The 55,554-nt window shown below is 43.2% G+C and overlaps 2 protein-coding genes across 5 annotated transcripts; one reads left to right on the forward strand and one right to left on the reverse strand.

Annotated features, from left to right (window-relative positions):
- Nucleotides 1-3,929: 3,929 nt before the first annotated feature.
- Pcmt1 (protein-L-isoaspartate (D-aspartate) O-methyltransferase) lies at nucleotides 3,930-37,974 on the reverse strand. 4 transcript variants are annotated; one of them, XM_055608063.1, is made up of 8 exons: nucleotides 37,295-37,974; nucleotides 23,869-23,973; nucleotides 22,477-22,508; nucleotides 15,192-15,296; nucleotides 11,753-11,873; nucleotides 11,049-11,134; nucleotides 9,301-9,470; nucleotides 3,930-4,706 (listed from the first exon to the last, which is right to left on the reverse strand). In XM_055608063.1, exons 1-8 carry the CDS (start codon nucleotides 37,521-37,523, stop codon nucleotides 4,694-4,696), a joined length of 861 nt encoding a protein of 286 aa, XP_055464038.1. In that variant the 5' UTR covers nucleotides 37,524-37,974; the 3' UTR covers nucleotides 3,930-4,693. The 4 variants fall into 4 exon arrangements, with proteins under 4 accessions (XP_055464038.1, XP_055464040.1, XP_055464039.1 ...); XM_055608065.1 differs by having other exon boundaries at nucleotides 9,249-9,470; XM_055608064.1 differs by having other exon boundaries at nucleotides 9,257-9,470; nucleotides 37,295-37,973.
- Nucleotides 37,975-41,119: 3,145 nt separating this feature from the next.
- Nup43 (nucleoporin 43) lies at nucleotides 41,120-51,969 on the forward strand. The gene is made up of 8 exons (XM_055608062.1): nucleotides 41,120-41,276; nucleotides 41,599-41,721; nucleotides 42,742-42,819; nucleotides 44,116-44,296; nucleotides 45,718-45,853; nucleotides 47,110-47,261; nucleotides 48,458-48,580; nucleotides 51,644-51,969. The coding sequence occupies exons 1-8, from the start codon at nucleotides 41,157-41,159 to the stop codon at nucleotides 51,871-51,873; spliced, it is 1,143 nt and encodes a 380-aa protein (XP_055464037.1). The 5' UTR covers nucleotides 41,120-41,156; the 3' UTR covers nucleotides 51,874-51,969.
- The last annotated feature ends 3,585 nt before the right edge of the window (nucleotides 51,970-55,554 follow it).

Genomic DNA, 55,554 nt, shown 5'->3' on the forward strand with positions numbered 1-55,554 from the left:
CTTCAGACCTGCCCCAGGGACACTCTTAACAAAGCGCTGACCCCAAGCTCCTGTGATTTGGGGTGGCCGTAACTAACTCCCATGAACGCTAATGTCTAGGTTTCATTTCCATTTACGTCATATCACTTCCTAGCACAACTCCACAACTCCTGTAATGCTTTCAGACCCCAAGTTAAGTTTTTTGTTTTTGTTTTAAACCTCAAGGAGAATTTCTAACAAAGCACTGCACTAGCTCTCCAGCCAAAGGAACTTCAGGGCTTTGTTCACAAATGGCCTCCTGAGACTGGCTTACGCGGGCGCCTCCACCTTCTGGCCTCATGGCTTTACTCTCCTCTTAGCCTATTTGAGTCCAATGCTGTGCAGATAAAGGATACAGTTACAGTGGCTTCAGTGGCTAAGTGTGGCTAAGGAAACCACTGCTGCCAGAAAGAAAGTTAGATCCAAAGCTGTTGTCTAAGAAATGGACTGAAGTCAGAATAAGCCTCTTGGACATCTAGATCCAAGCATGGCTGCAGCCCTGCTCAAATTTCAAATCATCTTAAATGTTACACAGCTCAGCTTAAAGGTATTTTTACATAAGTTATTTCTAAATCTTGGACATTTATCAACAAATTGAAAGCAAGTGGTGTTGTGTACACCCTTCCGCCCAGCACTCGAGAGGCAGATCCCGGCTAGCCAGGACTACACAGTGAGACCCTCTGTATGAACGAATAAAACAAAATGTGAGTCAAATTTTAATATAAAAACAAATTAACAAAACAGCTCAAGAAAAACTGTTGGGTATAAAATCTGCTTAAAGTGTTCATTCACTGTCATCAGTTTGTGTGACTAAGAAAGCTCAAACTCTAAATACAGGGTGGTGTTCTTAGATGGTTCTACTGACAAAAGTAGGCTGCCATCTCTAGATGTCCTGTCACACAGGCCTGTGCAGAGAATAAACCAGAACCATGACCCAATCTGAGGCCACGATATCACCAGCTTTTATTCTGTCATGTTACATGGTGCGAATAGAGTCAGACACGCATTAAACCCACCTTCTGTTCTGGCCACTTTCCTCAACTCTACTGCCCTCTTCCTAACTGGTCACTGGAGCCAAGACCACAATGCAGTGTGCTGTGGTCAAAGCTGTGGGCTCATGCTGCACTTACCAACTGAGCTCTCTCAGTCCCTACATAGTTTCCAGTAGAAATGTCTCATTATTGTAAAATAATGAGAAATGCTTAAATCAACAGTGACAGGGAAATAGAAAAATGGAAAAAAAAAAAAAAAGCCAATCAATATATTTTGGAAGACAAAGCCAAATGTGAGGGGTGCCTCAGGCCTGCTCACAGTTAAGATGTCCTTCACACTGCCATCACTGACCTGACAACTTTCATGTGTGCCATGCTCATCCTGTTGGTACTGTCTGAATGAAGGGCCTGGAATGTTGAATGGCAGAAAGAAAAGAGCGGAGAGGAGGCGGAGAGCAGAGGCTCCCGGCGTCCAGTAATATCACCGACAGTAATATCAATCAGCCTGTGTTCTTCCCCACAAGCAAAACAGCATGATCTGCAGTTAAGATGAAACTCCAGGGGCTGGTGGGGAGGGGGAGCTACTGACTACCGTCACAGTGAGAGTAAAGAATTCGAGATGAACAGATCATTAAGACTTCCTTTCCACTTTATTATACGACAATGCACAGTCACAAGCGTCCCGTGGGCCAGTTCACTCTCAAGTGGAAGCTTTTATTGACAGCCTTTAAGTAAGCTAAGGACAAAGCACTGCCAATCTTTCTGAAAAGTGGCAGGAGAAATCCAGAGATGCAACCAAAATGCAGTAAGAGCCTGTTCTCATCACAGGGCGCACTAAGCTACCAGGTGATTAGGAACACAGTAAGCGGTAAGGAATGACGTACACGCTGCAAGAATTTTAGTGCTTACCTAATCTAAGTTATCAGCCTGTTGGACTGCACAACAATTTATAAGACCTATGCTATTTGTTTAGTGCTAGGTGACCATGCTGGCATGAGCTCCTTTAGTGCCACACTAAACTACTAGAAACTAGAAAAACCTACCTCTGAGAGAGAGAGGGAGGGAGGGAGGGAGGGAGGGAGAGAGAGGGAGAGAGAAGGAAGAAGAAGGGGGAGGAGGAGGAGAAGAAATTACCTCCTGGGTGGTAATCACAACAAGAACAGCTTGAGGAGTTTACGAAGTTATTTCTAAAAGATTACTCTAGAGTCCACTGTAATTTTTAAGATGTTTTAGTAAAGAGATGCACTGTAGAAACTTTCTTTTGAAGGCAGGATCTCAAGGAGTCCAGGCTGGCCTCACACTTCTGACCCTTCGCCCTCCACCTCCCAAGTGCTGGGTTTCAGTCATGAGCCCCACCATGCCACATGGGTGTGTGAAGGTCAGAGAAGAACCTGCAGGAGTCACTTCTACTCTGGGTCTCGGGGTTGAAACTCAGGTCTTTAGGCTAGGCAGCAAGCCCCTTTACCCACTGCGCCATCTTGCTGTTCCCTATACACCCCCAAAGCAAACAAATATAAAACAACGGCAGCTACTAGGGGAATGGAGTTTCATGTTGACAGTGGTTGTAAGTTACTTTCCTCAAGTGCTGTTCTGTGCTGTTCCTGGATGGAAAGAACAGCAACCCTTAACAGACTGAATCCTGACATAAGCTTATTGCCACCCAATAATTTATTCACAAGATCACACTACCTAGAACCTCTCCAAGGATCTTCATTGCCCTTTATGTTATGTATATTCAGGCAAACTATTAAGGAAAACACAATGCTTTGGAAATTATGCACACTAAACGTGAGATATTTCTTACCTCTTCTATGCACAGACATGAATTCGACTCTTTTAAAGGGCTCAGACCCCATAAAGCCATTGTGTCTATCTCTACCTGCTTAGTGATGCTGTTAAAATTGGCTGTTTATTCAACATTCTAGTTTCACCTCCTAAAAGTGTGAAGTCCAAGAACACACTCGGGCACAGTGTTCCCTGTACAAACTGGGTGACAGTTTATGGTGCCTATTTATAAACTGTCTCCTCAACTAGGCTGCAAACTCCTGGAGTGGATTCCAAAACCTAGCAGAGAGCTGCATATGGAGATGTGTGATGACCACCAAGGATCCCGGCTGGTGGGTAAGTTTAGAGTTTACTTGCTTTAAAGCCTGAACTAACTGTTGACTTTCACATACTTCAAATGACCTGCATCCTGGACACCAGTGTCCCTGACAGGATTCCAAAACAACCGGCAGCAAACCGAAGCTGGTTCAGATTTTCAAGTCTGCAGGACCACAGCATACTTGTTTCCAGGGACTGACTTCAGCCAAGAAGAGACACTTGTGAGATGTTTGTGTGACTTTTTAAAGTAGTGATTTGAAACTCGAAAAGTGGGGAAGGGTTTCTCACACAGTCAGAATCTTGCTGTAGGAACCATGAGCCCTTCCACATAGAGGGAAGGTTTCGCGGGAGTGCTTGCCCACTTACTGGGAGCTTGTAATCTGCCCAAGTTCCAGAATCTTCACAAAAATGAAATTCTTAGAAAATATAAAACTGTATTTAAGTAAGATCCTCACAGTGCTATTTCCTTCACAGACACATTTCAGTTATTAAATTATCAGATCTATTTATAAATGAGACATGGACTTCAGTATGTGTATTTCTCAACCACAATCTTCCCCACACTAAAGCCTCCCACTCCCTCACTGGGCACTTCCTAGGGAACAGCAAGCCCGGGCTAGCAGGGCGGAGAGAAACAATGAACGCCCAGCCGCTGTCCTGAGGAACTGCAGCCACAGACTGTGGATGGATGCAGTGCATGCTCCCTCCTAGGGTTCCACAGGACACAGCGGTGGAAGAGGAAGTTTCCCCCGGGACTGTGGGCAGCATCTGGACCTAGTCGACCTGTGCTCTTATAGATTCAAAGGCCACCAATGCTTCTTTTGCTTTGAATTTTATTTGGCAAAGCAGCACTGCATAAACTGTGCAGGGACGCAGCAGCTTACAGTGTAAGATGCAGATACATTATCAGCAGCAAACTAGAAACAAAAAAACGATGGGTGAGCTACAAGCCTCCTATCATTTTCAGAGAGGAAAGTTACACCAGAGATGTCCAATCTGAACAGCTGTGTTGGGGGGACCACCTGCCATCGTCTTAAGTTTCAGTATTTACAAACACCTAGTTTTAGGGTAACAGCAGCTGACTGTATCTACAACATGCTATCCTATGACGCCACAACAAAAGCTTTAAGAAGAAAGCTCATCTCTATTGTCTTAGTAGCAGCTAACAAATATTAGCTACCAAGAAACCTAACTTATGAACGTGGTGTTATCTGATGCACAAAAGAAATCTGATAAATAATATTGGAACTGAATTAAGTGTCCAAGAAAAGCAAAGCCACTCTTCAAAACTAAATCACAAATGAAGCTTTCCAGTTGGAGAACCCTTTCTTTTAATATTTTTAAAGTAAGATGTGGGCGTGTTAAAACCACACACAAAGTTACGCTTTGCAGCCAGCCTCTACCAGTTTGGCTCTGCACCTCTTTGAATTAGGAAACCCTACAAAACCACACATTTTCATGCTGAAAATAAGAGTATAACGAAGTCCAAAACAAGCTGATGCTGTTGGTTTTCAAATGCTTTAAGGACCGAGATGAGCAATCCACTGCAATGTTATAGACTGGTCAAGCTCATGTTGCTTTTACAGTTCATACCTGGGAGAAAAGAGAAAAATCTAATTAGGAGTTACATGCTGTGAACTGGCGCTGATCCATTTAGACAAAACATTCAAGTCAGCAAAATATGAAGATTCCAAGCAATTCAGTAAGAGAAATGAAAGCACATACAGCCCCAAGCCAAAGCAAACTGGACACCAGTCACTGCAAGCATCTTCCATGCTACTCCACACACAGTCGGAAACCACACGCCCACGCTGTTTTGTAATTCTAAAAGTAAAACCTCTTTCTTTGAGGCAAAGAAAAACTCAGAGAATTTATGACTTCTGTCGAGGATCATCTTGCTAATGTTATTTATTATAAGATGATAATTTAAACATTTAGAGTTCACATTTATTTTTTAATACTTATATTCACAACTCTGGGTAAAGTAGTCTTTTGCTTAGAGTCTGTTAGCACTGGCAGAATGGGCCGACTGCAACCCAAACTGGAGAAAAGGAATCATCTGTAGGCATTTTATACCTGTCGGCTGATTTCCTAAGGCAGCTTTACCAGCTCCAAAGAAACCATTCACTCAGCCACGTGCAGCACTGGACCAGCAACTGCCAGTGAGAGGAAGGAAGGAATAAAAACGAGTCTAAGGTAAACTGTGGCGTATAAATTCTACCTCAATGAAGCCATTAAACATGGGAAAATAAACAAAACCATCAATAGTCTCTTCTGAAGAGAACTTAGGTAACAAAACCATCACTAAACACGCACTACTGTAGGGATAAAGTAGTATGATTTTGCAGTTAAATCTCAAATGACTTGGGAAACTATGACATACTTGTGCGCAGAGAAAGTGTGAGGAGCACACACAGAGACAGGAGCTGGCCTTGGGCAGAAGCTCAGGAGTGCTGTACTCCTCTACTAACCTGTCTCAGCAAAACCTAAGATGAATGCTTTGTGAAAGCTATGGATGTGGAAGAGACATGAGGTGAGGGCTTTCATGTCCCAAGGAGGTCCTGGGTTCAAGACTTAGCAAATAATGTGCCTTTTAAGTTGCGTTTTACAAACATTATCAAGAAAACTATTTTCTAGTAAGCCCTTTCTCACGTTACATACTGGTGTGTGTGTATATGCGCATGTGTCCGTGAGTGTGTCCGTGAATGGTGTGTGAGTGTGTGGTGTACATAGAGGCCAGAGAGTAGTGTCTGGTAAATCCCTCAGTTACTTTCCACTTTATTGTTTTGACATGGACTCTCTTTCTGAATCTAGAGCTGCAAGGCTTCCTGGCTAGTAAACCCACAGAATACACCTGTCTCCCCCTTCCCCACTCCCTCCGTGCTGGAGTTACAGACACACCACCACAGCCAGCTTTTACGTGGTGCCCAGGATCTAAACTCGGGCCCTTTTTCTAGCACAGCAAGTACTTTATAAGCCAGAGCACCTCTCTAGACACTGGATTATCCATCAGCTCTATTCCCTCCTGATATAGTCTTCTAACGACAGTATTATAATTAGCACAGAACAGTGTTTACCGTAGTTCATGAGTAGTTCATGAAGATGTTAGAGTATCAGCTACAGAGGAGTCACTTGCTCTATTCACACGGTTCACCTGGACCTTTTAAAGCATGAATTAGGATACTAAACCATAAAATTTGTATTTATTTCTTTCAAGACACTAAATACTTAATAAATAAATCCTAATGCCCAGCAACAACATAACCCATTTCCAAACATCCTTCTCCATTACATTTTCTCTTTAGGGGAGTACTGGGGATCAATCTCAAGGCCTATGCATACTAAGCAAGTAATCTACTAATGATCTCCAGATGGGACACATGTGGAGTTTGTTCATATTTTCCCAAAAAAAAAAAAAAAAAAAAAAAAAATCAATATATAAATTAGGCTCCTAAATTGGAATTTTAAATTTTAGGGTACAAAGAAAAGCTGACATTTCCTGTGTACACATAGGAAACTTCACATATTCTAATTCTCTCAGATCCCCTTCAACTTCTTTGTTTGTTTGTTTGCTTTGGCAGGGTTTCTCTGTATAGCTTTGGCTGTCCTGGACAGCCTTGAACTCACAGAGATCCATCTACCTCTGCCTCCCAGAGTGTTGGGATTACAGGTGTGTGCCACCGTGCCTGGCTTCAACTTTCTAGTTACAAATTTTCCCCAATGTTCAACATTCTGTTTATCTGATGTATACATACAAATCATTTACAATAAAAAGTGGCATGCCTAAAACTTAGAAAGGCTGTTTAAAATGGCTGTATATGTTAAATATAGTCAGTTATACAACCCTGTAAGTTTGTTGTATTAAGTTCTAATAGCTCTATGTTAGTCATACTGAATAATACATACTATCATTTAAGAACAAAATGAAAAGGTGTACTACGAGGTAATAACACCTCAGATCCACAAATGTTTCCTAACAGTTTAATCCCCTTTCTAAGGTTTATTTGCATTATTTGAATCAGAAAGATGCAGGCTTTTTTTTTTTTTTTGGGGGGGGGGTTTGTCCAAAACATCTACAACGGAAAGAAGTATCTTCTTATGAAGCGGGGCTTACTCGCTAGGGCCGTCATTGCCCTGGGTAACTTTACAGAAACTGTCTGTGGGACCCTACTGCGGAAGCATCACATGCTTGGTCCACAACTATGGGGAGCTCAAGCTGGTATTGACGTACAACGTCTCCCTTCTGGCTCTTCTAGCACGGGAAGGCGTTCAGCTTTATCTAGCTGTGCTCTGAGAGCTACAGCAACGACTGCTTAGTGCACTCCCTGGTGCAGGGTGACACGAGTGTCAGGGGAGCAGCAAGCACTTTCTGACTGAATGTAAGGGCTGCTCCACATGGTGGAGTCCACACCTGGCACCTTTATCAGACTGAAGCCTCTGGTTACACAGGTCATAGGCCCTAGGGGAGAATCTACTATTATTCTGCTAACATAACATAGTATTAAATAGATGCCTAATGACTTCTCATTATACCCATATACTAATGCATCTTTCAAACCTCCTCAAAAAAGTTCCTTTTTGCAGTAGATGGCAACGAACAGAGGCCCACAACTAATCAACATGCAGAGAATGAGTGGCTGTGGGGTGAGAACTCAGCCTAAACAGGAGATCCCAACCTGCCCCCAGGCTTGGGTACTGCTGCAGAAATGGTTTGGAAAGACTCTAAGAGTCAGAGGCAGTGGATGACTATAAGGAAACTTTTCCAGATACAACAGGGCAGCCTCGGCTGCACACTGAACTCTCAGAGACCATGACAGCATGCACAAGGCAAGGAACACCTCAAGCTAGACAAAGCCCCAGCATGCACAAGGAAAGCGAGCTATTGTTAAGCAGCTGTAGGGAGGTGGAGAGTTGGTTTCTGTTTGTTAAGGGTGTGCTTCCTAGATGGTCTAACACATTCATGGATGGCCATAAACCCAAGAGTGAAATACCACTTTAAGCAACTGAGATTATTACTTTTGCAACTAAATATTCAAGAGCCAGCAAGATAGCTCAGAGGGTGAGAGCACCTCCTGTCTACACTAAGAATCTGAGCTCAACCCTACACCCCCCTGCCGCCCCAAGTTCCACACAGTAGGAGAGAACTGACTTCTCCAAGTTGTTCTCTGAGCTCCACACTCATGCTGTGGCAAACACATGCATACATGCACACGCAAAGTCATTCAAAGGTGCCTGTTTTCTTTACAGAACACAAAATTAAAAGTTCTGTTGTACTTAAAATTGCCAATTATTAAAAAGAACAAAACAGAGCAAAAGTCTCTTCAAATGAGAATCCTAGCAACTAGGAAAGCCTCTAAGGCAAAGCCACGGTCAGGCCATCCTTATTTGGACACCTCTTCAAGCACCTGGCCACAGTGCTCCAATATGCTGTCCTCCCTCCTCCCCGTCAGGGCAGAGAGGGAAGGAAAGGGAAAAAGAAGAGATGTCAGAGGACATAGTCAGCTGACACAGTGGCCCTGAGCACGCGATAGGGCTGTGAGGACAGCGCTGTGCTGCACACCTTCCAGGCAGGCTCTGAGACCTGGTGCACCTCACTGGACGGCTTCTGGAATCCCTCTTCTCCCCAAACTTAACCACAAGAGCTCAAAATTGGCTGGCCTAATCTACGGCATGCTGACACATCTACTTCTTACAATGGCTCTGAAACTGTATCACCCATGCACACTTAGGAACTGACCCAAAGAATCAACTCAAAAGGCAGACTGTCCTCTTTGGGATTCTGATATTTGTTAAAAACTGGGACAAGTATCTTTCCCTTTTCCAAATATTTTTTTTCTCCTTTTCACAGTGGTATCAGAGGGAGTGAACAAGGTAAGAAACTATGGTCTATTTTCCAGATCAAAGTATTTATTTCCATACCTATATATAGCAGCTATAAACATGACTTATAAATATGCAGGGAAATAGTGTCTGATAAAGAAACCCTCTTAAATCAGATCAGCTGTGCCAACCAGATCTCAGACCATGCAACACTTGTCACACGTTTAATGTGATGAGTTTCTGATGCTTTAATGGAGTAGCATGAAGGAAGCCACCAAAAACAGTTCTTGTAGGCTAATGTCTTAAAGTGCACACCCTTTCACCTTGAATGTGTGGAAGAAAGAGCAGAAGAGAAAGTCACTTCCACCTGGACCACTGCTTCTCTTTGTCTGTTAAAGGCACGTATATCACCCCCATGAGAGGCTTCATCTTGACACTGCCATCTTGTAGCTTGTCATACTGCTCCAGCATTTGGTTTCCTCCTGCTGGACCGACTGGCAATATCAATCTTCCACCAGGCTTTAACTGGTCTATTAGCTGGGAGAAAAAAAACACCACATACGCACCAAGTTACAGATGTGAACAGCCAGAGCCGTCTCACAGTGCTGTTGAGGAATGTTCACATCCTTCACTTAGTCCTTCTTAGTGTCCTTGGGGGTTGACTCCAGGACCTCCGTGAGCACAGCACAACCTATGGTGGCTGAGGCTTTCACAAGTGGCACAGCATTCACATGTAACTCACTGCACCCCTACCCACACCCTAGGTTACTGGGTTTCCTAACAGAGGGCCCAGACCTCCCTCCACTATATGGACTCACTGTAGTGCACAGTGACTTAAACGCTGCTCCTTCACTTTCTGGGCCTCCTCCCCTCCAAAACATATTTCCCCTTCCCTCCTGGTTGAACAAACAGTACAATTCTAGTAACCAACTCCCTACCTAACCATTTCTCTCTCAGCCTCCCCCTCTAAGCCACAAGTTATTTGATGATAGAAACTATGTTACATTCATCTCTGTCTGTATAGCACCTGACAAGAGTGCCTGGTACAACTAAAGAGCTCAACAAGTTAACAAGTTTGAGAACCCACTGTAACAGAGAACTCTAATGATGGGATACCATGTTCCAGGTCTTTGCAGAAGGGGAGACGAAGAAGGGAAAAGTACGGAAAAGCTACTGCTATCCTATTACCGTGCAATATGGAGCATCTCTCAGACAACGGTACGGGAATCCTAAGGACATGATTGCATTTAGGACTCCTTTAGTGTGATGATGAGGACAACCCTATGAAGGCAGAACCAGACTACCCTTCTGGTCTGAACATGGTTAAATCATATGCTATCCTTTGTTATTCAAACCAGCAGGAAAGAAATCTGACTTTGGATAGTCTTTCCCCTGAGAAGGTTGCTTTCAGTTAAAATTTGATCATCAAATTATATTTCTTCCATTTTAATTTTTGTTTTGTTTTTTGAGACAGGGTTACACAAAGACAGGTTTCTCTGTGTAACCCTGGCTGCCCTGGATCTTGCTCTGTAGGCCAGAGACCGCCTGCCTTTGCCTCCTAAGTGCTGGGATTAACGGCGTGCACCACCACTGACCCACTTTTTAGAATTTCTTTAAGTAATCTTGAATGTTGAGTTGCCTTTGAATAACTTTCCTGAGTTCTAACAGTTACAATGAAAACTACGAGACTTCTCCCTTCACCCCCAGTCTTGCTCCCAAAGCCACTTCTTTCGTCTCTATCTTCTCAACACCACATTTCTGCTTCAGCTCTACTATAGGACTGAGCTCCTTCTATGCCGCCTGCCATTCCCAAGCCCGACAAGCATAATTCCTATTAATCCACACTGAGCTAAGACTTTGTAGAAACAACCTGAGTGCCGAGCTAGAGGCTTCAAGGACTCTTAGACCCATTCAAGTTCCACCGACATCTCCCTGCCTACTCTGCCAAATCCTCTCCACGCTTTCCTTTCCATCTAATACTACCAGCACTTAGTGTCAACTAGAATGCATGAAGTCTACAGATATTCTCAACTCCCTGCCACACTGCTACATAAAAACATTTTAAGTTCCAGTGGAGCAAAACACACAAATAAAAGCAACAAAAACTCAACTCACTGCCTGGGGCACAACGGGTGCTGCAGCTCCTACATGAATAGCATCATAAGGGGCTTCTTCAGGGTACCCCATTCTTCCGTCACCCACTGAAAAAGAAGTTACACCCTGAAAATCTGTGCGAGTCAGACTTGCTGTGAAGAATTATAACACAGGAGGTTAAAAATGGAGTGAGGGAAGAGACCTTCCTGACGTCACAGACCCTCAGACATAGAGGGAGAATGTTGGGAACGACATTGCAGCTAAGAGTCTCTATTCAGCACAAGGGCTGGTGCAGCCCAGTGGCCCTGCACCCACGCAGGTAGCATGTGGAAGGCCGTGGGTTCGATCAAAAGCCAAATAAAAAAGAGAGAGAAGGTGGCAACAAAATAAAAACGCACAGCACCAAGGGAAGAAGAAATTTATGTAAAGCAACAAAGACGAATCACTACAATACCTGTATCAGAGACAAACACAAGCAACTGGAATGGCCAAACAGGCACTCGACAAAAAGGAAATCCAAATGGGCAAAATGAAAACAACTTCAACCCCGATGATAAGGAGGAAAACAAGCTGAGATCATAAGCAAGGCAATGCTACGTGCCCATTAAAATGGACACAAATAAGCTGCTTTTTCTACTCAGGATCTCAGGGAAGGTGGAGGATGCAATTCTTAGCTCTAAGCACTGCTCTTCTACAAATGAAAACATGAGTTTCCTGCTACTCACCAACCAGCCGCACTCGCCCCGAGGACAGAAGCATCGGGTCATCTTTTTTGACATTGTTTATTGAGTCATCTACTAGTTCTTTAATGTGATCAATTCCAATAACTTTTCCGCTATGTCCAACCTGGAAAGCAAAGAATAATTCAGGAGTCCACAGGGCTAAATTTGCTTTCCTGAAGTATCATTAAAATGTTTCCTTACTTAAAATCATATTCTGCAATGAGAAATAAAGTTTCAGTCTTTCATCTGTTAAACTCAGTTTATCGTAATTACCATATACAACATTTTTCAAATTCTTGAGTAATTTTATTTAAGCAATTATAAAGTTAAAATAAATTACAAAAACTTATAATGCTAAGAAAATCGCATCTCTCTTAGATTTCAAATTTTTAAATCCAGAGCTTAGTCAGGTACGGTGGGTGGCACAGGCCTCTCTCTAGTCCTTGCACTTAGGAGGCAGAGGCGGTGCTTAGGCTATACACGAGTTCCAACCACAGCCCTACGGTGAGACCCTGTCTCAAAAAAAACTAAAGAGGGGCTGGAGACATCTCTCAGCAGTGAAGGGCACTGACTATTCTTCCAAAGGACCCGGGTTCAGTTCCCAGATGTGGGTTCAACAACCACATGGCAGCTTATAACTGTCTGTAACTCCAAGATCTGACACCCTCACACTGACATACATGTAGGTAAAACACCAGTGCACATAAAATAAAAATAAATTATCAGCCGGGTGCAGTAGTGCACACTTGTAATCCCAATACTCAGGGAGGCAGAGGCAGGCGGATCTCTGTGAGTTCAAGGAGAGCCTGGTCTACAAAGCACGTCCAGGACAGCCAAGGCTATACAGAGAAATCCTATCTCCAAAAACCAAAATAATAATAATAAATGTTTAAATCCTGAACTTTGAGGGGAGATGTAACTACCAATATTTAGTTTGTATGAACTCTAGCTAAAAGAGTAATTTAAAAACTATTGAGCTGTTGAGCCAGGCATGGGGGTACATAATTAATTCTATCTGCAGGCAGATCTGTACAAGTTCGAGGCCAGCTTAGTCTACATTAACAAGTTCCAAGCCAGCCATGGCTACATAGCTAGACCCTGTCTCCAAATAAATAAAGTAAAAAGATAAAATATTACATAAAAAAATTTAAAAAGCTAGACACTATGGCAACTCGCCTATCTTCCCATAATTTGGGAGGCTGAGGCAGGAGGCTGGCCAGTTTGACTACAGAATGAATTTGATGCAAGCCTGGGTTTTATTTGAGATCTTGTTTCAAAAGAAAAAACAAAAACAAATAAATGGTGAAGTGGGATTTTCTACATTTCTAAGACCATGAGGCAAACTGTGAGGTGTCACGAACTTCTTTTTATGACTTTTTTCCCCTGTATTTCTATACCCAACTCTATTGGTATCAATGAAAAATATGAAAATACATAAATACAGAAGGCAGGCATGGCAGTACACGCCTTTAACCTCAGTACTCAGGAGGCAGAGCCAGGTGAATCTCTAAAGTAGAAACCAGCCTGGTCTACAGAGCAAGTTTCAGGGCAGCCAGGGCATATAATGAGACCCTGTCTCAAAAAAGAAATACATAAATACATAAAAAGGACTTAAATGTCAATACTAATTACAAATGTTAATAGAATAAAGGATCTCAACAAACTTCTGGATATTATCTGAATTTCATCACTCATCACTGTTGCCTGACGCTAGACACATAAACCAACATTCTCTAAGTCATGTTCCTCAACTACAAAACAGGGTCTACAGCACATAGAGGATACAAGAAACAAAAGAACACACAATAAGCACTTGGAATACTGACAAGCACTAGTAAATGCTTGGCAAACAGTATCATTCTTAAAATATAACTCAGAGACTTTTTGAAAAAAAAAAAACATTTAAAAAACTTTTATTTATTTTATTATATATACGTAATTTCATTCATCCATTCATTTGTTTGTTCATTGGTTTTTCAAGACAGGGTTTCTCCATGTAGCCCTGGCTGTCCTGGAACTCACTATGTAGACCAGGTTGGCCTTGATCTCAGAGATCCACCTGCTTCTGAGTGCTGGGATTAAAGGGGTGCGCCTCCACTGCCTAGCTACAACTACATTTATTTACTTATTTTTTGTGTAGGGGGCGTGTGCCATGGCACACACAGTGAGGCCAGAGGTCTGAGAACACAGGTTGTCAAGACTGGAAACAAGGGCCTTCACCTGCTGAGCATCATGTCACCGCCCCCTCAAAGAAAAAACTTAAAAAATAAATATTCCTTTGAAATCAATAACATCTCAACACTAGAGCACTACTTGTTACTTAAATGCTATTTCCAGCTTTTAATAAAAGAATTCCTGACACCCAGTTCTGAGGACTTAAAACTCTGTAAAACATACAAAACACCTTAAAACGAAGTTGGTGACACCTCACAGTGCACCTCACAGCCTGAGATATTTAGCTAACTGCAAGAAAAAAACTTAGACAAGACTCATCTCTAGAGAGATAATGCAGGAGCCACTGCACAGCCACACACATTCTAATCTGGACAGATGCACACATCTCAGCCTAAGTAGGCCAGGACTCGAAGGTGGCCACTGGACACAGCATTTCTCAAAATCAACCTGATGGACTCTCTGAGCACGGGGGAACCTTCACCCCACCTGTGTCAGTGGATCCCAGCTTACACTCTGGGCAGCTTCAGCAAATAAGCCTCTGGTGCTAACTCTGGAGCACAGTGAACATGGCATTTGCCAGCTCCTCTAAGGGAAAGGCTCTACCTGCACTCTTGAGAAACAGGTAACCTGATACCTGATACCTAAACCAGATACCTGAAAACCAGGCCCATTTAATTCTTTTCCGTCAGATGAGAATTTAGCAGAATGTAGTTTGAATCACTGAGCTGCCATATTGGAATCACAGGGTAAAGGTTGTCTAATCATGATGCTGACATGCAGAAAGATACAAGAGCAAATCCACACCCAGAGAGAAACCAATCAGTAATAACGCCTACACTGGCCAGGCATGGTGGCACACGCCTTGAATCCCAGCACTCAGGCGACAGAGAAAGGTGGACCTCTGTGAATTCAAGGCCAGCCGCGTCTACTTACTGAGTTCCAGGATAGTCAGAGCTATATAGAGAGACCCTCCCTATTTCAAAAAAACAAAATAAATAAAATAAAATGAAATACAGCCTGGCCATCTAAAGCCAGCCTGGGAGGTCCTAGGCTTTTCCATCATGTAAGTTAAATAAATTCTTATTGAGTACTACAATTTGGGTTGTCTCTTGCAACAATAATCTAAAATGATAAATATTAAAATTACCATCTTAATAGAACATAAGCAAACAAACAAAAAAAAAAATCCAAACCACTATAGAAAGAACCCATAGCTACATCACATAATACATCTCTATTAAGATCACAGGTAGAATGAAGTTCTTACCATCCGGGCAAAACACGAGGTAAGGATTCCACTTCCAGACCCTACATCAAGGGCTTTAGCACCTTCATGCAACTGGTCAAACAGGAGTTCTAGCGCATATGCATGCTGCGGAAGAAAATTAAGCAAACATTCACACACCTGGTACAAGTATAACTGGCAACTTTCTACCAAAGTCTCTCCTGTTACCATCTCTGAAGACAATGGGACCATACTGACGCCCCAGTAATTGCAAAAGACAGTTTTGCTGAATTAACCTCCTACATTTAAAGTGCTCTTGTAATTTTAAGTAACTACTATATAAATTAAATTCAAAGAAAAAAATTTAAAAAGCGATTTTCAGTGAAAAGCCTTCAACCACTTCCCACTGTCCAGTTTTATTCTCTGAAGGCAACTAATGTTTCCAGTTTCATGCAATTTTTCTGTAATATTCACTGTTTATGTAAAAGCAAATACTGTTTCACTTAGTATATTTTGGAGGAAAATTCAGTACTTAAAGAGCTGTGTGTTCTTTTATATAGCTTAGATTATATTTGGGTATGAATGCATTAGACCGCATATCAATATTGAAAAGACTTAAGTTAGCTGCAATCTTCTATAACAAAAAAAAAGTTATCAAATACAATTGTAAGATAATAACACTCTTAATAAAAGTCATAAAAAGTGTTGGGTGTGGTGCTGTTCAGGAGGCAGAAGCCAACTTGGTCTACATAGTGAGTTCTAGGCCAGACAGGACCATACAGTGAGACCCCATTTCAAAAAACAAAAAACACACAAAAGAGGAATTAGCATATGTTAAATTATTTTCTTGTTCTTTTTGGTTTTTCAAGGAAGGATTCCTCTGTGTAGCCTTGACTCTCCTTGAACTCACTCTGTAGACCAGGCTGGCCTCTAAGTTAGAGGTCCGCCTGCCTCTGGCTCCACTGCCCAGCTTATGCTAAATTCTTAAAAGAAAACAAAACAGAACAAAAACCACGATAAAATAATATTTTTAGGTTTATAGTACTGTGGTGGTCTGACTGAGAATGGTCCCTAAGAGGCTCCTATATTTGCATGCTTGGTCTCCAGCTGGTGGAGATGTTTGGGAAGATTAGGAGATGTGGCCTTGATGGAGAAGGGATGTCACTGGGTGGGTTCTGAAGTTTCAAACGCTCAGGCCATTCCCAATTAACCCAGTTAACTCTCTCTTTCCTCCCTCTCTTTTCTTTCCTTTTTTAAGGTTTTTCCCGACAGGGTTTGTCTGTGTAGCCTTAGCCATCCTGGAACTTGCTCTATAGCTCTATAGACCAGGCTGGCCTGGAACTCACAGAGAGTCAACTACCTCTGCCTCCCAAGTACTAAGAACAGACATGTTCCACCACCACCAGGCCCGTCTCTCTCTGTGATGGATCAGATGTAGCACCATGCCTGCATGTCTACTGCCAAGTTCCCCATCACGAATCACAGACTCAAACCCTCTGGAACCACGAAGCCCAAATTAAATGCTTTCTTTTATAAGTAGCCTGGTCATGGTGTTTTTTCGCAGCAATAAAAAAAATTACCAAGATGCTACAAAGATGGCTCTGAGGTTAAGAGCACTTGCTGCTCTTGCAGAGACAGGTTCCAAGTACCACACCTGGTACAACCACCCCCGAGTCCAGTTCTGACCTCAATGGGCCCCAGGCGTGCACATGGTACACAAACATATATATTAAAAATAAGATTCCACCAATTATGCTTTAGACCAAACCAAGAAATAAACGTTTCCTTATTCCATTCTTTTTTTAAACTTACATTTGAGTGCTTTTCCAATATGTAGGAAGAGGGATTAACAGCATCTCAAACGCTGGCCTTCAAACCTGGTGTTGTCCTTAGTAGAGATAACTCAGTCTGGTAGCAATACATACCCACTAGCAGACTTAGTTGTTAGGAAACACACCCAGGGGCCTGTGAAGGTGGTTCAGCAGTTAAGAGCACTTGCTGCTTTTGCACTGGACCTGAGTTTGATTTCCAGAACCCACAAGGCAGCTCACAGCCAACTCTAATGCTAGTTCCTTCTGCTCACCTTTTTGGGGACCATGCACCCAAGCAGTACATGCAAGCAAAACATCCCTACACATAAAATAAAACATTACAAAATATGTATTGGAGTCTGTGGGGATACATAATATAAACGTATGGGAAGGAGAGCAAACCATTTTTAGATAAATGGTCTCTGGGCAACCCCTTCAGTGATAATGATTCAGGCAAAATGGCCAATTGGATGTTAAAAGCTGTGGATTAACATTTGATGTGTAACAAGGTATTTAAATAATCTCAAGCTACTCATCAAAATCCCTATTCATGAAAAAAGAAGATCAACTTTACAGTACCATTCAGAAAAGTCTGTGGTGGGAAGACATGACCAACCCCTAGTCAAGCATCTAAGCTAACACCTGCCATAAAGGGGCATACTAACATTAAAGCCTCTGCTGGGATAGATCATTTCTGGGATCTTCTGTGCAAAAACTGCACAACCCATAATGAATGATGAGAAAACAATCCAAACTGGAGTATATTATATTAACATAAGTGTCCTGCATTCATAAAAAAAAAATCAAGTACATAAACGATAGTACTAATAAATGTTCCTCAATCTTCCTTTTAAAGCAGACCTGGAGGGGACAGGAGCTCCACAAGGAGAGCAAAAGAACCAAAAATCTGGCCACAGGGGTCTTTTCTGAGACTGATACTCCAAACAAGGACCATGTGTGGATATAACCTAGAACCCTTTCACAGATGTAGCCCATGGAAAGCTCAGTATCCAAGTGGGTTCCCTGGGAGTAAGGGGAACAGGGACTGTCTCTGACGTGAACTCAGTGGCTGGCTCTCTGATCACCTTCCCCTGAGGTGGGGGAAGCAGCCTTACCAGGCCATAGATGAAGACAATGCAGAGAGTCCTGATGAGACCTGATAGGCTGGGGTCAGATGGAAGGAGAGGAGGACCTCTACTAACAGTGGACTTGGGGAGGGGCAAGGGAGGAGAAGAGGGAGAGAGGGTGGGATTGGGAGGGAATGAGAGAGGGGGCTACAGCTGGGATACAAAGTGAATAAACTAATTAATTTTAAAAAATTAATAAAAGGGACTGGAGTAACGGCTAGGAGTTAGCCGCTTTACAGAAGACCAACCTTGGTTCCCAGCACCCACATGGGGCTGCTCACAACTGCCTATAACACCAGTGCCAAGTGTGAAGCACACACATGTGAAAGCACATACACACAATTTTCTAATTAAAAAAAAAATAAATCTTTTTTTAAAAAAGGCATAATTAAATAAGATGTACACGACTTTCTTTGCTTATAAGATACATTCTCAGATGGGCACAGCTGTGCATGCTTTCAATTCCAGCATTCTGGAAGCAGTGGCAGGTGAGTTAGCCTATGAGTTCCAGGCATCCAGTTAGACCCTGTTTCAAAACAACAACAGGATTCATGACAGCAACTGAAAAACTCTAAACTAAGATCAATAAATTGGCTGAGTACTGCAACAATGTCAGTTTCTAGAGCTTGGAGAGTGTATGATGGGTGGCGATGTGACCGAATGCCTCCCCCTCCCTCTTTTTCAGGGAAAAGTTATTATGCCAGCAACAGACTCCCAAAGAACTCAGTAATAAAGGGAAGATTATACATATCCATATATTTGAGAAGAAAAGAATAAAAGAAACCTGGTAAAATAACATTTGGAGAACATGACTAAAAGAATTCTAGAATTCTGCTATTCCTCCGTTTCCCAAAGTCTGAGGTCCTGCTAAATGCTAAAGGATCACCATCAAAGGAGCTAGAAAGATGGCTCAAGTATGCAGGTAGACATACGCTCAGGCAAACACTCATACACATAAAATAAATAAATTTTAAAAAAGAATCATAACCACACTTTTACCAAACCATGGAAAAACAGACAGTAGGCATCATGACTGCCACCTCACTCCTATTTACTTCAGTGTGTATATGCCAAAACCCAGGACACCACACCCAGACCACCCTGTGACATGTAAGGAAGCCATCAACTATGAATTCGCAGTACCTCACACACCACCTTCTTCTCTTGTTCCCCAAACCTTCTTCACAGGTTTTCTCCAACCTAGTCCTTTCCAAGTTCATCTATTTGCAGGAGGAATGTTCACTCAACTCTCCTCAACCATGGCCTGACTGTGTTTAAAAGGTCCTGTCCAGTTGTTCCCATGTTCTAGGCATCCTGGAGGCTAGACTCTGATGAAGGCCTTCTAAGAGCTCACGGTGCTCCTGCTGTGTGCCTCGCATTGCCTCATACCAGGAAGCAGGGTAGACAGGCTGATCCACCCCTTGTTCTCCTTGTACTAATGATCAACATTGAGAATACAGGAATATTTTCTGTCTCTTTAACAGTCTCCCCTTTAATGGCTTTGGCTTCACCAATGATCTTTGCCTAGTTCAATCATTACATTGATAAATATTTTATTATTCCTTTCCCATATTAGCTTCCCCAATATTTCCCATTAGTCTTTCTTTTCCATTAAGTTTCCCTAAGCTGGGCCTGGTGCAAGCCAGTACCTGGAGTAGAATCAGGAAACTGTTGAGTTCAAGGTCCACAAACTCTTGTCTCCAAAAGGGAACAGTTTTGCCTTGAACTCAGATCTCCACCTGCCTCTGCCTCCCAAGTACAAGGATTAAAGGCCTGTGCCACTACTGCCTGGCTTGCAGACAATGTTTTTGTTTGTTTGTTTTTGTTTGGGGGAGGGTTTGGTCACAATTTCATTATATAACCTAGAAGTGCAAGTCTGCACGCCTGCCTCAGCCTCCTAAGTGCTGAGGTCACAGGCCTGAGTCACCCGGCCTGGCTTCTGTACCTATACACAGGTCTCATTCGGAATAGTGCTTCACTCCATCTGCAAGTTTGGAATAATTTTTTGAATATATAATACATAAAGCAGTCTTCTTTTTCTATTGTTAAAAAGGAAACAATAAAGAAATTAATCACAGATCAAGAGACTACAAAGACAGCCTCAGTCTCATTCATTCATACCTATGCCTCTAGTCACCTGGTTCTTATCACTCTGATCCCATGGGAAAATGTGCGTATATACTTATGTACAGTACTAACGTCTACATTCTTTTTCTTAACAGTTACAGTGTTTGCTTATTTGTGTATATGGTATATGTATACACGGACACACACACACACATTCACACAGAATATAACTAGCAACTTCTTGTCTCCATTGTAAAGTAACCTGGCAGATGAAAAAATGGCCCTTCACTCACACTAATTTGAAATATACTGAATTTCCATGAAGATGACTTTTCCTTTATTAACTAATAATGCTGCATTTCTTTCTCAATAAACTGTCAATCTTTTCCCTTATCAATTTCTCTGTAGTACTTATGGCCTTTTACTAATTAATTTCAAGGACACACATAAAAACATGTTTTTGTGGGCTGGAGAGATGACTCGAGGTTAGGAGCACTGGCTGCTCTTCCAGAAGTCCTGAGTTCCATTCCCAGCCAGCACATGGTGGCTCCCAGCCGTCTGTAATGAGACCTGGCGCCCTCTGCTGGCGTGCAGGTGTACGTGCAGGCAGGGTACTATATAAATAACAAATACACCTTTTAAAATCATGTGTTTGTTATGCATATTTCTTACTGAAAATTTTCCTATTTTATCGTATGTAGTGTAAATATTTCTGTTTTTCTCCTTTTAACTTAGTTTCTAACATTTTTCTCTACAACCTTCTTCCCCCTTTTTTGAGTCAGAGTAATGCTACATAGCTCAGGATGATCTTGTCACTACATAGCTAAGGCTGGCATCAAACTCACAATCCTCCTGCTTCCACCTCCCAAGGGCTGGGAGGTATGTACTACTACATCCAATTCTAAAAGCTCTGTATTTGTGAGTTGCAAGACGTATCTAGGCAGGCAAGCTGGCTCAGTAAGTGAAAGTGCTTGCTGCCAAGCCTGACATCCTGAATTCAGTCCCCAATTCAATTCAATTCAATTCAATTCAATTCAATTCAATTCAATTCACGCTGGAAGGAGAAAAGACGATGAAAGTTGTTCTCTGACTTCCACATGTCCCCCCACACCCAGGATAAATAAGTAATGTAATACATAATAAAGAAAAATAATGTAATATGTAGTAAAAAAACGTTTCTTTAAAAAAATATGATCAGGACTTTCGCTTGTTTGGCTCCTATATTTTTATACTGTTTTAAGCATCTATTTTTCTTTTAGTATTTTCAGTATATTATAAACACATGTATTAATTAATAGAATTTACTTAGAATTAAGCTTCCACATGAGCTTTTCCTACTTAAATACCTGAAAAGAATAAGAAAGCTAATGTTTTCTTCACCAAAATCTAATGTAGTACTAATTCAAGAAACTGATACTTAAAACCCAAGAAAATTTCCAATAGATCAAAAACACCACATCACTTCAAATAGGTCTTTTCAAAGTCACATTATCTTTCCACCTGTTTTCCATCACTATTCCCTAAAGACTTTTCCAAAAAAAACTGTGAAAGCTTGAAGTCCCAACAGCATGGTATTATAGCTATTTCCTCTGAGCTGGAACACCTCCCCACTGGAGGGGAAAGGAAGGCTCCAAAATCTCTAGGAGCTCAGAAAAAGTAACAGACTGCTCACCTCTCCTCAAGGTTCTATGAGCTGTGAGTAATTTCAGGGGAAGATTCTGATAGAGCCGCAGGGCTCCTAGATGTATTATCTTTTGTGCATTCCAGCGCATGCTTAGATGGCCCTTGCCGTGACAGTGTCACCAGAGTCACCAGGCGCATCTCAGTAACTCCAACAAACCTCACTCACTACTAAATCACCAAGTTTGCTGGTTGGAACTGTTCCTGGTCTGCTGCAGGAGCCTGACTGCAGTGGACAGATGTTCATTCGCATCGTCCCAGGAAGACTCACACAGAAAGAAGCCACTGTATTACATAAAATACTCTCTCCCTTACTTGACTTTTTGCCATATTCAATTTATGTTACAGGTACTAATAACAAACACTGAAACCTTTAATAACAGCAGCTTCTAACAAGAAGAGTCCTTCTAAATACCAAGCATAAGATAAAATGTTTGGCTAAGTATGAAAGTGCACACCTTTAATCCCAGCAATTCGGATTAAAGGCAGGTACCGCTCTGAGAGTTCAAGACCAGCCTGATCTACAGGGGGAGACACTATATCTCAAAAAAGAAAAGAAAAAAAATCAAAATTTGTCCCTCTTGGTAAAATGATCTACTAAAATGTGACCTGTTCACGAGCAGATGAGCGAAGTTGACTCACCATATGAGGAGCACTGATTGTTGCTTGGAAACCTGCAAAAAAAGAAGAGAATATTGACAAACTCAGTCACAACAACACAATACATAATGCATGTATCTCCTTTTTTAACAGCCACACAATGTTTTTCATAATTCTTTTTCAGTTTTTATGATCTTAAAGCAAAATTTGTTAGAAAACACAGTCACCCCAAAGGCTCAAGTGCCCATCTAGTAAACCAACTTCTGAAGGTGCCTCCTGCACTGTGGCTGACAAAGGAAACAGACAAGCTCGCACACAGCCAAGGCTAGCCTTACACTGTGTAGCTGGGGTGGGACCTGGACTCCTGCTCTGCCTGCCTTTACCTCCCATGTGCTCAGTTTATAGGCTTCATGCCAGCCTGGAGTGATTAGTTCCTCTCTTCCTTTTTGAGGAATTCTCCATATGAACTCAGGCAGGTCCTGCCTTAGCTCCCAAGTAGCTAGGATTACAGGCCTGCACGAGGAAGGATTTCAATACACTGAGAATTGATAGGTTCTTTGTCACTTATTTTCTTCAGATTCATAAAAGGAAAAAACCTTCATAAGTGTAATAAAAATCTTAGCAGAATTAGTTTCGTGCTTAGGACAACAAACACTTTAAACAAGTTAGATGACCAGCTACAAAGAAAGCACTTGAGCGTGCCCCTATATTGCTGTCCAATGGTAAATCACTGTCTTGGGCTGGGTTTTAGCCCGTATTTTTCTTCCGGTGTTACGTTCTCAAGATTTCTTTACCTGCTTCTGCCTCTAAAGCAGTTTTCACTGAGCGGTGGTAGCAGGTGCCTTCGGGGTTCAGAAGCTCCCCAGGATCTTCTTGCTGACGGTCACAGTGCTTCAAAAGAAGACATGGCAGCTGGCCGACAGAATCCTAAGACACTTCTAAGCCTCAAAGGCGCCCACTGCCAAGGCCCAGCAGCTCAGCGAAACCTGCTTCAGGACAAGGAGTTAAATGCAGGACTTTCTACAGACAAATGAAAGCCAAAGCATCCATGGGGCCAGCGAAGCCGAAACGTCAATCATGACTTAGTTAGCTATTCCCTTTAAATACTGGTTTTAAAAATCAATGATAATATGCAAACTCAAAATTACAGATCCTCAATCAAACTTAGCACCCAGTCTAAAACGCTTAGATTTTCATTAAAGTTTTGGTTTTCCTTAAAATATTCCCCAAACTTCCTGATTCACATAATGTATTTTTAAAGACAGAAAAAAAAAAAATGAATTTTGTCACAAGGAGTTGGTCAGGATTGCCAAACTGGGTGACAAAACTTCCATTTACGGGGTTAACATCCATATCTGTATGCTGCTCTTTTCCTAGTCACAAAATTACAGAGGAACTGAGAAACAGGAGACTTTCTAGAAATATAAAGCTTACCTATTGATTGAGGAGAATCCATGTAAGGGTTAGATTTTGCATAGTGGGAGCGGTCTGTAGCCAGCATCACTTCAAATACTTTATCTGTCTTGATGATGCCATTTTCTGAAATGAAAGAGATGACAGTTATTTTAAGCAGATGTAACACTGTATTTCAGAACTACCCTGGCTGCACCGCTGAGGTCAAAATGAAGCAGACAAGACCACAGGTCTGCCATGATCCAGGCAATGTCACTTGGCTCTAATGACAGTGGACAGGCTGGAGAAAATGAAGAGTTTCAGTTACATTTACTATATAATATATACTGAACTGACTGAATGACTGAATGCGGTGGAGCTGGGGTAAGGGATGACAGTCACTTGACGATGAGAAAACCTGGAAAGGCATCGGGATGATTTGGAAGCTGTGGGTCACACACACAGGAATATTCAACAGTCAAGACACATGAAGCTGAGGCCCAGGAGAGAGTCCTGACTTAGAAACTCATGTCTCTGTTCACACAGATGATAACTGGAGTAAAGTTAAAGCAGACAGGGAAGAACACACCGAGAAGGCAAATAAAAGCCAGTGCAGACAGCTGTGGCATACAGCAGCGCCTTCAGAATGAGGAGTTGGGTAGGTGGCTCAAGCCAGCAAGTCCTAGCCTAGGGAAGCAGAGACAGGACCATTCACACAGTTTCAAGGCCAGCCTGGTCTACATAATGAGTCCCAAGCTAGTCAGTGCTACATAGTAAAAGCCTGTCTCAAAAAAGCCAAAAAAGAAAAACAAATTAACCACAGAGGCAAAGGCAGGCTAAAGTTCCAGCTGACATAGTGATATAGAACCCAAAAGAAATGAATATTTCAAGAAGGAAATAAGGTCAGTAACATGTGCATTTTCTTTCCCCAGCAATCTGTTCTTTAACATGGTGTTATAGGCATCTTAGGCTTCATGTCGGCCCACAAGTTATGGACGAAGGGGATATCTCTGATATAGACTATGCTGCCGGCTTTTTTATCATTTCTCCACGATGGAACTTCTCTACCAGGCCACAAGGAAGGAAGAGAAACTCAGTCCTCCCGTGAATTGATGAAGCTAGGCTTTCTGGGTAGTGGGGCTCCCCTGTTCTAAGGAATAGGGGAGAGGAGATGTGCAAGGGAGGGTAGGAGGAGAGGGAAGGACTGAGCTGCAAACTGAATTAATAAAAAATGAGAAAAAAGCGCTGTATTATAGAACTTCACTGGGGTATGGTAGAACGTGCCCTTAACCCCAGTGCTTAGCGGGCAGACAGGCAGATCCCTGAGTTCAAGGCCAGACTGGTCTACACAGCTAGTTCACAGTGAGGCTCTGTCTAGAAATACAATAACAACAACTTCAATAACCCTCATTAAACCGCGCATATAGTTACTCAAGTTCTCATCTCTCTCTTCAACGTGTTCACTGCCTGTGGACGGCAGACCCATTACCACATGAGGACAAACAAAACAGCCTAGTTATAGATCTAAAAGCACTAGGACTGAATGAATTGTCTTGACTCCAACACTTCTGGAGAAAAATAAAATTTTCTTGCTGTTTTTGTTTTGCTCTTTCGAGACAGGGTCTCACTATGTGAGTCCAGGGAGGACTCAAACCTACTAGTCTCCTGGCTTCACTAAAACTAAAGCATGGACACTCACAAAAATAAGCCAGCAAGTTCAGAATAAATAAAATATTTAAACAAAACATGCTTTGCTTTTTTGGCCACATTATAAATAGCTATTTTTAAACGGGACTTCAGTAAAAGCAACTTGAGTAGCTTACATATCCAAACTACTGTCGTTTACTTGTCAATTGCGGAAATTTCAGTTTCAGAAAGTTAAGGATGGTCATACAGCTGTTCAAAAAAGACAACAAAATAAAAACCCTAAACCTGGTGTCAAGGGGCAGAAACTAAACAAACTTGCCCTACAGCATCACTGGACCAGGGAGAGAACAGCAAAGAAAAAGAAAAAGGAAGCAGAAGACACTGATGCAGTCACACTGACACCCGAGACGGAAGCGCTGCAGGACACACACAGATAAGCACTAGGGAACCTGGACTGTCAAGCACAAAGAGGTATTCCTTCAAGGGAAGGGATACTCCATCTGTTATACACCCAGAAGGCTGCAGCAGACATGCTTTCTACCGGGTGACCTTTGTGCTATCTGTGTGGTCAGAGACTTTCTTGGACCTAACGTCCCCAAGACTCTTATTGTAAGCTTGTTGTTCTCAGTCATCTATACAGCCTATCTTCATGGACTTTACAGAGTTTCAATGTAGTCATGTCTGACTTGTATTTGGTTTATTTTGCTCCTCAAGGATAGTTTTGTATGCTTTGTTATGCACTTGAGTCAGTCATCACCAGAATAATTCTCACCAAGTTGTGCTACGCTTAAATACGCCTAAAATAAATCCCTTGGAGTCAAGACTCTGGAGGTTGGAACCACCACCGGCTACTGTGTTGCTCCAAACTGCTTTCCTGCCTCCATCAGCTAATCTCCCCGCAGCCCTAAGGCCACAAAGACGGCTGCACCCTCTCATCCTCCCCTCGAAAGGTGCTATAATCTTCAACACATGTCTAGGGTTTGCAGCAATGGCTTCAAGAAATGTCTTACGAGGCAGGCAGATTGCTGTGAGCTCAAGGCCAGCCTGGTTTACAAAGCAAGTCCAGAACAGCCAAGGCTACAAAGAAACCCCATTTGTACACACACACCCCCAAAAAAGAAAAAGAAATGTCTTACAAGCCGTTTGGCTAAAGTTGCCAAGACCATTCAACAAAAAAAAGACTCTCAATGAATGATGTGGAGACAACGAGAGAGCCACAAGCAAAAGGATGAGCTTCAACTTTCCCTTGTGCCATAGATAAAAATTAATTAAATAAGGCAGAGTTTTAAAAACTAAATATAGAGCCAAATGTGGTGCACACCTTTAATCTCAGCACCTGGGAAGCAGAAGCAAGTGGGTATCTGAGTCTGAGACCAGTCTGGTCTACACAGCAAGTTGAAGCAGGGCTACATAGAGACCCTGTTTCAAAACCAACAAAACAAAATAAAAACTCATGACTAAATATAAAAGCCATATGGTAACCTTCATAGAAGAAAGGATGATGAGGGGCTAGAGAGATTGTTCAGTGGGTAATAGCACTGGCTGCTCTTGCACAGAACCTATTCCATCCCCAGCACCCACATGGTTGGGTTCCAAGGGGATCTGATGCCCTCATCTATCCTCTACAAGCGACAGGCATGCACACAGCACATACACATGCAGGTAAATACTCAAATACATAAAGTTAATCTAAAAGATAAAATGTTTAAAAAGAAAATACTGGATAAGTATTCAAAACCTTTTTTGACCTATTCTACAATTAGATTCTTATATAGCCTAACAAAACTAAAAGAACAATAAGTTGTGTTTCAAAAGACCTTCCCTAATCTGAAAAGCTTCATAAATAATGGCAAAGACCACTGATTTGATAGAAGACATTTGTAAATCACTATCTATGAAGTCTTAGCCAGGTGTGGTAATGTGAGTATCTGAGCACTTGGGAGGTGGAGGCAGAAGGGTCACAAGCTCAAGGCCATGCTCCGCTGCACAGTGAGCCTGGGGTCAGAGGGTAGCATGAGACCTGGAGGAGCTCTTAGGACTCAGTACTAGAAGCAGCCAGCTAGGGTGGGCTGGGCTCAGTAGTAGAGGGTTTGCCTAGCATGGCATGGGGCCTGGGCTCAGCCTACACTACCAAAATAAAACCCAGGAAGTTTTTAAAAGATGACCCAAACACTGCCCACCAAAAGATGAGTGGAGGTGAGACGCGGCGTATGTGTGCAAACATCACTTGGCCACAAAAACAGGATGAAATATTTATTGATAAAACATGGATGAAACTGAAAAAGTATGCTGAGTGAAAGAGGCCAGTTATAAATTACTACATAGTATATGACTTTTAAATAAAATATCCAAAATCGGCAAATCTATAGATAAAAAAAGTAAATTAGTAGTTGCTTAAAGTTGAGGCTAGCAAGAGAATAAGAAGGTGAAACAAGATGCCCTTTTAGATAATAAAAATGCTAACGTGACCACACATTAGCACATTCAAAAACTCTTGACTGATATGCCTCTTGAATTACACTACACGGAATATACTGTAGTAAAGCTGTGTAAGGGGGGAAACACTTTAATGGGCAGGGAGCAAGCGGATGCACTGCTCAAGAGGGAGGGCGTGGCTACTGGGAGAAGAGGTGATGAAGAGAATGAAGCAGAAAGCATCTCATGGAAGCAGCAGCACCTTTCTCTTCTCCCTCCCAGTTTTCACCTCAACCATTGACACCATCACCTAGTACAAACCTGCAAATCACACAGAGCTCCTGGATGGTCTGAAGCCCTGTCCACAAATGTCTCAAGACAAAGAAAAAACTAAGCTGGCCTCTTACAAGAAAACACAGGCCAAAGCACCTCGGCGGAATGACACAGCTGATTTGAGGCACCCCAGAAAGTAAGCAACCCAGGAATAATCAACTTTAAGACATATTCTGGAAAAATGATCCATTTTAAAGCCAAAAGAAAAGCTAGGTCCTTCAGGCAGGTTAAAAGAGGGAGGTAACATTAGGATTTTTTAGAGGAACATTCAAAGCAAAGCAGGAATAAAGCAGTTTTCGAGGAACTTCAGCTGAAGACCATCCCAGGCGCTGCGGAGTGACCGCAGCTGCACTCAGCACGCTTTCCTCAGGCATGAAGGCAGAACCCACGCAAAGGCCTTACAAGGATCGCCATGAAGTCAAGCTCCGACAGAAAACCATTCTAGCAGAGACTGAGCTAGCTGTCTATGAGACCACACGTTAAAGCGGAGGGAGCTGAAAAAGGGATACAGGGCACTTTTTTGGGGGGTAAAGAAATGTGCTATAACCAGTACACTTTTGCAAAGGGCAAAACAGGAAGCATTTAGGGCTTTGCTGACCAGAGGGACTCAGCCACTGCAGCGCGGCAAGAACACAATGAACGTGTGTACCTCTGTCCCCAGAAATGTCTACAAAACCTGGAACCAGCCCAGACTTTGTCAAAGCTGTGAACAGTTTACCCCATCTTCATTACAATTCAATTAGAGCTGTGAATGGGATGCTTGTCACATTTTTAGAACTGCATTTGCTTTTACTGCTCAGTAAATTCTAATTCAATTTAAGTGTAAACTGAGGATTCTCCTCCAAGTCAATCCCTTACCTATCAAGGCTATGGAAAAATTTTTGAATGTGCAAATATGGCAAACACAACTGGGCGTGGTGGCGGGTCCCAGCCCTCAGGGAGGCAGAGGCAAGCAGACCTCTATGTGTTGGAAGGCAGCCTGGTCTACAAGAGAGTCCAGGACAGCCAAGGCTACACTGAGAAAACCGTGTTTCGACAAACCAAAAAAAGGAATGGTACACACACAACTCTTCCAGCTTCTTAAACTGTGAAGGATGAAAGAGGGAGAGACAAGCAGTAAAAATGTTTCTGACAATGAAAAGGAGGCTGGAGAGACGGTGAGGAGTTCAGAGCGCCTGCTGCTCTTCCAAAGACCCTAATTCAATTATCAGTGCCACATCAGATGTGGTATGCTACATTAAATATTCGGCAATCTATGAAATATATAACTACCACTGTGCAGAAATATTTCTTTCGAATAGCAATGATTTGTCTTTAGATGTGCAAAAAAAAGTAATGTGTTGTTTGCTTTGCATGTATAGACTAATTAGAGGTTAAACATGCAATTATCATTAGCCTTTGCAAATAGTGAACAGCTGGTGAACCACCCATACTCTGCTTGCAACCTTAGGGTACAAGGACCCTAATTAACTAACTATAAAAATGGCTATCATGGGTCCAAATATGCAGCAAATCCAAATAAGATATTGTCTGCTAGGGCTTTAAAGGCAAATGTAACAGAATGGATACATTTTTCTTCCAATGCAAAGTGTAGAAAAGATGGAGGATGAATCAAATTAAAGGGGGAAAAAATCACAAAAATATTACACAAGAGGCCGGAGGGAGGGGTAGGTGTGTGCCTTTAATCCCAGAACTTTGGAGACAGAGGCAAGAGGATCTCTGAGTTTGAAGTCAGCCTGGTCTACATAGTAAGTTTTAGGACAGCCAAGGCTACACAGAGAAACCCTGTCTCAAAAAAATCAAACATTATCATAAAAGCATCATGACTTAAACATTAATAAAATAAAGAGAGGCATAATTTCAAGCAGATAAGACTATGAAAAGTGGGGGCTGGAGAGATGGCTCAGTGGTTAAGAGCACTGTCTGCTCCTCCAAAGGACCTGGATTCAATTCCCAGCACCCACATGGCAGCTCACAACTGTCTATAATACCAATTCCAAGGGATCTCACACCTTCACACTAATGCATATAAAATTAAATAAATTATTTAAAAAAAAAGACTATGAAAAGAGGAAAGACGGGAGCTGGAGAGATGGCTCAAAGGTAAAGAGCACTGGCTGCTCTTCCAAAAGTCCTGAGTTCAATTCCCAGCAACCACATGGTGGCTCATAACCATCTATAATGTGATCTGGTGCCTTTTTTTAAAAAAAGAAAGATACTTTATGTCTATTCTCACCAGGACAGGTCTACAATGTTAAAAGAACAGAGCAGGGATCAAAACCAAAACTCACAGCACACTACACCTCTGCAGAGTGTTGATACAGTCAAAAATAGTGATAATCACTTGTTTCTAATTTTTAAAGTTGACAGAAGAGACCTTTTCACTTTTCAGAATAAAATGTTATCAACTTTAGTAAACAAATTGTTATTAAACTGGGAAATGAGACAGGGAATTTGCTAGTATCCTTTCTTTAAAAATGGAAGGGGGTGGGCTGTAGAACGGCTGCAGAGTACCTGCTGCTCTCCCAGAGGACTGGAGTTCAGATGCTAGCACCTCATCAAGCAGCTCAGAGCTACCTGTAACTCCTGCTGCAGATGTTCTGACACCCTTTTACCCTCCTCAGGCACCTGCACACACACACACACACACACACACACACACACACACACACGCTAAATCTTTAAAGAGTGGAAGGAGCAAGAAGTAGTGTCAGATTATAGACCATACACAAAGAAATATGAAAGTATGTAACTTAAAAGTGCAAGGCTTCAAGCACAGCGGTAGAGCATTTGCCTAGCACATTAGGAAGCCTAGGTTCTACCCGTCACCATTATAACAGTTACAAAGGTAGCCTCGACCAGTGGTTATGATGTAGCTAGGTGGAGACAAGGAGAGCTTAACCTTTCTCTCCTAAACTGACAAGCCAACGCTGATATCCGAAAGTGATGCAATAGGAAATAGCAGTTCAAGAATAAGGCTTAGAGACCAGAAAAAAAATCGTTGAAAAGCCAGTGACATTACTCAGTGGGTAAAGGCCCCTCCCTGCCATCAAATGTGACAACCTGAACAGTCTTGCCACAGGTCCAAAACAATAGGGACAACAGAATATGGACTGAAGTCTTCAAAACTGTAAACCAGAATATATGACCCTATGTAAATTATCTCAGGTACTTACTAAAACAAGAGAAAGCAGCTGTGCACGGCACACATCTGTCATCCCAGCACTGAGGAGGTAGAGGCAGGTGGATCTCTGTGAGTTCGAAGCCAGCCTGGTCTACAAATGAGTCCAGAACAGCCAAAGCTACACAGAGAAGCCCTGTCTTGAAAAACCAAAATAAATAAACGAATTAATGAATAAATTAATATTAAAAAAAAAAACAAGAGAAAGCTGTCTAATAGAAACTGGTGACAATGTGGGACAACTGACCACAGCTATACCTGAAATAATGCAATAGAGTCCTGGGAAAGATGGAAGCAGCAAGCTGGAAAAAATTTAAGGTACAAAAGCACAGGTTAGCAGGTAGCTCTGGCAGAGGTTCAAACTAGAATACAGGTCAGAAGACAGACAGTACATGCTATGCCGATGAGGTTCCCATGGAAATGATTCTATCGGCAACGGGGCCAAACATCACCCTGTTCACCTGTGCAGAACAGCGGGACTGCATTTTATCCATCCCCGAGACTGAGGGAGCCTGGGCTGAAATACACAAAACAGACCAACTTATCTGTGGAGAAAATGTTAGAGCAAAACCAGCATTCAAACGGTGGCATGAATACAGCTAAATGCTTTTAGCCAAATTTACAGAGAGAAGCAGGAGTAAAAAGAACAGAGCAGAATAATTTGAGAAACTTGTAGTTCGGCCAGAAGAAACACCTATGAAAGGGGCAGCTGCTAAAAAGATGAGCAGCACTAAAAACAAATCAAATGGTTTGCATCAGAACAATATGCATTTGGGGATTCACTAAAATCCTCTCATAACAACGACAATTTTACTTCAGAAACTGCCCAAGCACGGCTGAAGCAAAAAAAGAAAACAAATTAATGTCCATGGAGCTGGGGAGGTAGTTCAGTTGCAAGTGTAAGGACCTGAGGCTAATTCCCAGAACCCAAGTAAAACAAAACAAAACAAAAAGCCATGCAAAATGTGTGTTTGCAATCCCACAGGAAGGCAGAGACTGGTGGACCCTGGGCTCCATGGCCAGCCAACCTAGCCCACTTGGTGACTTCAAGGCCAGTGGATGAACCTGTCTCAGTAAAAGTGGTGGACACTGCCTAAAGAATAACACCCAAGGTGGTCCTCAGGTCTCCAGACTCATGCACACACATGCACCACACCCACATATACCTGCACACACAGCACCTCTGTCTCTCTCACTCCCTCTCCCCCATCTCATCCTCTGCTCTCTCTCTCATTCTCTTTCCAGGCCACCGTGTTAAGAGCCATGTGCGTGCACGAACACACACAAGCAAACAGCTCCAACTTCTTAAGCTCTTATGAGCTGGTTATGTTTATCCAATGTGCATGTAAAGAGTAAGGGACTATGAAGACAAAAAAAAAAAAATGTTCATTTCCACTAGGTACGCTACTAATTAAGCATGGGTGCTGTGAGTGGGATCAGAGAACCATTTGATTTGCAAAAGTAAATGACAGGACTAGGCATGGTCATACTGTAAACCTAGAACTCAGGAAGTATGTCTGCAAGTTTGAGGTCATCCTGGTCTACAGTGTTCACAAGACCCTGACTCAGCAAAGAGGGCAGGGTTCTAGGGCTACAGCCCAGGAGTGGGCACTCACTTAGCATCCTGAGGCATGAGATTCAATCCCCAGTACAAGGGGGGAGGGGTCCCCTCTGGACTGCTGATGTACAAGTGGCACTTGTACATCTCTGAAGTACAGAGAGGAGGATCAACTACAAAGAAAGTTTGAGGACACTCTAGGCTACCTGAGAAGATTTCAAAACACCAAAAACAAAACAAAACAAAACAAAAAACCACAAAACAGAAACAGCAACAAAATGTTTTTAGGACCCAATAACTATGTGTTACCATAATCTTATATATTCAAACATCAATAAAGGTCTCTACTTAAGTATACCGTAGTATATCAAATCTGTTCTTTCTTCCGAATAAATTCCTGATCTGCAACTCTCCCTGAAAAAAAAAAAAAGCAAACAAAAAACACAAACCAAACCAAATCTGTTCACTCACTTATTCCCAACTCAGAAAAGAGCAAAACATCCCAGCTGCCATGCGTAAGGCTCTGCTGTCGTATACTTGATTTGTCCCTAGTCTCGTTCCCAAACCTCATAGCCAAGGCAAGCACTTGCAGCTTCCTTGGTCTCAGCTGTTCACAGCTCAGCTCCCTCATGGTCGGTCTTGCCTCCACCAAATCTTTGCTCAAAGGATGGGTTAGCGAGGCATTCTCTCCTACAACTACAAACCCACTGCCCCAAGCTTGGACAATGGTCATCCTGTGAGGTTCTATTTACTTTACTTAGCTGCTCTGTAGAAAAAAGGGTATTTGTTTTGCTCTCCCTCTGTCCCTAGTGACTGGCACACAGAAGGCAACCCCCCTTGACTGGGTGTAGTGCCAAGTGCCTACAGGCCATTTACTCAAGAGGTTGAAGAAGGATGTTTGAGCCCACAGATTCATAGCTAGCTTGGGCAATAGAAGGAGACCTTGTCCTGAAAACTCTTAGATAAATAAAGAGGAAGCATTAAAGTATTCATTGGGTGATTGATAATCCTACTAACATTGTTATTTGCAAAATGAAACAATCAAGGATGCAAAGAAAGCATAAGCAGAAATAACCCATACAAGAAGGAATCGGGTTGAAGGTGTATTTTTTTTTTTGTATGTGTGATAAAAACAAGTTGATGTGGGCGTGGTGGCATACATCTGTAATCCCAGCACTCAGGGAGCAGAAGCAGTCATATCTGTGAGTTCCAGGCCAGCCTGGTCTACAAAGAGAGTCCAGGACAGCCAAGGCTACACAAAGAAACCCTGTCTCATAAAACAAAAACAAACAAACAAAAAGTTGAGAAGAGATGGAGAAGAAAAACTTGCTCATCTTGTTTTAAGTAGCCAGTGTAGAATTTTAAATGTTAAGAGATGACACTAAAATCCAAGCAGGAATTTCATTCCCTTTGTAAAACCAAAGCAAAGGGGAAGCTCTGAAACCCAAGAAGGCACTGCTGAAAGAGGCCCACAATCACAAAAAGATCCTACTACCTTCCAGCAGCCCAGCACACTAGGACTCTGGTAGTAGTCCAAACCGCCCTGTAAGACAACACCTGCAGAAGTTTCCGTCATTAGGTGGCCCCTGAGCACCAAGTCAGTCAAGAACAGAGTCCTAAAAGGCTACACCATATATTTTTTCTAAAGCGTTGTTTTAAAGTATAAAGCTGAAACAGTTGCAGAACGTAGCCTTGTAGTTTTCAATTCTCTGTCTCCATATAGTCCCTGTGTTTGCAGCTGCACACACACAACTTAAGAATGAGTCAGTTATAGCCTCCAGCCCCATCAGCCCAGTCTAACAAGCTCTGCAAATGATCCAGGACTGCAAGGCACGCTCAAGCTTTAGAACTGTTCAAACTCACCAAAGGACAGTTATCACAGCATAAGCCAATGAATGATAAGAAATCTAGCACACAGTCTCAGAGTGTTCAAAAGATGTATCAACTATAAAACCAACCAGTATTTCTGTCTTCAAATACAAAAGGGAAAGGAATCACTTTCAATAAATTACAATATTAAAACTAAGCAACCATGAGCACATCTTTATTAAAAAAAAAAAAAAAATTAAAACTCAAACCTCCACTCCCAATTCACTGATCCCTTTACTTCAGTATCAGCACGATCAAACTTCTAAGACTTCAGTTAAAAGCCCTTAACTTTGGAGGCTGACAGGGTATTCAAGGGAGAACACTTGTCTAGCATGTCTATGACTGAAGGTTTAACTCCAAGCGCCACAAAAGCAAAAAAAAAAAAAAAAAAAAAAAAAACTTTAGGAAAAATAAATAATGAAGGTATTTTCAAACTCTGTGCCAACCACACAGAGTAAATGTGTAAAAATGGTAAAAAAAAAAAAAATGGTATCCATTTTTTAAAGTAAGCTAATACAAATAAGCTGATCAGAATTATCTCAAGTTTAAAGTTCTAAAAGTGTTCAAGCGTTCTTTTAAAGAAAGCTAAATAATTTGAGTACTCTAATTTCCTCTTACTAATATATAGTATCTTTAGTATAAAACTAAATATCTACCATGTTAAGATCCATGCACGTTAAATATTTTTATACGCTTACCAATTTTAGCTAAGAACAGTAATACAATACAGTAAAGTCATCATTAAACCACTTGGAAAAGACCTAGCCTTGGGTTACCGCAAATGTGACCCCCCCAAAAAAGTAGCCATTAAAAGGATGATAGATCACAAATGTCTACCACAACCAAGCGTCTATGGTGAAACCCTCCTGGGGGGAAATCACCTAGTCATAATTCATGATCAGAACACTCTATACTGCAGTAGGAGCACTGAGCTCATGTTAACAAATTTCATGGAACATTTCTAACACTCAAGTTTATGTGTTAAGCCACAAGAACATACCTAACATTTTACACTATTGACTCAGTATTTAAACACCTGCCTCCTATCAAATATACTTCTACAAAGTAAATGGGTTTTTTGTTTGTTTGTTTTCTGAGACAGGGTTTCTCTGTGCAAAAGAGCTCTGACTGTCCTGGAACTGACCACACTGGGCTCCAACTCACAGAGATTCACAAAGATCCACCTGCCTCTGCCTCCCTGCGTGCTGGGCTTACAAGCCTGTGACACACAAAGTGAATGTTGACAATGGTTGATAACATTGTTGCTATCTAAACACACTTTATTGCCTTTCATTTCAAAACACTAAAATCAAATTTCTATTTCAGTGTTATTTTTAAGGGCAGTGATGGATGCACTAAGTACCAAACAGTCCCACATACTTCACTCATTCACCTTTGTTCCTCGCACACTTAATGGACACTGAATTGACATGCCTGGAGGGAAAGAATGGACACTGACTCTTAGAAAATTCTATTTTTTTTTTCATGGTTCCAGCTCTCGAGGTGATTATGAATAGTTGAGAGGTGAGACACATACGTGAAAAGCTTTTTTAAAAAAGCACAAAAAATTTACAAACATCACCTGGCAGACTGATTATTTTTGCAAGACTGGTGGCAAAAGAAACTGTGAATTATGACCAGAGTGAGAGGTATGAATTTGCAACCCTTCTTGGTTTCTGAACCAGACACTATTTCAATTTAAAAAGTAGAGAGATACAGCATTTACTCTACCCTGAAACTATCGACAAAGGAAGGAATACAATGACTACAGAGAATGCTATTCTTTAAAAAAAAAAAAAGAAAAGAAAAAAATTCCATACACGCTTTTAAAAGCCAGTGGACCGTCCTGAAAAAAGTTAGGACATTTTCCATACACAGTGGTCTACAGGATTCAGGACCTCCACAGGCTCCAAACAGAGTCTCAGGAACAGCATGCTCTAACGGGCAACCCTTCGGCCCCCCGCAGAGCCGACACTCCGGACAGATGCTGAGAAACTGCTCCCAGCATCCACCCGTAACCGCAATACTCGGAACGTGCTCTCCGGTATCAGACAGCAGCATCTCCCTCCAGAGGAAAAAACAGAGGGCGGGGGAGGCAGGGGAGAGCGAGCTCGCCGGGAACCTGCCGCGGCGAAGACCGCGCACACCCAGAACACCGGCCCGCACCCCCCCCCCCCGACCCCCGAGCCACGCCCCTCGCCGGCCAGACCTCGGCTGCGGCGGCGGCCGCCCCGTCCCGCCCGCGGCGGCCCCTCCGAGCTTCGGTCCCCGCCGCGCCCACACCGCCGAGCGACCGGTCCCGGGGGAGGAGACCGCAAGCGCACGCCGCCCGGGCTGCGGTGCAACCGCGCAGCGACGCCGTCCAGCAGGCGCAGGGGTGCGGACCGAACGTTCCGGCCGGCCAGGGGGACAGCGTCCAGGCCCAGCCCCGCTCCGGGGCCCACGCCGGGCGGGGTGGCACTTACTGCGGAGGTTGTGGATTAGCTCCGAGTGGCTGGCGCCGCCGGATTTCCAGGCCATCGCGAGGCACACCCGGAGCAGGTACAGAACCACCTTCAGCGCGGCGACGGTCCCCAGCAGTTTCCCCAAGAGTGAGACCACCTCCCACGCGGTCACCGCCCCGCCGGTGTCCCCGCTCGAGCGGCCGCTGTTACTGCCGTCGCCGCCGCTGCCGCCACTGCGCGCTCCCGGCATCCCCCGCGGCACGCATGCGCTCTGTGACGCCGCGCAGCCCGGGGTGCGGCCGGGTGGGGCCGGCGGCCGGGGAGGCCTGCCGCCCGCTCGCCGGTGCGCGCTGACCGCGGCGAGGTCGGACGCGTCGACGCGGCCGGGTTCCCCTGGCCGAGGCCCGCGCCTGCCCCCGCCCTGCGGCCGGCGGGGTGGTGCCCTGCGCGGTAGGACCCGCTCCTGGCTGCAGCTTCGGCCGACCCCAGCGCGGCGGCGGGAGGACGGGTCGGACGTGTGCCGCCGCCTCGGGCTCCGCAGTCGCCGCTCCGTCAGCTGTTGCGAGCGGCGGGTCTGCTCCTATAGCTGTCCAGATTGCTAGATGGTGTGCTACCTCCGTCTTGCCTCACCCAACCCCGTGCACCAACATTTAGGCCGTTGGAGTCAGGGCTTCTGTGACGGGGCCAGAATAATCATTTTAACGGAGCCAAAGGGCAAAGGCCTTCTCCAGCACCAAGTCCACCAGCCTGTTACAAGCACGGAGATGGTGAAGCAGAGACTTTGGAGCTCTGGTTTGTTTTCAGCTCTGAAAGCGCAAATTCAAGGTGGAAGAAAAAGGTGACACAGGCTTTGGGGTAGGGATGCTCTATTGGTTGAGAACAAGAGTAGCGAGAGCTATAATTGGTTACAAAATACCAAAGTATCCTATGGGGAATGTTATTCCTCCTACCCAAGTGTGAAGTTGACAGGAGACGCTGTCACATCCAGAGTGTGCTAACTGGAGCTGAGCCAGCCAGTAAACTTTCAGGAAGGAAGCAAAGTTAAGACATCTGTGCTGTGCTAATGATGTCAGGAACAATTTCCAAATTACAGTTCTTCGTCCAGTGCTACACTCAATAACATGCTTCCAACCTGAAATGTTCATCACTTATTTTCCTGGCTCCTGTAACTAAAAATGCCAGTGTTCTTCAACATTAACTAAAGCGATGAGTTTTAGAACTAATCTGTTTGTTTCCTCTCCGGTACCATCTGCAGTCTGAGTAAAACTGCAGTAGGATCTCCTTGTTCTTAGGTCCTTTAATTTGACCATGCTTTCCTTTATGGGTGGATCATGATGGTTACAGCTGATGAGTTTAATCCAGTCATCTTTTCCCACCCCTCAGCCTGTAAATATCACCCACCCTCAGCTTAGGAGACGGCCTGGCTTTCCCCATTTGTGAATGTCGGCTCACCTCGTGAACCCTGTCTTTCAAAACCCATCATTCAGTGATGGCATATTGTATGGGGGCAGAAATGGCAAGGATGAGCAAGTCGAAAATAACTAATGAAAAAACAAAACAAAACAAAACTGGAGCTCTTTACAATCTGATAATTCATATCATGACTCCTGTTAAAGAAACAGCCACGACAGTTTTGTGTCCATATAGTATAAAGTGGAATGGAAATTCCAACAAGTTCTTCCTCTCCTGTTGTGGAGGATTTACTTCCTAGTCGTGATCAGAAGGACACGAGGGGCCTGGGGCTGCGGTGGGTTCCGCCTCCAGCACCATCATCAACAACCGACAGAGGGGCCTACACAGCGGTGCTGAGTTCAGGTAGAACAGCATAGGCTGGAGCTGGCAGAAAAGGGTCACGAAGGTGTTGATCCTTGAGGGTGGAGAGGTGTGAGAAGGAGTGAGGCGCGGAGGGGTACTGTAGGTGTTACCAACAACACAAAGCAACAGAGCTAGGATTCATGGCCTATGACACAGTTCTTCACAAACTCATTGTTAATTACCTTAGAAATGACACTAAAGCCAGAGGGCCTGGAGAGATGGGTCAACAGTTAAGAGCACTGGTTGCTCTTCAGAGGAACCTGGATTCGATTCCCAGCACCCGCAGAGTGGCTGGCAACCTTCTGTAGCTTCAGCTGCAGGAGGATCCTGTGCCCTCTTCTGAGTTCCTTGAGCACCAGGCAAGCATGTGGTGCACACACGTGCAGACAGACACTCACACACATAAAGATAACTTTAAAAACAGAGTTCCAAATTCTAATCCAGGCTCTTCCCGTATGTGTCCACCTTGAATCAGAAGAGAAAGAAGTTCAAGATGCTAAGTCGGTACCTTAGTTAAGATACTTCCAGGATAATGTGAAGATTATTTTTCCTGTTGCTGGGAATCTGACCCAGGACCTGGAATCCTAATCCTGAGCTACACACTCAGTCCTAACTAGGGGGTTAAACTTTTTTTAGGCTTATTTTATGTGCGTGAGTGTTTTGTTGTTTTGTTTTGTTGTTGAGATAGGGTCTCACTATGTAGCTCTTGAACTCGTTATGTAGAGCAGGCTGTCCTCAAACAGACAGATCTGCCTGCTTGTTTCCTGAGTGGTGAGACTGAAGGCGTGTGCCACCCTGCCCGGCCATATTTGTACGTGTACATTCTGTATAGAGTGGATGGTTGTGAGCCACCATGTAGGTACTGGGTACAGAGCCCAGACCCTCCGGAAGAACAGCAAGTGCTTTTAGTGGTTGAGCAATCACTCCATCCCTAAGGATTTTACAAACATTTTTTTATGTGCGATGAAGTACAACTAAGTGCTTAGGACTGGTACAAGATATTTCCTCCTGCAATTAAAACATTTTTTTAACTCTTAGATTTTTCTCTGTTGGGCCTAGAGAGATGGCCCAGCAGCTAAAAGTCTTTACTGTTCTCCCAGAGAGCTAGAGTTGGTTTCTCAGCACACACATGTGTATGGATATCCAGAGCCTGTGCAAGCACATGCCCTCACATGCACCCATATACATACAGAAACATAGACATAATTAAAAATAATAAAAATAGAAGTTATTTGTAAGGACTGGAGAGATAAGCCAGCAGTTAAAAGCATATGTTGCCCTCCCAGAGGATCTGAGTTCATTTCCCAGCACCCAGGCAGCTCACAACCTGTTACTCAAGTCCCAGGAACTCCCCTTTTTTGGTTTTACTATCACACATGAACACATGCAGTACACACAGACAGACATGCAAAGAAGACATTCACACATAAAGTAAAACTTTTAGAATCTTAATTAAGCATTTTAAAAGAATGAGTTATCGAAAAGAATAATAAATGCAATTGTTTTTCTGGTTCTAAATATGTCATGAATTGTTTGTTTTTGGTAGTGGATAAGTGCATAAAAATATATTCAATAATATATATATGATCGGAAAAGTATAAATCCAACATGAAGCTCCACAGCTTCCGAATGGCTGCACTGTATGTACAGAAGTCCATCGGATTGTATAGCCTTTCATAAGGTTAATTTCGGTGTGTGATGATTTTTTTATTTGCAACATTTTTGTAACAAAGTCATTTAAAAGAACAAAAACAAATTTTAAGCGAAAACTCTTCCGGCGTCACACGGCCATCGCATGAATATATTGTCAGCTCCTAGACTAACTTGGCGTTAGCAGTCCGTCTTACTGCCAAAGGGTTTAGATGCCAAGTCTTTGTTCAGAGCGGCCCCAAGAATAAGCATCCCAGGTTTCTTGAGCCAGGGCCTGGCTCGTCCTCCTGTTGACAGGAATTGGCTTTCTGCAGCCACCGTCCGCCGTGAGGTCTCATCCAATCAGAACTGCGCAGGAAGAGGCGGGCCTGAGAGGCGCGCAGTGTGCATTCTGCTCAATCTGCTTGCTGATTTCAGCATGGAGGAAATTTATGCTAAGTTTGTGTCTCAGAAAATTAGCAAAACCCGCTGGCGGCCAGTGCCTTCCGGGAGCCTGCAGACCGCAGAGACCTTCGCTACGGGCTCCTGGGACAATGAGGTACCCGGTCCCGGGCGGGCCCCGGCTGCTCCGCTCCACGCCCCCCGCGCCCCGCGCGCGAAAGCAGCTTCTGGAATGCCAGTCTCCTGCTCGGCTGTCTGCTACCTGAGCCCCTGCTGGAGTAATGAGCTCCGATCTGGCTTTAAACCCTCACCAAATCTGTAGTCATTCCGTCCGAACCGGGCCATTATCTGTGATCTTTTCAACTCTTACTATCGTTTGAGATGCTGTTGAAGCAAGGTCGCTCGAAAGGCAATCTGAATTTTACTTTCCTTAGATTTGACGTTTTCGTGACCTCAAGTTAAAACTTTCTGCTTTGCAGGAAAATTGCGTATCACTGTGGTCTATTGGAGATTTTGGAAACTTGGATTCTGACGGAGGGTTTGAAGGAGACCATCAGTTACTGTGCGATATCAGACATCATGGTGATGTCATGGACTTACAGGTAAATCTTAGTTGTTCCCCAAAGCTAACATGGGACATTTAAAACTATACTTAGAGGTAGTGTAGCACCTTATAGTTTTTCTACTCCCACCCCTGATTTACAAGACACTGCTCCCTATGAGTTATAACCTGCCATTGTTTCGGCACTTAGTGACGGAAGTGGAGGTGGGAAAGGGAATTCAGATAAATCCGTTATAAAATTAATTGCCTTCGAAAGCCTCTAATTCCAGTCCATGGGAGGCAGAGGCAGGCTCTCAAGGTCAGTCTAGGCTACATAGTAAGACCTTATCTTAAATAACAGTAATATTTGCCCATCTGTCTGCCACGTGCTGTTTGGTGAGTTTCATACAAGCATGCTAAAATACATTGCATGTCTGTGAGTTGGGTTTATCATTGCCTGTTGGGATGAGGATAATCTCAGGACCTCATGCAGTCTAGGGACAGGCTCTCTACCGTTGAGTTGGTGTATTCCCACCCTCAAGTACTGTTCACTGCTTCACCAGTTAGATGAGACTGCTGTCTTTTGACCATATAGTAAATATTGTGCAGGATTGTTCTTGTGATTCCTCTAAAAACTTAGTATAAAACGTAAACCAGTTTTCAAAGCTGGACTAGTGATAGATGCTTGCAGTCCCAGCTGCTTAGGAAGCTAAGGCAAGAAACCAAGATGAGTTTGGACAACAGATAACCCCCCTCATCAAGAAATTCTGTATGAATTCAGATGTTAGGCATTTTACTCAGCAAAAAGCTGCCTATACTTAGGAATGACATATTTCCAAACTCATTGCAGCCCAAAACCAAAAATCTGAAGTAAAAATTTAAACTTAGTATTAAACCTTCATGAAAATACTCCTAATTTTTATGAAAATTTTTACTTTTCAGAGGTTAACATGTTTCATTTGCTTAGTGTTTGCTTCTTTAAATTCTTACATGGTTTGCTACTAGTCAAGGTGAACCAATGGAGTTCTTTTCCTGTTAATATTTCTAAATCTATAATAATACACAGAAATTTTCTGTTTAGTTTTTTGACCAGGAAAGAATTGTAGCTGCTTCATCAACAGGATGTGTAACAGTTTTCCTTCACCATCCAAATAACCAGGTAAAGAGCTTTTGTTGGGAAAGTAACTTGTATTTTAGTTATTTCTGGAGTGTTTAGTAAGTACACCATATTTAGTAGGGTCAGTCACTGGGCACACTCCTGGAGCGCCCACGTTTCTAGAAGATGAGCGAAAAGGACTGTTTGATCATAGTAGCCCAAGACCAGCCTGGGCAACACAGCACCACCTTTCTTAAGGAGAAAGATAATGATAGGAGAAGATACTGTCCACATTTTAGGGGTTGCTGAGAATCTCAGATGTGGTAAGCTTGCATTCTTGAACTGAGGTTCACCCCCCCCCCATATTACTACAATCATTCGTACATTTGCTTCTATGGAAATTAGACATTCTTTAAATAAACTGTGTTAATTAGCTCTAACAGTATCATATGCTGGTGGTAATTTTGCTATAATTTTTGTGAGCACGGATGAATGGAGAAAGCAGAAAGCAAGCATGTATGCATGCTCAGCTTCTAGCTCAAATAGCACAAAGAGGGGGGAGAAGCCAGGTCTTCATCACAAGAGAGAACCAACTACCCAGAGACCTTTCTGTAGGGACTAGAGAAGTGGCTGAGCAGTTAAGTGTGTACTGCTGTTGGAGAAAACTCTCCTTCCATTCCCAGCACTCTGATCAGGTGTCTCACAATAACCTATCACTCCATTTCCAGGGGATCTAAAAATCTGCCGCGATGGGCACCTGCACACATGTGAAACACATAAACTCAGGCAAGCACACACACATGCATATAGTTTTTTTATTGTCTTTGTTTTTTGAGACAGAATCTCACATTGTAGATCTGGCTGGTCCGGAACTCCCTGTGTAGGCCAGGCTAGCCTTAAACTCAGATCATCTGCCTTTGCTTCCTGAGTGCTGGGTGTGTGCTGCCATGCTCAGCTTTAATTAGTTTTCTTAATTGAGTCATATAGAAAAAGATGTAGAGGTTAGTCCCTTACACATGAGTTTATTCTCACAAAATTTTAAGGAATGTTTGAACATTCAGCTATGAACAAAAATCATTAGTTTGAAATAAATGTGAGTCTAATTCAAAATGTACAAAGATTGAATAGAAGCAGTTTCTAAACATCAGTATGCAGAAATACAAAGAAGCAGGGAGACTTGTTCTTTTTTCTAGAAGGACATGAACTACAACTGAAATACTATTATTAGGCCGTCGTGGTGGCTCACCCTTAATGGCAAACACTTGGAAGCCTGGCCTCAAAACAAACCAAAAACTCCCGGAGAGAAGGGCTCGTTCTTTCGAAGTTTCTTCTCACAGCCTGCTTCTTTGTGACGCCCAGACGCTGTCCGTCAACCAGCAGTGGCCCACAGCTCACTACCACGCAGGCCCCGGCAGTCCTTCCTACAGCAGTGCGCCATGCACAGGGGCTGTGTGCGACAACCCAGAAATTGTCACAGTTGGAGAGGATGGTCGGATAAACCTCTTCCGAGTGGATCACAAGGAGGCTGTAAGAACTATAGGTGAGCGGATCCTGTTTCTTCTGTCCATTATGTAGTAATTGAACTAAGTAAACATGATCTTAAGTGTTGAAGGGTGTGAAAATACACAAGGCATGATCCTTGTATATGACAGGGTGTGGATAAGGCCAGTATAAATGATTTATAACTGCAGAAAGATCTATTAGGTGGTAGTGTTTTATTTTAGGTAGAAGGAATTATCACATAATTAGGGAGCAGTATATTCTTGATTCTACACCAAAGATAATACTAGAATATGACACACTAGAAAAACAGGGAATCGTGGAGACGGGGAAGCTAGACAGCAAACGACCTTTACAGTTATCCAACATTAGATCTTTGTTATTGGAGTGATGAAAGGTGAAAGCCGAAAGGCAAGTGGGGATCCGATTGCAGAGTATTGAATGCATGGCAACGGAAGTTAGGGTTCTTTCTGTGGCAACAAGAGCAGGGAAGGACAGATTCCAGTACTGTGTAGACCAGTGTTCCAGTGAGATGGTTCTTAATTGTGCTTCACTAAGACCCTATAGAGCTCTTGGAGCAGAATCTTCAGGGACTGCACCCAGGCACCAGTTCCCTGTGTTGTCTGTTTTGTTTAATTTCAGAGTTAAAACACTTGCTTAATTGCTGAGTTGTCCCTGCTAGCAATATAGAGAAGTGGCACAAGTTTAAGTTTGGAGTATGTGTCATGTGCTGTAAGTCTAAACCCTTCAGGAGGTCCATGAACCAGGTGTTGGGCACACTCCTGTAATCTCAGCGCTCTAGAAGATGAGGCAGGAGGATACTGAATTCAAGGTGATCCTGAACAACGTAGGCTCAAAACTTTGCCTAAAGACCATTGTAGCAGTCGTGGTAAAGGTAAAGATGAACAGATCTGAAATGTGTCTGCACAACAGCACAGGGGCAGAGTAAGCTTTGTGCCTGACACTGGGTTTTAGCCCAGTAGAAGAAAGCTCTGCATCAAGCACTAGCAGAGGTACCATTGGATGTACAGGAGCTAGGACAGCTACCTCAGACCCAGTGGAGAAGCCTGTTGGGGTTACACACACTTAAAATTCCATCACTGGGGAGGCTGAGGCAGAAGGATTACCAGTAATTCAAGACCAGCCTGAACATAATCAGACCCTGCCACAGAGAGAAAGGAAAGAGGGCAGGAGGGAGGACTGGGGAGGGATTGATTCAGTATAGCAATCTTAAGAGGAAATAGAAAAAAACAAATTGGTAGGTCAGCTCTGCACTTAGAAAACATACCCTGTGGGTGATGCTTTCTACCAGAGTGGAAGCGATATCTAGACATGTGTTTTACTATTCTCCATACAAAAGAATGCTATGAGTCATTAGAGACTGTATTTATAATACTCCATCCAGGAGAGAGAATGTGTTTTAAAGGCGCCCGTTAACACAACCTTTTCTAAAACCTGTAGATAATGCAGATAGCAGTACACTCCATGCTGTAACCTTCCTTCGGACTCCTGAGATTGTTACGGTAAACTCAATTGGACAGTTAAAAATATGGGATTTCAGACAACAAGGAAGTGAACCCTGTCAGATACTATCACTGTAAGTTTGATTTGTCATTTAAGTAGTGAGATACAAGATTATGTTTAATTAGTCATCACCATCAGCTTTATTTTTTTATTTTGTTTTATGTGTATAAGTGTTTTGCCTGCTTGTATATGTGTGTGCCATATGCATGTAGTACCCCCAGAGGTCAAAAGGGCATTGGTCCTTTGGGACTGGAAGAGTTCGAGACAGGTGAGCTGCCATGTGCTGCTGGGATTGAAATTGTGTCCTGTGGAAGAGCAGCAGATGCTCATAACCGCTGAGCTGTCTCCCTCCAGTTCCCAGCTCTGTGTTTTAATGTATTTCAGAGATAGTGATCCATGATTAAATTGATATAGCAAGGATAACACAATGGAGTTGATTGTGCTATCTTACAGTTAGCAAATATTTGTTGTATTGATTCAGAGCCCTTATGTCTTTAAAGTATATATTGTTTAACAGAGAACTTGCTTCTGTTTGTCAAATGATTGTATCAATCCGTAGTGGGTAAAATACAGTATAGATGAGATTGTGGATAAAATACAATTCAGGGTAATTTTTTCGGAGCAGAAATCATCCTTTCTAGATGTGCAACCTTTGCTGCTTTAAGAAACTAAACTGTAGTATCAGACTGCAAAAAAAAATTATATGAACTAATTAAGAACACAGGCATAAAGAATGGTTGCTGGGGGCTGGAGAGATGGCTCAGGTTAAGAGCACTGGCTGCTCTTCCAAAGGTCCTGAGTTCAATTCCCAGCAACCACATGGTGGCTCACAACCATCTATAATGAGATCTGTGCCCTCTTCTGGCTTGCAGGCAAACATGCCAGCAGAACATTATATATAATACATAAATCTTTTTTTTAAAGAATGGTCACTGTGATTGATACCTATTTTTATTTTTAACTTATTATAGTTAAACTGTATGAGTCTGTGTGTCTTGGTTATGTGCTTATGATTGCGGGTCCCCACGCTCCTGGAGGGGCAGTGAATTCAGGTCTCTGGAATAATACGTGTGTGTAACTGCTGAGCCAGCTCTCCACTTTGACACATACTTTTTAGTGAAAATCTTTCTTACACATCTTACCATTATGTTATTTTGCTTCCTGTGTTTCCAAATTGAACGGTAATTATAGCCTTTAATTCTAGAACTGTATTATTCATTAAATTTTTGGCATCACTAAGGTTTAGTATCTCCAGCTACATAATTTTGTCATTTAGTTAGGATGAAATGTTCATTAGGCAAAGATAAACTGTCCTGTTTTCTTTGAAAGGACCGGCGATCGAGTGCCTCTCCACTGTGTTGACAGACATCCCAGCCAGCAGCATGTTGTAGCTACTGGTGGCCAGGATGGAATGTTGAGTATTTGGGACGTTAGACAAGGCACCATGCCCGTGTCTTTACTCAAGGCTCACGAGGCTGAAAGTAAGTTGTGGACATGCAGAAAGTAATGTGATGATACATAGGGGTCATTTCACACCAGAGCTTTTAATACTGGGATAGTATAAGAATAGAGAATCCTTTCCTATGGTTAGGTGCTTTAATGTTTCAATGTATCTGCAGTAAATATTACTGTGTGCTCATCTTACTGAGCTGAGTTTTTTATTTTTATTTTTTTTAAAGAAATAGAACCAGTAGGCCAAAATGTTAAACTGCCTGTTGTCTGGGTTAGTGATTGTTCTGTATAAAATTATCACTTGCTATTTGCTGATTTGCTCCTGAGTTAATTAATTTAGTGGGGTTTTGAGCTAGGACCTCACTTTGTAGCCTAGGGTAGCCTGGAACTTAACCGTGAGGCCCAGCTGCGTTTTGGCCTCGGCTGCCTAGGTGCTGAGACAGCACTACAATATATCCCCATTCCCATCATTGGGGACCAAGCCAGGACCTCAAGAAGTGCTCTGTCCCTGAGCTATATCCCAAACTCTATCTTTTTGTTTGATAATTCGCTTTTTGAGAAAGCGGATAGTTATTCCATTATTCAAATTCAAATGGAATTATCATTCCATTATTCCATCATTCTATTATTATTATCACTCTTTATCTTTCATTATTCAAAGAAAAGAAAGGAAAAGAAAAACCAAAAAAACAACGGGCTGGAAAGATGGCTCAGGTGGGTTAAGAACACTGGCTGCTCTTCTAAAGAACCCATGGTCTGTTCCCTACATGGTGGCTCATACCTGTTGATAACTCTAGGCCCAGGGTATCTGACACCCTTTCTGGCCTTTGCTTGAATAGAAATACAAGAGCACAAACATTAAACCAGTATTGCAACTTGACCCTATTTAAGAAATGTTAAGCCAGGCATGCGTGAGCTCAGCACCTAGGAGACAGGCCAGAGGTTAGGATCAAGGCCAACTGTCTCCCAGCTGCCAGGGTCACACTAATAGATAAAAACTGAGCAGTGTATTCTTATGCAAATGAGCTGGGGAACCTAAACTTTAAGTCAGTTGAAAATCAAAGGCTTCAAAAGTAATCCCAACCAACTTGACATTTAAAAAATATGGCTGTTGTTAACTATGTGCAATAGAAAACAGCTACTAGTTGTGGAGTGGGCCAGAAAATACCTGTCAAATTGTTTAACTTTTATGGACTCTTAAAATTAATTTCCTTCTGTCTCCTAGTGTGGGAGGTTCATTTCCACCCATCCAACCCAGATCATCTGTTCACTTGTTCTGAAGATGGATCCCTCTGGCACTGGGACGCCTCCACAAATGGGTCTGAGAAGTCTTCTCTCTTTCACCAAGGTAAAGGTTTCTGTTTGCTGATCTTTGTTTTAGCATTTTTTAAATGGCAAGTGGAGTCAGGATCTTGCTATGTAGACCGGGCTTGGCCTCAAACTCAGGCATCTGCCTGCCTCTGCCTCCTGAGTTCTGGGATTAAAGGTGTGTGCCACCAAACTGGCTCATAATCTTCTTTTTTTTTTTTTTAAGATTCATTTTTATGTTATGAGTGTTTTGACTGTATGTGTGCATTGCCCACAGAGGCCATCTCTCTGGCTCAAACTTTCTCAGTGGTTAAGAGCATTGACCATGTGGAATATGACAAGAAATAATTGGGTAGAATACACAAAATTACTGTACAAAATGGTAAGCAGACCAGGATAAAGAAGAGGTCAAGACAGACTTAATGGTACCTCCCAGCATCTTAGAGCAAAGGCAGGGTGATCAGTGTAAGATCAGCCTGGGCTTCATGAGACCCTGACTCAAAAACAAAATAACAACAAAAACAGAAAAGCAAAAAACAAGAGGAAGGGCTGGAGAGATGTTCAGCTCTTCCAGAGGACCTTCTTTCAATTCCTGCCATCAACATGGTAGCTTACAAATGTCTGTAATTCCAGTTCCAGGGGATCCAGTGTCCTCTTCTGGTGTCCATGCACCAGGCACACACATGGCATACCGACACATACACATGTAGGCAAAGCACCCTACACATACAGTAACCAAAGGGGAGAGCAAAAGGGAAGATTTGTTTTATTTTTTATTATGTGTTATTTGTATATGTTTATATCTGCGTATGTGTATATAGTGTAGTTGGCAGCAGAGGCCACAAGAGGGCATCCGATTCCCTGAAGCGGGAGCTGTAGGTGGCTGTGAGCCATCTGTCTTGGGTGCTGAAAACTGAACCCAGGGCCTCTGCCAGAACAGTATGTGTTCTTAACGCTGAACCACCTTTTGGGCAGCTGTAAGTCTGTTCACATGAACTTACATTTTGGTTGGTTGGTTGGCTGGTTGGCTGGTTGGCTGGTTGGCTGGTTGGTTGGTTGGCTGGCTGGCTGGCTGGTTGGCTGGTTGTTGAAACAGGTTTTATGTAGTCCTGGCTTTGCTGAAATTTGCTATGTAGCCCAGGCTGGCATTGAACTCTGTGTATATTTTGAGTTCTTTTTTTCTTATTTTTGGTTGTTTATGGTACGTCTCTAAGAGTTTCCATTAAAATGTTAAATGGTGGAAAGATTGGGAATAAATAAATTTCTGCTTTCCCTTAAAAACTAAAAATTTGGTATAAATATTTTTCCTTCAGTAGTTGAGCTTTTACTAACACTGAATACCTTTTTAGTCAAAAAAAAAAAAAAAAAAAAAAGACGCATGGCTCAGTGGGTAAAGGCACTGCCACCAAGCCTGACAACTGAGTTTGAGTCTCATGACCCCCCTGGTGGAGGAGAGAACTGATTCCTACAAGTTGCTTTCTGACCTCCACATGTAAGCTGTGGTTATGTGCATCATGCACATGCTCGCGTGTGCGCACACACACACACACTAGAGAGAGAGAGAGAGAGAGATAGATAGATGCATAATACATTGGTACATACATACATAGGTAGATACATGAATAGATACATAGATAAAATTTTAAGGTGACCTGATGTTTATGTTTGGGACTTTTCCGATTTTACTTTTTCTTTGAGAGAAATATCAATTTCTGCAAGTGTATCTTCAGCACCAGAGATTTTTCTCTTCCATCTCTTGTATTCTATTGGTGATGCTTACCTTTGTGGTTCCTAATATTTTCTCTAAGATCTCCAGCATCAGGGTTTTCTCTGTTTGTGTTTCCTTTACTGCTTCTAATTCTGTTTTCATGTCTTGCAACATTTCCTCCATTTGTTTAAATATGGATTCATGTCTCTGTATGATGGTCTCTATTTTTTTGTTTGTTTCCTCTCTATATGCCACTAATTTTGCCTTTATTTGCTTGGATATATTTGCCTGTGTTTCTTTGAAAGCTTTTTTCATTTCTTTTTTATTTGCTTCAAGAGATTTGTTTCCTCTTTATGTGCCTCTAATAACTGGATAAACAAAGCTTTAAAGTCATTTTCCTGTGTTTCTGATGAATTGAAATATCCATTCATTTGGGAGTTTGCTGGTGGAGGCATGATATCCTGATTTTTGTTGGGTGTGTTCTTAGGCCGACCTCTGGCCATCCGCTTATCTGTAACCTTCGCTGTTTGTTCCTTGAGTCTGTACTTCAGACTGGGTCTGTCTTTCTCTGGTGCCTGGAGTATTCTTTAGGAAACTGAGAGAGGTCCACTGGTTTGAGAGTGTGTGTTGGTGTTTCAGCTGTACCAATTTCAGGGTCTTAGATATGGTGGGTGCTGGTCGCCACCATCTTGGATCCCCAAGATGGAAGGTTTTAATCCCCGACCTGATTTTAGAAAAAAAGCCTGGGTGTAGTGGTGCTTGCCTTTAATCCCAGCACTTGAGAAGCAGAGGTAGGCAAACCTTTCAAAGTTAGAAGTCACCCTGATCTACATAGCTAGTTCAGGACAGCCAGGACTATATAGAGAAACCCCATCTCAAAGGTTTAAAAAAAAAAAAAAAAGGCATATTTTCATTATGTTGTGCTTATTCACTTGCACCCAGTCAGCCTGCTTTAACAGTTAAATAAATTGGAATTATTACCTTTTATAAATATCTCAGAAGCTTAATGTTTAGTGATATACAAAGTAGTCTTTGTGGTTTGAATGAGAATGGCACCATAGGCTCATATATTTGAATGGTTGGTCACCAGTTGGTGGAACTATCTGGGAAGGATTAGGAAGTGTAGCCTTGTTAGAGGGGATGTGTGTCAATGGAGGTGGGCTCAGAGTTTTCAAAAGCCAAGGCCGTTCCCAAGTGTCTTTGTGTCTTCCTGTGGATCAGGGCGTAAATTCCCAGCTACTGCTCCAGGGCCTGCCTGCTGGCACGGTCCCCACACTGATGGTCATGGACTCTATGCTTGAGTAACCCTGAGCCCCAGTCAACATTTTTCATTATAGGCTGCCTTGGGTGTGGTGTCTTTTAGATACATTTCTTTCCCCTTCTCTCTTCTCACAGGAGGAAGAAGCAGTACTTTCCTGACTCATAGCATAAGTAACCAGGCCAGTGTTCACCAGTCTCTGATAAGTTCCTGGCTCAGCACAGATCCTGCCAAAGACCGAATTGAAATCACAAGCTTGCTTCCCAGCAGGACTCTGTCTGTAAACAGTTTGGATGTCTTAGGTCCCTGTCTTGTTTGTGGAACTGATGCTGAAGCCATTTATGTTACCAGACAACTATTTTCATAATGAAAAATCTCAGTTACCAGTTCCAACATCTGTGCAAAATTTTATCATCAGAAACAGTGGTATTTGCAAGGAAACAATAAACTGTTGTTAATATCATTGTCCAGTTTTGGCTTGTTGGTTGGTTTCTTCCTCAACACTATTAGAACCTGATCAATGACTGATGGCAAAAGATCTTGAGAGTGTAGAACATTGGAGGGTCCCAGTGCTGTTTAACACATGCCTTCATTTAACTTAACATTTCTATAACATAAACAACAATGTAGAATACAAGCCAAATTATGTGAATTAAAACTATGTAGCTACGGGCTAGAGATAACTCAGTGGTATAAGAGCACTTGGCTACTCACCCAGGCAGTGGTGGCACATGTCTTTAATCCCAGTACTCAGAAGGCAGAGGCAAGCCGGTGGATCTCTTGAGTTCAAGGCCAGCCTCTAGTATACAGAGCAAAGTCCCAGGACAGCCAGGGGTACACAGAAAAACCCTGTCTGGAAAACAAAAAACAAAGCAAAAAGGAAAAAAAAAAAAAAAAAAAAAAGCACTTACTACTCTTGCGGAGGACCCAGGTTCAATTCCCAGCACCCACATGATGACTCACAGCCATCTGTAACTCCAGTTCCAGGAGATCTGGCATTCTGTTTAGACCTCTGGAGGCATCAGGCACCTGTGGTACATACATATTATATATATATAAATCTCCAACAGAAACAGGTATAAGGTGGGTTGCTGTGCACACAAGGCAGCATGGGGTTCAGCTGTTTCAAAGGATGGCAAATGGCTTCTCCCCTTGAGAAGTAGCTACATCACCTACCAAGATTCCCCGGCTTGTCAGTGCATGCTTACACCTCACATAAGCCAAATTATTTAAAAAAAAATAACTTTCACATCAACAATATATATTCTTCTGAACAATATATATTCTAGAATTACAACTTCTCTTAAGCTTAGTGGTAGTTTTCTAACATTAATAAAAGTGCTAATTCAGAAAATGTTGCAAAGGTAATTACTCTGATTATTAAAGGTTGAAAATATTTGCAAAATGATTTCATATAATCATTGCAAAGTTTGTAATGCTGGTCCTCTCCCAGCCTTAGCTCCAGGTTAGAAGCTGGTTTGGGTCCTTTGGCCTGTCCCCCACTGCTCCCCTGCTTTCCCAAGGATCTTTCATGGGCCACTCCACCCTGGCTTGACAGTGACTTAACCTTCCCAAGAAGCAGCTCCAGCTCCTTAGTGTTTATAAAACTCTTAAGTTTCTTAACCTATCACACAAATAGCTGAGACTTGTGTATTTGTTAAATAATAAGCTTCACAACACAATAATTGAGCAGTTAGTGCCCTCTAAGGTAATCCGGTTTCCTCTCAGCTTGCATCCCAGAGATACCTGCATTTTGTAGCTTTCCTGCTCCAGCTCCTCTCCTGATGTCACCTGGACCTCTTATATGGCTGAATCCCCTACTTCCTCTTCTAACTCCTCCTCCCCTGGCTGGCAAGAAGTACAGCTCTATTTCCTCTACTCAGCAATTAGCTATAAGATGTTTTATTGACATAGCGGGACAATTGGGGAGCAGTATTTACAGAACACTGTCATTAGAACAAGGATTGCAACCAGATATGGAGGGGAAGGGGTACAGAAATCAGCATTTAAATTACACAATAACCTTATGCCTACACCTTGGTTATGGTTAATAGTTCAACCAGACATGGTTCACTTAATTATACATCTCTTAAAAATTTAAGTATCATCAAAGTTACAAGATAAGGACTTCCATTTGCAGGAATTTGCAGGAAGCTTTCAACAGCAGAGTGGGCTGAAACCACAGTAAGGATTTTACTAAGAAAACAGATCTAAAGCAATGGCAGCAACCACACTAAATACCTGCCCCCTCCCCCTCAGTATTTTCCCCAGCCTCCAGATTTGATCATCTGAGTTTTCACAGCTGAACTTTTGGTGCAGTAGTACCCAGTAATTAACCTGGAAGGGGGGGCGGGGGAGCAGAATTGAGCCTGTTAGCAAATAGGAAATCTGCTTCTGGGTTGCCTAGTAACCTATGATGTCATCAAGTGTCACTGCCAGGTGTGTGGCAGATGCACCGGGCAGATGTGGTTCAGCTGCGCAGGAGATTAAAGGACCAATTTGCTGCTTTGTCTCTCTCAGTCCACCTCTCTTGCCCTCTCTCCAGCTCTCCCCCCTTTCTCTGTCGGGCAACGCCTCCACCCCACTTCTGTCCCTCTAATTCTGTCTTTGCCCTAATGACTCACCCAGGCCCTACCTCTCTTCTGCTTACCTTTCTCCAAATAAACTCTTTCATATACTCTCTGTTGTGTGCATCATTTTAAAAACAATAACAGAGCCTGTTATCTCAGCTACATCGAAGGCTGAGGTATAAAGATCGCCAAGTTCAAAGGCTGGCCTGGCCTACAAAATGAGTTCAAAGTCAGCCCATATAACTTAGTGAGGCCAGCCTCAAAGTGAAAACTAAAATGTTCCAAGGTACGGTACGTGCATAGCATGGTTTGATTTCTGTTTACGCAGTGATGTTAATGTTTTCACTTTTTAGTCTAAGACAAAAGAGATTAGCTGGGCTGGAGAGATGGGTCAGTGGTTAAGGGCTCTGTCTGTTCTCAGAGATCCTAAGTTCAATTCCCAGCAACCACACGGTGGCTCACAACCATCTGTACCCTCTACTGCCCTCTTCTGGCATGCAGATGTGTACGAGCACACAGAGCATTCAAGAATAAAGAAATAAAATCTTTTTGTAAAAAAGTGTAATTCTGAAGGCAGATGATTTTAAGAAGGAAGCGCGATTAGCTGAATAGTAATTGCGCGTGTTTCCTATCGGCAAAACTGGGGTAGGTGTTCACACTTCAGAGGATAGACAGGACAGTGGCTGGCAACGTTTAGAATCTCAGCACGTGGGAAGGTGGAGAGCGGCGGGAGATGCGGAGTTGCGGCCCACCGCGGGCTGCCTGGAGCGCCCTATGTGGACCTCATCCCCACAAAAGACAACACTACATTTTCAGGTCGAAGTCGACGATGCTTCCCGAACGGCAGATTCCATTTCATAAACAAAACTGGTGACCGGGCCCGTTTACTCCAACCATGGCTACGAGGACCTCTGCTGCAGATGTGACTGACCGAACCCTGCCAACCACAGGTCCCGTCTGGCTGATTCCAAAACCCACGTACGCTCCAAACTCGCGAAAACGCGGGTTTTCTTCGGGCCGTGCACGTCTCGCCTCAAGCGGTCCCGGCCTGGGAGCGCCGCTCACCGCCCTTTCCCGGTGGGACCCACGCTCGCCGGGCGCGCCGGGGCGCGGAGCGGAGCCGGACGCGGCGGGACAGACCCCGCTCTCGGCTGCGGCGCTCGGCCCGACTCGAGGCGGCCGGCCCGCGGCTCGCTCCCGGCCCCAGCGGGGCGGCCTGGAGCCCCCAGTCCTCGGCCCCCGCGCAAGCGACGCCGGGAAATGCCCACATCCGGGAAACCCGCGGCGGACGGCGGCGGCGGCGGCGGCGGCGGCGACACGGAGCGAAGGCAAAATGGCGGCGGCGGCCTGGTGCTGAGGGGAGAGCCAGGTCCTCGCGACCCCGCGTCGGGCCGCGCTGGCCGGCCGCAGCCCCCGGCGTGCGTCCCCGCCCTGCCCCCACCCCGAGCGACCCCAGGGGCCCCGGGACGGGCTCCGGC

The sequence above is a fragment of the Psammomys obesus genome, unplaced genomic scaffold (assembly GCF_907164565.1).
Source record: "Psammomys obesus unplaced genomic scaffold, mPsaObe1.curated_primary_1811, whole genome shotgun sequence".
Lineage (NCBI taxonomy): Eukaryota > Metazoa > Chordata > Mammalia > Rodentia > Muridae > Psammomys > Psammomys obesus.

Excerpts from the sequence above, each read along its gene's own strand:
- Pcmt1 (XM_055608063.1), bottom strand. The coding sequence starts at position 37,523 with ATGCCGGGAGCGCGCAGTGGCGGCAGCGGCGGCGACGGCAGTAACAGC. Across the intron at positions 15,297-22,476 it reads CAATCAGTGCTCCTCATATG|CATGCATATGCGCTAGAACT; the intron begins GTGAGTCAACTT and ends TTTCTTCCGCAG. Across the intron at positions 11,874-15,191 it reads CCTCGTGTTTTGCCCGGATG|GTTGGACATAGCGGAAAAGT; the intron begins GTAAGAACTTCA and ends TTTGCTTTCCAG.
- Nup43 (XM_055608062.1), top strand. The coding sequence starts at position 41,157 with ATGGAGGAAATTTATGCTAAGTTTGTGTCTCAGAAAATTAGCAAAACC. Across the intron at positions 41,277-41,598 it reads CGGGCTCCTGGGACAATGAG|GAAAATTGCGTATCACTGTG; the intron begins GTACCCGGTCCC and ends TCTGCTTTGCAG. Across the intron at positions 45,854-47,109 it reads CCCTGTCAGATACTATCACT|GACCGGCGATCGAGTGCCTC; the intron begins GTAAGTTTGATT and ends TTTCTTTGAAAG.